This window comes from Bufo gargarizans, chromosome 3 (genome assembly GCF_014858855.1).
Source record: "Bufo gargarizans isolate SCDJY-AF-19 chromosome 3, ASM1485885v1, whole genome shotgun sequence".
NCBI lineage: Eukaryota > Metazoa > Chordata > Amphibia > Anura > Bufonidae > Bufo > Bufo gargarizans.
Window position 1 is genome coordinate 549,281,702 of NC_058082.1, and position 72,089 is coordinate 549,353,790.

General features: G+C 46.9%; 1 protein-coding gene across 1 annotated transcript; it reads right to left on the bottom strand.

The window, feature by feature from the left end:
• Positions 1-333: 333 nt before the first annotated feature.
• GPA33 (glycoprotein A33) lies at positions 334-31,626 on the bottom strand. Its single transcript, XM_044287349.1, has 7 exons — positions 31,460-31,626; positions 19,404-19,555; positions 6,702-6,912; positions 5,886-6,050; positions 5,498-5,614; positions 4,199-4,325; positions 334-2,035 (listed from the first exon to the last, which is right to left on the bottom strand). Exons 1-7 carry the CDS (start codon positions 31,497-31,499, stop codon positions 1,846-1,848), a joined length of 1,002 nt encoding a protein of 333 aa, XP_044143284.1. The 5' UTR covers positions 31,500-31,626; the 3' UTR covers positions 334-1,845.
• Between the last annotated feature and the right edge of the window lie 40,463 nt (positions 31,627-72,089).

Here is a 72,089-nt window from a genome sequence, read left to right on the forward strand (position 1 = left end):
TCCCTTGAGTAGATTATCTGCAGATACATTTCTTAGGCTACTTTCACACTCGCGTTTTGTGCATGGACGGATCCGTTCAGATAATACAACAGTCTGCTTCCGTTCAGAACGGATCCGTTTCTATTATCCGTAACACAGCCAAAACGGATCCATCTTGAACACCATTGAAAGTCAATGGAGGACGGATCAGTTTTCAATTGCGTTAGTGAAAACAGATCCATCCTCCATTGACTTGCATTGTGTGTCAGAGTGGATCCGTTTGGCTCAGTTTAATCAGATGGACACCAAAACGCTGCCAGCAGCCTCCAGAGCGGAATGGAGACTGAACTGATGCATTCTGAGCGGATCCTTTTCCATTCAAAATGCTTTAGGGCAAAACTGATCCGTTTTGGACCGCTGAGCCCTGAACGGATCTCACAGACGGAAAGCCAAAACGCTAGTGTGAAAGTAGACTTAGTTTTATAGCAATCAGAATTCTCTTCTGATACAAAGCTCCAAACAGATCGTGTCACATGATAGAATTCTGTCTGCCTTTGGCCACCACTAGGGGGAGCTCACTGCATACTGTGTATACATCAAACGCCACAAAACAGTATGCAGTGAGCTCCCCCTAGTGGTGACTGCAGCGAGACAAAGTTTTAAATGAATGTAGGAGGGAGATTTGGAGCTCTGCATCAGAAAATAGACATGAAGATAAAGGAGGACATTACTGTTCTAATAATATAATTTTACAGATAAACAAAAGTATCCTATATATTTTCTGTCTAACAAATTAGTTGCCTCTAGTTTCCCGACTCATTTTTGGCCCCTTTCTCAGAGCAGTTTACCGTTCATAGCAACGCAGGTTGTCAGAAGAGGCTCCCTGGAGGACCCACCTCCCCATCAGAGCTGTGTAATGCTTTGTTTCCCCTGTGGTGGCGCTGCAGGGAAATCTAACACTTGTTCAGTTACGCCAACCCCATTAATCAGTGGATCGCTGATGCAGGGCATCCTGTGCTCAGTTAATCTGCTAGCCTGTAACCAAATTAAAGGGCTACTGAGCTTAATGATCTTCTGAGGCCGTATAATTCCACCTGCTGGTAGAGAGTCTCCCGAAACCAGCCGGCCACAAGGAGCCCCGTTATCATTGGGACTCTGCATTGTAAAGTCGGGGTCCTGCAGACGTACCATAGGGAGCCATTGCTTTCACTTGCAGCACCTCTCCTCTCTATTAGCTGAGCATGCTCTTAAAGGGATCGTCCACTCAAGCCAACCATTGTCCCCATGACTGTATGGGGATTTTAAAGAGGTTGCCCATTGATATAGGAAAAATGGCTTGGGTATGTTTGGTCTCAGGAGGAGATGGGTGTACGCCCCACTGAAAACACATGCATGCTTGACCTCATTTTAGCATCCATATTATGACTCCTACTTAACCTTATTACCATTGGAGATCTGAAAAGGGAGCGTGTCTTGCGGATTTTTCATTGCAGTGTAATAGATTGGTATCTCAGGAACGCCCTCCTGCAATTTAAAGGGTTGCGATCATGTATTACATGTCCAACCAAAGACTGTAATACCCCATAACATGTAGTACCTGATCCGTCCTGCAGGGGCCATCAATGTTATGATTCATATATCACAAAGTACAATGGGACATAAAAAAACAACTGGAAATAATAGTCCTAATTATTCCCAGTAGCACAGTGATGGTGTCCTGGGAATGCCTGTAACATCGCTGATTGTTTCCTTCCAGTATAAAAATTTTGCTGAGAATTAAACTGGGAACGGCCCCTCGCTGTGTCCAGGCGCCCCTAAAGATTACATATTCCTACTGGCAGTCCTGAAAAGTCTTAAATTGTCCATTTAAGCATCTACTGTGTTGAGGACCAGGCGCGGTTTATTGGTTGGCGGCATGGGTGGTTTCCGTGGTGGATTGTCCTCAATATCCTCATCATCCTCATCCTCCTGGTAGTACTGCTGTTGCTGTTGCTGCTGCTTGTTTTTCTGCGGCTGGTGGTCAGTCTCCTCCTCTTCCTCCTCCTCCTCTCTGTCCCTAAGTGATCAACCAAATGTAAATCAGCAAAAGCAGAGGTGAGATTTTAAAAGGCAGAGCCATATTCATTATAATTGTGTCATATACTCCAATCACATCCGGAGCTGCATAAAAAGAATGCAGCGGGCTGACACTTGGCAAATCACAATACTGCCCAGTGCCATCTCCCACCTACACAGGTACTGAACCAGCGGGGAGTGCCAATGAAATTGTGAAGGCAGCTCTAGATGTGAATAGAGTACAAGACACTACAGCATTGTTTAGATTTTCTTTTTTTCCCTTGCCAGAATTATGTATAGATTTATCTAAAACAGGGGTGCCCAACCTGCGGCCCTCCAGCTGTTGTAAAACTACAACTCCCACCATGCCCTGCTGTACGCGGTCTGGCCACACTGGGTGTTGTAGTTTTGCAACAGCTGGAGGGCCGCAGGTTGGACACCCCTGCTCAAAAAAGGCTCTTCTTATGTAATGATACTCCAGTCGGGGGCCATGTTGGACGGTACTGGGGTGCGAACAGTAGTTGCTCATATAGGTGTGCCTATACTAGGCCTCATCCTGGCCGCTAGGGTTTACTGCAGAGGAGACATACGGTCCCGTACGCACGATGTATGCCGTTTCGGGACATATGGCCCGTATGTCTCGGAGGGCATACGGTCGTGTGCGTGAGCCCTTAAAGCAGGGATGCTCAACCTGCGGCCCTCCAGCTGTTGTAAAACTACAACTCCCACCATGCCCTGCTGTAGGCCGATAGCTGTAGGTTGTCCGGGAATGACGGGAGTTGTAGTTTTGCAACAGCTGGAGGTTGAGCATGCCTGCCTTAAAGTCTCGGAAAACCCCTTTAATTCATTCCTTTCATCCCAAGGCAGACTGCATGGACAGGAATGCGGACAATCCCTGCAGGAGCAGTCACAGACCATGTGCCAAGCATATAACCGGGTGCTGCTGGAGGGATAGATGTGGGAGCGGCTGTGTGGCCAACTAGTGCCAGCGGCGCATCCACAGGGTCGTTGCAGCGGCACTCTTTATTACTGGGTGCCATGATAGCGGCGGGTGGACTAGCTGAAATGCATAGGTGCTCCATGACGCGGGATGGAGGGACACTTAGGCCGGAGATAGTAGTTACTAAAACTGGCATGTAAGGATCTAACATTCCACATGTAATAACAGTTCTGGAGCATCTTTTCTTCTGACTCTTATGTTGTGCCGTTCCTCTATTATTCCTAATAAAAGTTTGAAAAAGAATTACCAGCAGACTGCAAAGAGAGTCCAGCTGGGTGTTACCAGTTTGGGGGGGGGGGGGGGGTGTTGCTGAACAACTCAACTGCTGGTAATTCTTCTAGTAGGAATAATAGAGGAACAGAGTCTTAAGAATAGATGCTCTAGTTATTACATGTCAGGAGGGGAACGTAAGATGCAGGGTCTCCCAGGGGGTAAGTGTTTGCCACATTAGCTGCAGCGGAGCTAACACTTAGAGGTCCCTTTGCGAGGCTCCGTCCTCTCACCGTTTGGCACGCCCTTGTAAAGGTGATGGACATCCTCCATCCCCCGCCGTCCATTTTAGTATTAGGCGCAGTGAGTGAAGGACGCTTGCCTGCTGCCGTCCTTTACTCACTGCGCCTAATACTAAAATGGACGGCGCGGGATTTGCGGAACACGGAGGATGTCAATCACCTTTACAAGGGCGTGCCAAATGGCGATTTTTCTAAGTAGCTTCCTGCCAGCAGAGGGCGCAGGAGTGTACAGAAGTGAGTACACGTGGGGGAAATGGAAGGTCTTGCTGTGACTACTAGGAGAAGGGGCGGGCTGGATGGAGTCTTGTGGCCGTGACCATGTCCTGCTATGACCCTAGGGTCCATTCACACATCCGTGGTGCATTGCGGATCCGCAATACACCCGGCCGGCACCCCCATAGAACTGCCTATTCTTAGCCGCAATTGCGGACGAGAATAGGACATGTATTCTTTTGCAGAGCTGCGGCCTGTAAGTCGCGCCTCGGAAATGCAGTGTGCTCTCCGCATCTCTTCCGGCCCCGTAGAGAATGAATGGGTCTGCGGAACAGATGCGCACCCATTCGCGGACGTGTGAATGGGTGTGTGTATGTCAGGGGGCGGGCGCCGGACACCGCTTTGATTTCTTGGTGACCTGCATTCGGACTTCACTTACGCCATCTCATAGTCCTCTTTGTCCTCGCGGTCCCGGCAGCAGCAGCAGTAGGCAATGATGCCGATGACTATGATTCCAGCCAAGCTCCCCCCGATCACTCCGGCATACAGCGCAATGTTCATGGAGGCTGATCAAGAACAAGGACGACAAAAAGACTAAGAATAAGACAAGAAAATGTAAAAGCTGGGCGACAACCATCACATGGGCCGTCATCCAGCCTCCCATATCGGGATGTGGACGTGCCATCTGGTATTCCCATGTAGAAATACCATTCCAGAGTCTGGGAAAGCTGGGTGTCCACCCCGCTGTGAGCTGTAATTGCCTCTATACTGGTTGTCACCCAGCTGCAAACCGTGCCACCCCGCTAGCTGGCGCCGTCTCATACGTCCCTGTTAGGGCGCCTTCACACGCCGCAAATTCTGTTGCGGAATTTTCTGCGACTGAAAATCAGTTCCGTTCATTCGAATGTGGAGCCAAGTGCGAGGTCTTCTGCAAGCCCCAGTCAGGTGGAAAGAACAGATTTTCAAATCACTGAAAATTGTGCAACAAAATCCGCAAGGTGTGAAGGCGCCCTGCACACGTTGCGGGATACGTGCGTTTTGTTTTACGCGCAGATTCCCGTGTAGAAAAACTGCAGCACCAGCAAAGTGTATGAGATCACACAAATCTCATTCACACTTTGCAGATTGACCTGCTGCACGGATTTCAAAATCTGCAGAATATTAGAAATGGTAGATTTTGGTGCGGATATGCTGCAGAAACGCACATAAATCGTCACGGAAACATGTGCGGATCTTATGTGCATTCACGCGTGTGCCTTATAGTGACCTGACGCAGCCGGATGTTAGGGCCCAGGAGCCTGAAACCACTACATCGATATACAGTTGCAAAAAAAAAAAAAAGTATGTGAACCCTTTGGAATGATATGGATTTCTGCACAAATTGGTCATAAAATGTGAGCTGATCTTCATCTAAGTCACAACAATAGACAATCACAAGCAAGTCAACAATTCTTAATCGTAGGTCTTCTGAGAGCTCTTTGGTGCGAGGCATCATTCACATCAGGCAATGCTTCTTGTGAAAAGCAAACCCAGAACTGGTGTGTGTTTTTTATAGGGCAGCTGTAACCAACACCTCCGATCTCATCTCATTGACTGGACTCCAGTTGGCTGACACCTCACTCCAATCAGCTCTTGGAGATGTCATTAGTCTAGGGGTTCACATACTTTTTCCACCTGCACTGTGAAGGTTTACATGGTGTGTTCAATAAAAACATGGTAACATTTCATTTCTTCTTACGTGGCATCACGGCCAGGGTGATATTGCAGAACTCGCTCCCTATTTTATTGGTGGAGGTGCAGATGAAGAATCCGGATGTTTCCATGGAAATGTTTTTCAAGGCCAGTTCTCCTTTGTCTAAAACAGGAAAGAAACAATCAGGATTTAGCGGGACACACACTTATCAGGAAGCACTGGGGTCCTGGTTTTTCTCCAGAAACAGCGCCACTCTTGTCCATTGGCTGCATCTGGTATTGCAGGCCAGCCTTCGTCACTTAAATGCTGCAATTCCAGACACAAACCATGGACAGGAGCGACGCCATTTCTGGAAGAAAAATGAGTGTCCTGAGTAATCGCCCTCCATTGTGTGCAGCGCTGCAGAATATGTTGGCGCTATCGGAGTATATACCTATGACTGCTGTCGGTGGTAGCTGCCGATCCAGATTTTGTGGGGTGTAGCTTTTCCAGGAGTATGTAGGAATCGGAGACCCCTCTTCGGAGTTACAAGTCAGTTTTATGACCTGGCCATATTCTGCCGTTCCAACAATCCCACAAACTGGTTTCGTTGGAGCCACTGGAAGGGGGAAAAAAACACATGACATTTGTGAGGATTCAGACCCCAGGACGTGTGATCCCCCCCAAAGAGAATTCAGACCCCAGGACGTGACCCAAAAGAACTTAGCCCCAATATCTGAGTAATTATTTTCATATGGCGCCCTAGGGGCAGTCTCTTGTTTTCTGCAGTTCTCATAAAATTGCATGTCTGTGTAAGGGCTCATGGACACGAACATATTTTTGGCGGGCCGTATGCAGAACCATTTATTTCAATAGGCCCAGAAAAAAAAAAAAAAAACTGGAATGGGGGGAGGAGGGGGGCACACTACAAAAAAGACGGAGTGCACTGGCGGTTCAAAATAGCAACAGTACCCAAAATTGGCCGCATGTTTTGTGGACAAGGACAGGCATTGTTACAATGGATCCGCAAAAAATATGGGTGTAGCATGGATGGCATCAGTTTTTTTTTTGTTTTGTTTTTTGCGGATCCGTGTTTTGCAGACTGCAAAATACATACGGTCATGTGCATGAGCCCTAAGGCAGAGACATGCTGGGTCCTCCCAAGTGAGAAACGTTCTTGTTCTGATGGTTCTCAATGGAGGACTCCCTCTCCATAAAAGCCCGTCTGCAGCAGGATCCCGACAGTCGCCACCACCGTCATTATACCTACCCAAAACGAGAAGGTCCATTGTGGCCGCACGAGTTCCCTGGAGGTCTGGGGGGTTGATTACTTCGCACTGGTATGTACCGTTATCTTCTATCCTGAGCTTTTCTATAACAATGGACGCATCTCTGGTTTTGAAGTTGCCGCTAAATCTCACCCTATTCACATAAGCGTCATCACTAAAGTTGGTGGTTCCTAAGTATGCAAGTGTTACGATCTGAAAGAAACGGGGATAAGTCAAATAATATATAGGTTAGTCATTAATACAACGGGCGGCAGACTTTATCAGACAAGATTTATGTGATTGACGATTGCAATACCATTTGTCACCAGAGTTGGCGACCAAATCTCCCTTAGGAGGCAATGCAACAGCGCCCCCATCTGATATACAAAATTGTATCCACTTTATATTCAGTGTCTGAAAACCTGTCCCGACCTACTGCACCTCACAGCGAAGGGTTTGTTACAATTGAATCTAATCTACACAATAGCCTGCAGTCCGGACTGATACATGCCACTGATACATTGTAACAAACTCAAGACGGGGAGAGATTTGTGTCTTGCTGGGCTGGAGAATGATCTGCACCAAATCACAAAGGCTATATTCACACAACAGTAAAAAAAAAAAAAAAAAAAAAAAAGGTAGTTCTCTCTGCATATATACTGCCCCCCCCCCATAGTAGCCCCGGTATATATACACTGCCCCCCATAGTAGCCCCAGTATATATACACTGCCCCCCATAGTAGCCCCGGTATATATACACTGCCCCCCATAGTAGCCCCGGTATATATACACTGCCCCCCATAGTAGCCCCGGTATATATACACTGCCCCCCATAGTAGCCCCGGTATATATACACTGCCCCCCATAGTAGCCCCGGTATATATACACTGCCCCCCATAGTAGCCCCGGTATATATACACTACCCCCCATAGTAGCCCCGGGGTGTGCGTGTGTGTGTAATATATATATATATCCATACACAGACCAAAAGTTTGGACACACCTTCTCATTCAAAGAGTTTTCTTTATATTCATGACTACGAAAATTGTAGATTCACACTGAAGGCATCAAAACTATGAATTAACACATGTGAAATTATATACATAACAAAAAAGTGTGAAACAACTGAAAATATGTCATATTCTAGGTTCTTCAAAGTAGCCACCTTTTGCTTTGATTACTGCTTTGCACACTCTTGGCATTCTCTTGATGAGCTTCAAGATGTAGTCACCTGAAATGGTCTTCCAACAGTCTTGAAGGAGTTCCCAGAGATGCTTAGCACTTGTTGGCCCTTTTGCCTTCACTCTGCGGTCCAGCTCACCCCAAACCATCTCGATTGGGTTCAGGTCCGGTGCATGTGGAGGCCAGGTCATCTGGCGCAGCACCCCATCACTCTCCTTCATGGTCAAATAGCTCATACACAGCCTGGAGGTGTGTTTGGGGTCATTGTCCTGTTGAAAAATAAATGATGGTCCAACTAAACGCAAACCGGAAGGAATAGCATGCCGCTGCAAGATGCTGTGGTAGCCATGCTGGTTCAGTATGCCTTCAATTTTGAATAAATCCCCAACAGTGTCACCAGAAAAGCACCATCACACCTCCTCCTCCATGCTTCACGGTGGGAACCAGGCATGTAGAGTCCATCCGTTCACCTTTTCTGCATCGCACAAAGACACGGTGGTTGGAACTAAAGATCTCAAATTTGGACTCATCCGACCAAAGCACAGATTTCCACTGGTCTAATGTCCTTGTGTTCTTTAGCCCAAACAAGTCTCTTCTGCTTGTTGCCTGTCCTTAGCAGTGGTTTCCTAGCAGATATTCTACCATGAAGGCCTGATTCACACAGTCTCCTCTTAACAGTTGTTCTAGAGATGTGTCTGCTGCTAGAACTCTGTGTGGCATTGACCTGGTCTTTAATCTGAGCTGCTGTTAACCTGCGATTTCTGAGGCTGGTGACTCGGATGAACTTATCCTCCGCAGCAGAGGTGACTCTTGGTCTTCCTTTCCTGGGGCGGTCTGCATGTGAGCCAGTTTCTTTGTAGCGCTTGATGGTTTTTGTGACTGCACTTGGGGACACTTTCAAAGTTTTCCCAATTTTTCGGACTGACTGACCTTCATTTCTTAAAGTAATGATGGCCACTCGTTTTTCTTTACTTAGCTGCTTTTTTCTTGCCATAATACAAAATTCTAACAGTCTATTCAGTAGGACTATCAGCTGTGTATCCACCTGACTTCTCCACAACGCAACTGATGGTCCCAACCCCATTTATAAGGCAAGAAATCCCACTTATTAAACCTGACAGGACACACCTGTGAAGTGAAAACCATTTCAGGTGACTACCTCTTGAAGCTCATCAAGAGAATGCCAAGAGTGTGCAAAGCAGTAATCAAAGCAAAAGGTGGCTACTTTGAAGAACCTAGAATAGGACATATTTTCAGTTGTTTCACACTTTTTTGTTATGTATATAATTCCACATGTGTTAATTCATAGTTTTGATGCCTTCAGTGTGAATCTACAATTTTCATAGTCATGAAAATAAAGAAAACTCTTTGAATGAGAAGGTGTGTCCAAACTTTTGGTCTGTACTGAATAAAATATATATATATATATATATATATATATATATATATATATATATATATATATATATATATATAATTTTTTTATTTTTTTTTACCCCCCATAGTAGCCCCGGTATATATAGACTACCCCCCATAGTAGCCCAGGTATATATGAGTATTACACTCACCGGTAATCCGGAAGTCTCCATGACAGCACAAACTGAGATTACCTTCCTCTGATAGGACAGGAAAAAGCACACAGAGGTTAAAAACCCCACCCCCACCCCTCATCGCCAGTGTATTATAACAGGACTAGGACAAGGGGTAGAACGTAAAACTAGCCAAATAGTCCATTGACAAAGAAAACAAGGGCGGGACAAAGTTGTGCTGTCATGGAGACTTCCAGGAAACCGGATTACCGGAGAGTGTAATACTCATTTCCCCAGTCGTCTCCATGACAGCACAAACTGAGAACTAACAAAGTAACTTAGGGGGGACGACGACAGCACCTAGGAATTTACGTCCAAAGGCCAAGTCCTTGTCAGCAAACACATCCATCCTATAATGCTTGGTGAAGGTGTGGGCCCTCTTTCAGGTAGCTGCCCTGTAGATCTGTTCTAGCGAAGCAGAGGCTCTTTCAGCCCAAGAAGTGGAGACCGATCTAACCGAGTGGGCTCTAAGGGATGGAGGAGCCTCCTTACCGGAGGCTTTATAGGCCTCGGAGATGGTGCATCTAATCCAACGGGATATAGAGCTCTTAGCTGCCTTCTTACCCCTATTTGGACCTGCAAACTGGATAAGTAAATTTTTGGCGATACGCCACTCCTCTGTGGCGTGTAAATAATGAAGAACTGAACGCCTAAATTATGGAATCTAGATTCCTTCTCGTCTTTAGGGTTAGGAAAGAAAGACGGGATAACAATATCTTGCGACCTATGAAAGGAGGAGACCACTTTGGGGAGAAAACAGGGGTCTAATTTGAAAACGAGCTTGTCGTCTAGCACTTTGAGGAAGGGTTCCTGTATGGACAGAGCCTGGAACTCGCAAACCCTCCTTGCGGAGGATATGGCCACTAGGAAGATGGTCTTCAGAGTGAGCCACTTAATAAATAAGGAGAGAAGAGGCTCAAACGGAACATCCGACAGCCCTAAAAAGGACGGTGTTGAGGTTCCATGGAGCGACCATATTCCTGACTCGGGGATTTAGTCGATCTGCTGCTTTCAGGAATCTTGCTACCCAGGGGACCTCATAAAGGCTGGTATTATAGAGGGCCCCCAAGGCTGATACCTGAACTCGCAATGTGTTAGGACTGGAGCAAGACCCAAATCCAGCCCATCCTGGAGGGTTAGAAGACCCTCCTCCGGCAGGAAACGGATGGGATCTTCCGGGCTGAGGCACCTGAGGAGCCCGAACCAGCTTCTCCTGGGCCAGAATGGGACCACCAGAATCAGTCTGCACCTTTCGGACTGAAACTTTTGGAGCACTCTTGGGATTACTGGTATCGGGGGAAAGGCGTAGACTAGGCCCGTCGTCAAGCTCTGGGTAAAAGCGTCCATCGCCACACATGGGTCTCTTCGATTGAGGGAGAAGAAATTCTGAACCTTGCGATTCTTTGCTGATGCAAACAGGTCTAGGATGGGATCCCCCCAACGATCCCGAATCCGTTGGAAGGCAGTCTGGGACAAAGACCACTCGCCTGGATCCAGACTTTGCCGACTGAGGTAATCCACCTGGAGATTCAGGGATCCCTTTAGATGTACTGCCGCAAGGGATTGTAGATTCTTTTCTGCCCAGAGGAAGATTCGGTCTGAGAGCCTCTGGAGATGACCGTGTCTTGTTCCCCCTTGGTGCTGGATAAATGCCACAGCTGTGGAATTGTCCGAATGGACCAGGACGTGGCGATTTTTGGCCTGTATTTGGATGGACCTAGGCCCTCCCATACCGCATGGAGGTCTCTGTAGTTGGAGGACATCCTTCTCTGGTCCTCAGACCAGATCCCCTGAAAGGCCTCTAAAGCCGTGAGGGCCCCCCAGCCCCAGGATCTGGTGTCCGTTGTGAGGGAAAACACATACTCCTGCCTCCAAGGAACTCCCGTTTCCAGGTTCTTGGTCTTTAGTCACCAGTCCAGTGAAGCTTTAACTTCCCGGGACACTGACAACCTTCGGTCCAGGGATGATTGAGACCTGTTCAATTGACTTAGGACCAGCTTCTGTAAGGGTCTCATATGGAATTGGGCCCAGGCTACCACAGGAATGCAGGAGGTGAGATGGCCCAGCGTTTCTATGCCCTGCCTTATTGAGCAACAGGACTGCTTGGTGAAGTGGAGGACCCTTGACTTCAGCTTTTGTATCTTTAGCGGGGGGAGAAAGGATCTTTGAAGAGTCGAATCCAAGAGGATACCCAGGAAAATCTTACGGTGATCTGGGAGCAGGTCGGACTTCTCCCAGTTGATCAACCAGCCCAAGTTCTGGAGGCGCGAGAGAACCACTTGGATGTGTCTGTGAAGGAGATCTGAGGTTTCTGCCACTATTAGCAGGTCGTCTAGGTAAGGGACGATTATTATCCCCTCCTTGCTTAGGGAGGCTACGACCTCCGCCATCACCTTGGTGAATATGCGGGGTGCAGATGATATGCCGAACGGGAGGCACAAACTGTCCCGCCTTGCTCCACCGCGAACCTCAGATATCTTCTGGAACGGGCCTGTATTGGGATATGGAAGTATGCGTTGGAGAGGTCTATTGTAGCCATCATAGACCCTCTTTTGATGAGCTTCACCGCTGACTTGACTGTCTCCATCCTGAACTTGTGGTAGGGGTTTTAAATTTATGATGGTCCGAAAATTGCCATTCGATTTCCGGACCAGGAATAGTGACCCCTCCCCAAATCTCTGGCAGGGACCTTTTCTACTGCCCCTAGGCGTAATAAGTTTCTTACGCCCTCGAATAAGGGAGACTCGAGGCCCCTGGTGAGCTTGGTCAGGACGAACCTCTGCGGAGGAAGGGAATCCAGTTCTATAGTGTAGCCATGTTCTACGATGCCTAATATATACGGATCCATGATGGTTTGTTCCCAAACCCCTAGAAAGGAGCTGAGCCTTCCTCCGACCGGGATGATGTCATTGTTTTGATGAAGAGGGATCTCCCCTGTTGGGATTAAGGAAAAAACCTTATCCTCTCCCGCCACTCGTAAATCCGCGACCCTCGCGGCTCCTCCTATCGGCCCTGGGATCCTGCTGGGGCCTCCGAAAAAACTGTCTCCTGGACTTGGATTTGTCCTCTGGAAAGCTCTTACTGTCTGTGGCGTTCTCAAGGATCTTGTCCAGGTCGGACCCGAACACGTACTGACCGTGAAAGGGTAGAGATAATCAGCCTGTTTTTTGATACGTGGTCGCCCGACCAGGCTTTAAGCCATAGTACCCGCCTGGTAGTATTGGACAGACCGCCGTGCGGGCAGATAGCCTAACCGATACTGCAGCAGCATCGGCAAGGAAAAAAGTTGCCTTCTTCAGAAGAGGAATACTGTCCAGGATCTCCTCCCGAGGGGCCTTATTCGCTATATGGTGCTCTAGTTGTTCAAGCCACACTGCGAGTGTACGAGCCACACATGTCGCTGCTACCCCCGGCTTTAGGAGAGCTGCTGTAGCTTCCCAGGTTCTCTTGAGCAGACTCTCGGCTTTCCTATCTAGAGGGTCCTTGAGCTACGCTGCGTCCTTAAACGGAAGAACCGTTCGTTTCCCTACTTTAGCAACGGGAGCATCCACTCTGGGAATGGCCTCCCAGTCGGCACAGTCCGCTTCGTCGAAGGGGTATCGCCTTTTGAGATAAAGGAACCCTTCTCCGGCTTCTCCCATTCTGCCCGTATCATCTTCTGGACATTGTCCAGGACCGGGAACACCGATTTGTGCCTCTCCCCTAAACCCCCAAAAATCTCCTCCTGGACTGACTTGGATCTCTTAGGGACCTCCATCTTAATAGTAGCCCTGATGGTTCGGATCAATTCTTCAATATCCTCTGGGTTAAAAAGGAATCTCCTGTACTCACTACTTTCCTCCAATTCCTGAGATCTAGCCGAAGTCCCCGCATCTGACAAAACAGAGCCGGCCGAGTCCAGATCACTCCCTGAGTAGTCAAGGCCTCTGGAAGAGGGAGGTCTGTGGCCCTGACCGGGCTGGGGTATAGGGGAGTCCCTAGCGGCCAATGCTGATTGGACCTCCGTTCTGACCAGAGTCTTGATCTCCTCCATGAAACTAGAGGACTCTGCCTTCACCACGGTGGAGGTGCAGTCTTTACATAGTAACTTGGACCCTAAGGAAGGAAGGCGCTTAGAACAGACGCCACACTTCCTGGGTCTGGGTTTAACGGAGGAGTAAGACTCCTTTTCTCCCTGCAACACCAAGGGAGGAAAGGGTCAACCACTGCAGGGAAAATAAGCAACATGAAAAGGGTGCCAGCAGGCTACTCACACCGCCCAGAGTAGTAGGGGGCTCAGGACCCGAGCCAGTGGTGGTAGGGGCGCTCATCTTCTCAGCTCCCGTCGCTGTCAGCAGGTAGGGTGACCGTGGAGGCCTCAGAGCGGCCGAATCTGCTTCCCTTTTTGAATTTGGCGCCGGCCGCGGCCTCCGTGATGTCACGACGCTGGCCACGCCTCCCGGCGTCTGACGTCATGACCTGGCGACTGGAGGGAAGCGCGTCACAGCGTCGCTCCAGCAGCCCTACCTCACTGCTTCAAGCCCGCCTGGGCCGCCGCAGAGGGAACTTCGCCGGGATCACCATGAATGAGGGTGACCCGGGCATAGACCGCGACTGGAGGAGGGAGAGCCGGACCCCGGAACCGACCTCCGGTCTAACCGATGACACCCCACCATAGCAGGGTGAGAAGAAAAAGGTAAAAAAATTTAAAGAAAAAACTAGGGAACCCAGAAGGGCTCCCAGCACCTCTCTGGCATTCCTTCCTTGACAGGACAGGAAAAAACACTGGCGATGAGGGGTGGGGGTGGGGTTTTTAACCTCTCTGTGTGCTTTTTCCTGTCCTATCAGAGGAAGGCAATCTCAGTTTGTGCTGTCATGGAGACGACTGGGGAATTAATATATATATTATATATATATATATATATATATATATATATATATATATATATATATATATATATATATATATATATATATATAAAAATTAAAGTGTGGCAGCACCAGTACAAAAGAGATAGAACGGGTGCCATGTCCAGGGTTATCACTGCTTACCCAAAGTATGTAGATGAAAACGGACAGCACATCCAGTAGAAAAATACTAAAATGTATTCAGCCACAGTGGCACAGTGAGACGACGTTTCGGTTCAAAACAGAGCCTTTCTCAAGCATCAAACATAAGTGTGCACATAGCATATAAATAGATATACATGATTAGGGGGTGGATCAATCAATTAATACAGTCATTCTGATAAAATTATGTGTAAACATGATTACAGATAGATACAGTAAAAGTGTACCCCCCATAGTAGCCCCAGTATATATAATGCCCCCCCCCCCCAGGAGCCCCAGTATATATAATGCCCCCCCCCCAGGAGCCCCAGTATATACAGTGGGATGCAAAAGTTTGGGCAACCTTGTTCATCGTCAGGATTTTCCTGTATAAATCGTTGGTTGTTACGATAAAAAATGTCAGTTAAATATATCATATAGGAGACACACACAGTGATATCTGAGAAGTGACATGAAGTTTATTGGATTTACAGAAAGTGCGCTATAATTGTTTATACACAATCAGGCCGGTGCTACATGTGGTCACTGTTGTTGTTGTTGTCGTCATTTTATTGATTCCAAAACCTTTAGAACTAAATTATTGGAACTCAAATTGGCTTGGTAAGCTCAGTGACCCCTGACCTACATACACAGGTGAATCCAATTATGAGAAAGAGTATTTGAGGGGTCTCAATTGTAAGTTTCCCTCCTCTTTTATTTTTCTCTGAAGAGTAGCAACATGGGGGTCTCAAAACAACTCTCAAATGACCTGAAGACAAAGATTGTTCACCATCATGGTTTAGGGGAAGGATACAGAAAGTTGTCTCAGAGATTTCCGCCGTCTGTTTCCACAGTTAGGAACATAATGAGGAAATGGAAGACCACAGGCTCAGGTCAAGTTAAGGCTCGAAGTGGCAGACCAAGAAAAATCTCGGATAGACAGAAGCGACGAATGGTGAGAACAGTTAGAGTCAACCCACAGACCAGCACCAAAGACCTACAACATCATCTTGCTGCAGATGGAGTCACTGTGCATCGTTCAACCATTCGGAGCACTTTACACAAGGAGATGCTGTATGCGAGAGTGATGCAGAGGAAGCCTTTTCTCCGCCCACAGCACAAAAAGTGCCGCTTGAGGTGGGCTAGAGCACATTTGGACAAGCCAGCTTCATTTTGGAATAAGGGGCTGTGGACTGATGAAACTAAAATTGAGTTATTTGGCCATAACAAGGGGCGTTATGAATGGAGGAAAAAGAACACAGCATTCCAAGAAAAACACCTGCTACCTACAGTAAAATATGGTGGTGGTTCCATCATGCTGTGGGGCTGTGTGGCCAGTGCAGGGACTGGGAATCTTGTCAAAGTTGAGGGACGCATGGATTCCACTCAGTATCAGCAGATTCTGGAGACTAATGTCCAGGAATCAGTGACAAAGCTGAAGCTGCGCCGGGGCTGGATCTTTCAACAAGACAACGACCCTAAACACTGCTCAAAATCCACTAAGGAACAAGTACAACGTTATGGAATGGCCATCTCAGTCCCCAGACCTGAATATAATGGGAAATCTGTGGTGTGACTTAAGAGAGCTGTCCATGCTCGGAAGCCATCAAACCTGAATGAACTAAAGATGTTTTGTAAAGAGGAATGGTCCAAAATACCTTCAACCAGAATCCAGACTCTCATTGGAGCCTACAGGAAGCGTTTAGCGGCTGTAATTTCTGCAAAAGGAGGATCTACTAAATATTGATTTCATTTCTTTTTTGTGGTGCCGAAATTTATGCACCTGCCTAATAGTGTTTAAACAATTATAGCCCACTTTTTGTAAATCCAATAAACTTCATTTCACTTCTCAAATATCACTGTGTGCGTCTCCTATATGATAGATTTAACTGACATTTTTTATCGTAACAACCAACGATTTATACAGGAAAATCCTGACAATTAACAAGATTGCCCAAACTTTCGCATCCCACTGTATAATGCCCCCCTCCCCCCCCCCCCCTGGAGCCCCAGTATATATATATAATGCCCCTCCCCCAGGAGCCCCAGTATATATAATGCCCCCACAGTGCCACCCTGTATGTAAAATGCCCCCAATATTCTTCCCCCAGTATAAAATACCCCCAAGTAGTGCCACCTTATGTATGAAATCCCCCCAGCAGTTCCCTCCTGTGTACAAAATGCTTTTAGTAGTGCCCCCAGTAATAAATGAGCTTTTTTTTTTTTAACCCCTGCAAGGCACTTCAAACTGATTTTAACAGCCGCACTCCTGTCTACATGGTCATTAGAAACGGGCCCATCTGGCCAAAAAAATAGGACATATCCTGTTTTTTACTGGCCGTTAAAAATAAATAAATAAAAACAGCCATAGACTTTGATTGGTTCTAAGAACGACCTTTTTTGGTGAATGTAAGCCAATGCTGCCTGTATTAGTAGCACTTGTACAGGTGACAGATTACAGTACTTTGTCTCCCTCTGCTGTCTAAAAACTGCAATGACACATTGCAATTTTAGATTTAGGTCTTAGGCTACCTTCACATTAGAGTTTTCAATTCCGCTATTGAGTGCAGTCATAGAATCTCAATAGCGGAAGAAAACGCTTCCGCTTTGTCCCCATTCATTGTCAATGGGGACAAAACTGAACTGAACGAAATGGAGAGCACCAGAATGCAATCCGTTCCGTTTGGTTGCGCTCCCATTGTGGACAGAATGCTGCTGCAAGCAGAGTTTCTGTCCGCGATGTTGCGGAGTTAGACGGATCTGTCCTGTCACAATGTAAGTCAACAGGAACGGATCCGTTTTCTCTGACACAATAGAAAACGGATTCGTCCCCCATTGACTGTCAATGGTGTTCATGACGGATCCGTCACGGCTATAGAAGACATAATACAACCGGATCCGTTCATGGCGGATGCATGCAGTTGTATTATGGTAACGGAAGCGTTTTTTAAGATCCATGACGGATCCGCAAAAACCGGTAATGTGAAAGTAGCCTCATTCACACAGTCAGTGTTCGGTCAGTGATTTCCATCAGTGATTTTGAGCCAAAACCAGGTGCGGTTTTAAACGCAGATGTTTCCATTATACCTTATCTCTGTGTAGGTTCCGCTCCTGGTTTTGGCTCAAAATCACTGACCAAACACTGACCGAACACTGACTGTGTGAATGAGGCCTTAGCCTGGATTTGAGGTGTGATGGTACATATCAGCGTATCATCCACCGCACCCCCGCGGCACATACTAGTGATAAACGAATAGCTGGTAAAGTCAGTAATTTCATTTTTATCCCACTTTTGGGTAGGTCACGTTAACCCCTGATGACCTGAAGGGGCCACACACTTAAAACCAGTTGTCAATTACTGCAATGTGTGTTGTCATGACATCACCGCACCCATATGATGTCATCACTGCTCAGCTGATTGATTGGACGATGAAGGATGCACCCATGACGGTCCTCACGTCAGGAAAGGAGGGAGGCAAGTATATCTGTATAAAGGGGGTCTTGTGTGTGGTCTGTAACAGTTTACAGGGTCTATTTTGAGGTCAGTATAAGTTTGGGGGTCTATATTAATGTTTGGGAGGGTCTCTTCATTTAGGGGGTCAGGTTTGGGGTCTCTATACATTTAGGGCAGTGATGGCCTTCCAGCTGTTTTAAAACTACAACTCCCATCAACGCTTGTTATAGGTTGATAACTATAGACTGTCCAAGCATGCTGGGAGTTGTAGTTTTGCAACAGCTGGAGGGCTGCAGGTTGGGCATCCCTGATTTAGGAGGTCAGGTTCGGGGCCTGTATTCATTTAGGGTGGGGGGGGTTTGGAGTCTTTTAGTTTAGAGGATTGGGTCTGGTCTAAGATTTAGTCGCTCAGGGAATCTGGTCTGGGGTCTGTATATTAGTTTAGGTCATTGGTGGCGAACCTATGGCACGCATGCCAAAGGGGGCACTCAGAGCCCTCTGTGTGCGCCGTGTGTAGGGTTGCCACGTGGGCACTATTACTAATGAGCGCTTCCGTTGTGGAGCCATCATCAGTACAGTCTTTGCCTCCCTCTTCCTCGCTTGCATTAAAAAAAAAAAAAAACCCACCTCATCCATTTGAGGTGAAAACTTGCTGGTCTCTGGATGCGCAGGCAAGACCCGCGCTCCAGCGCGATGACGTTTCGCAGCATTGACAGGAAGCCATCACGATGGAGCGCGGGTCTTGCCCTGCGCATCCAGAGACCAGCAAGTGTTCACCCGGAGGAGGGAGGAGTCTTTTTGCACAAGAAGAGTGGGGAAGGGGGCATTAATAATACCGTGGGCTCTAATAGGGGCCTCATTAATACTGGGAGCCACTAATGATGCATTATTAATACTGGGGGCCACTAATGATGCATTATTAATACTGAGGGCCACTAATGATGCATTATTCATACTAGGGGGCGCCAATGGGGGCATTCATTTTACTGGGGCCCGTGTTAAGCCACGCCCCCACAGCTTAACTTGGCCGGTATATTTCTGTATTAAGGTAAATTACTGTGTTGGCACTTTGCAATAAATAAGTGGGTGTTGGGTTGCAGTTTCGGTGGTCTGATCTAGGGTCTGTATGAGTGTATAGGGTCTGTATTAGTTTAGGGGCCTGGTCAGATGTCTGTATTTGTGTAGGGGGGGTCTGGTCTGGGGTCTATTTTATTTACGGGCTCTAGTTTGGTGTCTGCATTCATTAAGGGGGTCTGGTCTGGGGTCTGTGGTGACTGGTATAATATGTACTATAGCTGATTCAAACTGTATATTTGGTGTGGGGGGGGATATGTCCTATTATAAATGGGAGGGGCATAATACCAAAGATTTTGTGTCGTGCTTTATACGCCCCTTTTTAGATTCTTCACAATGTCCCTTTTCATAATCCAGCAAGTGTGGGTTCAATTTACCTCCTCAGGCTTTTTTCTCCACCAAATCTGCAATGTGCTCTGGTCCGGGCTGCTGGTTTGGTACTCACAAGGCAGGCTGGCACTGCCCCCTCTGGAAGCTTCAACTACTTTTTGTGGTGTTTGTACAGTGATGGAACCAACCGCTATCAACCCTGGGGGAACAGAGAGAAGAGAATGAACATGGTGGACAACATGGGGGGGGATTACAGGATCACATAAATACTGACTGCAACATGGTTTCTGGAAAAGCTGGGTGACAGCATATATGGCTGCCATTCCTGCCCCAAACAGGGTGTAGCAATAGTGGGGTGCAGAAAAAGCAATCACAACCACGTAAGGTGGTATAACCATAAGGACTTTACTGGAAATCTGCCTAGGTACATGGCGACACGTCACGTCGATACAACAACTAGCCAGATATGCCATTCAGGCCACCAGGAATGCTGGGTGACACATGGTAGGGGAGAACGGTAATAGCAACCGTATTAATCACCCAGTTTTTCTATAGGCACAAAAAAAAATTAAAAGGGATTTTTCAGTTTTATATAAATCTTGCAAAATAAAAAGTCATACAACTTTAGTAGAGTCTGCGTTTCACCATTTTCAAGAGCTCCGCTTGCCGTCAGTGAACGAGAACACTGGTTTCCATTCAGAGGCAGTAATCCTATGCACAGTTGTAGTGGATACAATTCTATCCAGTCTGAACAAAGGTCCAGACTGATACATTGTAGCAAAGCGGTTGCTGACGTTTAGCTTGCAGAGCCTTGTCTGTGAGATGGGGAAACCGCTCTCCTTGTCTGAACATCATTTGTGTAGATTAAATTAAATTTAATGATCTGGACTGACATTCTGCTGTTTGGCCACAAGATTCCGCCGTTTCCTAAAAACAGCTACAGACTGCTTATATTTCCATATTCATGAGAGGTAAAGTTACACAGAACCTGGAGAGGAAGAGAAAGAGAGCAGCCATCTTAGAGGGAGCCAAGACTGAGGAACTGTGTGAGCAGAGGATCCAACGGCATCCAGGTGTGAGGGCCTACCCCAGTGACCAGAGCGGCAGCTAAGTGAAGCGGATTGTGTCCAAGACCCTGATTCTGTCCAGAGAAACGAGGATTGCTTCCAGGAACGCTGAGGAGCAAAGCTATATACACTGCGGCACTGCATGCTTGTTGGAGAGGCATTTGTTCAGTTCAGAGTCACCAGCGGATGCAAAGCCGACCCGGGTCGGTAAGATCGTGCACGCACCTCATCACAGTGCTGGCGCCTAGAGACTGAGACCAGGCCTGTAGTTAGTTAGGGTCTCTGTTTATGTCAGGCCACAAGTGTTGCTATTGTTCATGGCAAGGACTCCATAACTTAGTGACATTTCACACTGGAGAGCTGATAAACTTCCCACAAACTCAAGCCAGGCTGATGTTTTGCTCAGAAGGAATACTCAGGCACGTTCTACAGGACCAGTTATGGGAGGGGAAATTCTGTAGAGCTTTGTAAGTTTGTAAGCTGCTGTGCTGCACCGCAGGCTAGCCCGCACCACGTACCCAAACAATTGTTCTCTTTTTTTAGGGTGATAACAGTTAAGGTGTGGCGGTTTAGTCATGCCCGCCAGTAGGTAAACTACCACGCTTTCCTCCTGCATCCATTGGAGGGCGCCGTGCTGTGCAACACAAGGGTCTCAGCCTTCGGGCTAGGTGTATGTAAATTTATTGTGTGTTCCCAGAATTTGTGGTTGTGTTCATTACCACGTTTAAGTAAAATTCTGTTTTGGTAAATGCTGGTGGTGGAGTTGTTTCCCTCGTTCGTGACTTTGCTGTATCCCGGGGAGCCCACCCTGGCACACAGCTTACATCTGGACCCACTGACGGCAGGACTGGCTATGGACAGGGTTATAGCCTCTGACAGCAAGCGGAGGTCTTAAAAATGGTGAGGAACTGAAACACAAGGGGGGAATTTATCATTAGAAGAACATTTGAAGTCAGTTTTGATTGAGTCTGCGTTGGAGTACTTTATTCCACATTTATCAGATGTCACAGGTTGTTTTGTTGTCCTTAAACCTAACACTTCTGTCTGGAGAAGCTCCTCCAGTTTTCCTTCACCTCCTCCTGGAGGGAGATTGCAACTTTTTTGCAATGATAAATCTAGAGTAACACACATTAACATAGCTGACCACACCCACTTCTCCACCCGTATTACAAAACTGGAGTGAGTGGTGTAAAAATGCAAAAGTTTGCAAAATTTTGCACAAGTTGCAAAAGCCCGAATTCTGGTGTGGAGATCCAGTGTGATAAGTCAGGGCCTAAGTCTGTTGGAAAGTTGCAGAACTTTCCACTTTATAAGCGAATCATAAAAATCCAGGAAAGTTTGACTTCATATTCATAGAAGTGACTTGTGTCCAATAGACTTACAGGACGGGGTTGTGAGGCGGCTAAAAGTGAAAGCACAAAAAGCACAAGACATAATAGCACAGCCATAAAGGAGGTTACAGGAAACCTCAGGCGGTATTCTCCCACGGGGAGCGGATCTACAAGGTCAATAAACGAGATGAACCTTTCACACTGAGCGTTGCAACACATTACACTCAAACTGCACAGACCAAGAACCTCAGCTCCGCTCTGTCACCTCTGCCATAAGGTGAAGGCTCCGTCATGATGTTTCCATTGAGCTCTCCGTACGTTTTTTTTTTTATAGCGTTTATTTAACACTTTTGCATTAAGTACAACAATCCCAAAGGGAAAGGGAACAATCTACATAGCACAATCACCAGCATAAGCAATCCCAGTAAGATCAATATTTCTTGACAGCAGGAGACATCAGAGTAACTTTAATGAATGGATATCACTGTCGTCATAAGATTGACATCGGAACCCACTCATGCCACACTCACACGCTTGGGTAGTACAGTCTCCACCTCCAACAATCCCTCAAATCGTGCCCTCAGCCTGCACCCATAGGCCCCAAATTTTGTCGAATCGATCCGGTACCCCCCTTGCTTCATATGTCAACTTGTACATCTGAAGGTCCTTATTTATAAGGTGCAACCACTGGTCCACGGTAGGACATTGGCAGTTTCCAGTTCAAAAGTATGTTCTTCCTCCCATAGAACATTAATAGTCGCAACAGTGCTCTACTATACTTCGACGGAGTCGCTTCAGAAACTAGCCCCAACACACATACCATAGGATCACAAATCCCTGGGAGCCCCAACTTTGTATTGATGAAGTTGCATACCCCCTTCCAATATACCTGCATTACCGGGCATAGCCAAACCATATGGAAGAAGGATCCCTAAGCCTCCCCACACCTGCCACACACCGGATCCAATATTTGCTGCATATAATAAAGACACAGCGGGGTCAAGTATACCCTATGCATCCATTTAACTTGAATGAGCTGATCACGAGCGCTTATAACAGACGTCTTCCACCCCAAACGCCACTCCTCGAGATGAGTCTTCCAACTCTGGAATATCCACCGACCATCTAACGAAGGATCGCCGAATAGGAGACTCTTGCATCTTTACAATTTCTACATAAAAGAAAGAAATTGGTTTATACGGATGCACCCTCCTGGCTACTGATTCCAGAGGGCCGCAATCCAAGTTCAAAGCCAAGGATTTAAATTGCTTTACACAAGCGTGTCTCAACTGGAGGTAGCGGTAGAAGCACGTCCGGGGCAGCAGGAAGTCAGACCGCAAGCTCTCAAAGGAGCGAAAAACCCCTTCATGATACAGTTGTGTCAGATACTTAAGACCTTTTCGAGGCCAGAACTCAAAGTCCGAAAGGTGCAAGAGTTCGGGAAGACGTGTATTACGCCACAGGGGGATGTATGGGGACCAGGTCTCCCCAAGCCTCAATAACCGTCACCATGGCTTCCGTATACTTTCTAGGGCCTAGAGCACCACCTCCCCTATACACCAGGTTCGTCAGAGCTTCGTAGGACCCTACCGGCGCCGCCTCAAGCACTACCGCCGGGTTGTTGGCATCCGCCCTGATCCACCAAGACGCATACAGCAAGTGGGTTGCTACATAATAAATGTACATGTCCGGTAGTTGCAATCCCCCTTGCGAATACGAAGCTTTCAGTGTCTTCCTTGCTAATCTTGGGGTTTGATGATGCCATAGGAAACGGGACATACCTCTGTCTAAGGCGTCGAAGTGTGACTTAGGGATCTTTACAGGTGCTGCTCTGTACACATACAATAGTTTGGGTAACAATACCATCTTAATGATATTGATTCTGCCTACAAGGGTCAAGGGGAGGTTGTCCCAGGCTTCCAACTTGCGCGTGACATATTCCATAGCGGGTCTCATGTTCAATTGGCAAAACTGCCTTGGGTCCCTATGAATGCAAATCCCTAAGTAAAGGAAACTATCCACCACTCTCAGGGGAGACACCGGGGAAATATCTATGTCCTCTTCTACATCTATCTTGCATAAACTGGACTTAGCCCAGTTTACCCGTAATCCTGAGTACCTACCGTACCCATTTACCAAATCTAACAGGGCTTCTAAGGATGGACCAGCGTCAGCCAAGTACGCCAACAGGTCATCCGCGTACAACACTTTCTCCTGTACCCCGGCTATCGACCACCCCTCTATTAGAGAGCTGTTATTGATCAGCTGGGTAAGGGGTTCCATTATAAGGGCAAATAATAATGGGGAGAGAGGACACCCCTGTCTGGTGCCCCTATACAACCTAAAGGAACGAGAAATAGATCCATTCACTCTGATACGTGCCGTAGGCGCCTGATACAACAATTGGACCCACTTGATAAAAGAATGAGGGAATTGAAGACGGTACATCGTTTCCCAAATGAAGTGCCACTCTACAGAGTCAAAGGCCTTCATTATCGAGAGACGCCAGGACCCTTTGACCAGCGTTATCATGTCTAACCTGCAAGTTTGTGAATAACCTCCTGAGGTTTATATCAGTTGTCTTTCCTGGCATAAAGCCCGATTGGTCCGGGTCAATGATGGATAAGACTACCCCACTAAGTCGCTTGGCTAGAACTTTGGCTAAGATTTTAGCGTCCGTATTCAGAAGGGACATTGGCCTGTACGACGCACACTGGTCCGGAGGCTTCCCAGCCTCTCCGTATGTTTTTAGTCTGCTGCTGTCAGGAAACCGTCAACAAGTAGCTGTTGTCAGATCCTCCTACGGCTCAGTCTTTGTTCACTTTCCATTCGCTATTCCTCTGGTGATCTGGGGACTGTGCATTCAGGGAGGCCGTATGGTCCAGCATCCAGCCTGCTTCCTGACAGTTTCCAGTTAGTGATTCTATGCTACAGAGAAGAATCTGAGCAGACACTGGTGGCAGAGGAAGGACTGAGTTAATCCCGGCCCCACCTGCTTCCCAAAGGTCTCGTGTTTTATGGTGCGGTAATTCTGGTGCTGCTCGTCATCTGTAATAAAAAAAAATTAATCACTGACTAAGTGGCGGATTATAAAAATATGAGGCATCTGGATGATGCAATTGGTCGGAACGGGAGGCATTAGTAAACCATGGCTGCTTTCTTTCAAAACCAGTGCCACACCTGTCCAGGTGGTATTGCAGATCACTTTAATGGCGCCAAGCTGCAATACCAGACAACCTATGGACAAGTGTGGCGCCCTTTGTGCCAAGGTGTAGTGAAAAAGAGCTGTATGTAAAGTGTGTATTTACCAAGAGGGATCTCATGGGATTTTCGCCCTTGGTGACATTGTCATTGGATGCCACCATTCATTACGTTGGTGCTCCAGCAGAGCTGCCTCCATCACCTGTGACTACTGTAGGTCACACAAGCTCACAGAACAGGACCTGCGCCAAAATGGATTGTGAGCCCTCGGTGGTACCACCATTAGATGCTTCATGACTGAACCGAATCACCAAGATCTATTCCCAATGTCAGGAGGAGGAGCGAAAAGCCTCGGTCATTGGTGCTGTGGAAATGACCATCTGGAGGTTTGGTAGGGGCCAGAACAAAGCTTCCTGCCCCAGAGACCTCATCACCCATCATCTGACCTGACAACCCAACATGAGACCCCACCAACGTCCTTAAGGCAAGAACCAACCCCAAATTACTGTCTACGATATGTATAGGCATGGCTACTGTGATTGCCAAGAACCTGGCACAGACTCTTTTTCAGTGGGTGCCGTGTACCAGGTTGGTAACCCCAATGACAGAGTGGACCCAATCCCCTGGACACTACCTGCACAAATTGTGATCAGTCCCTTTAAAAGGTTTAGCCTCCCATCCCCCCCCCCCCCCGCCCCCTGCATGTGATCAGAAAGTGAAGGGGAAAATATCTAATAACATTGGGGAAATTGTTATTCGTGCAATTTCCTGGAGATTGTAAAGGGGTCGGCCCATCTGGCACTTTGGTGGCATATGGCTAGGATATCCCATCAATGTCATATAGGTGCGGGTCCCACCTCTGTGGGCACACTGCTCAAGCCCGGCCACCCTCCATTCACTTCTATGGTAGGGCACTGGCCGACGCGCTCTCCGTTCACTCCTATGGGAGCTCACTCAGATCTTTTTGAATGGAGAACACGCCACGTATGAGTGGTGTGCTCTCCTTCGTTTTGGGACCCACACCTATGGGACATTGATGTCATATCCTTGCAAGGTGCGCCAATCCCTTTAAAAAGGTCTCCTCTCCTTTTTCCTAGCCGATCACAGGAAGTCCTGCTGCTGGAAATCCCCAGCGATCACCTGTAATCCCTGCAGGAACTTGGCAGCAAGTGTTCCCTACAGCTCCCCCGCAGGAAACATGAGGCATTACACAGTGAATGGGCCGTTTGTGGAATACATGGACATAGTGGGTCCTCCAGAATGGGGAATAGGTCCCCAGGGACCGTATTAATCAGCCATAAACTCTGGGGAAATCCGGCAGAAAGTGTTCAATCTCCCAGCAGCGCCTCCACAGGAGAAAGGAAGTATTACACAGTTCCACCTGACATCAATGGACTTTCGGTGTAATACATGGGAGGCGCTTGGTCCTCCAGACACCATTTTTATTTTTTAGAGGAGGGTGTTAAATGGGATGACCCCTGTTTGTGTAGAAGATGGAAACTGGTCTGGAAGGATTTATTCTCTGCGGTAATCATCTCCTGGAATGTAAGGAACGCCTATCACCGAGGAGGAGGAGGAGGAGGAGGAGGACCGCAGCGTGTGCGAACTAGTCTGCTACCTACGGACTAGAGCAAAATAAAAACACAAAGGAAATGGAGACACAAAAAGTGTCGAGAAATTATAAAAATGTCGTAGGGTCTGATAGATTGGGAGCGATTATATGGATCTCAGCCGCCCTCGCACCCCGATCACTGCTTTATGTCATCGCCTCCAGAGACTTATATACAGTGCGTACGACTATGGGGTTAGTGGCATTGTTAGGGTGCATTGTGGGAAACACGCGCGAGTAGGCACGCAATTTCTGTCCGTTTTGTCTGCGATTGCGTTCCGTTTTTTTCACGCGAGTGCAATGCGTTTTGCGTCAGAAAAAGATCCTTCTATCTTCATTCAGCAGGACCTGCGCTGACGTGGTGAGCGGGATGATGTCAGCGCAGGTCCTTTTGCAGGAAAAAGAAAAGACGATTCCGGCTGCGCGATCAAGTGGATGAGGGGAGTTTATTTTATTTTTTGTTTATTTTTTAACCCCTCAATGGACATTTTAGTTACCATTCTGTAATAAGAACGCTATTATTTTCCCTTATAACCATGTTAGAAGGGAAAATAATACAGCGAATAGACTTTTTTGAGGATGTAACTAATGGGGTCCGGGGTTGCTCATCACCATTTAGTTACATCCTAAAAAAAATTGCATCGCATCCGCACTTGCTTGCGGATGCGATTTTCACGCAGCCCCATTCATTTCTATGGGGCCTGCGTTGCGTGAAAAAACGCAGAATACAGAACCTGCTGGAGATTTTCACGCAACGCACAAGTGATGCGTGAAAAACATCGCTCATGTGCACAGCCCCATAGAAATGAATAAGTCCGGATTCAGTGCGTTCACGTCACGCATTGCACCCGCGCGGAATACTCGCTCGTGTGAAAGGGGTCTAATGGGAGAGTCAGGCCCTGCAAAAATAAATAAATATAAAGACACAATTGGCCGTCTTCCATCTGCTGTACATGGGCACTTCCACACCCGTCATGTCTGACCCCAGGAGCTGACAATCCAGTCTCCCTACTGCACACAATACATCAGTCTCTGTGTAATGTGCGGGGCCGGGCCCCAGGCAGGATCAGGTTTTTCAGGTTTGAGCAGGGCCCCCTCCTCCCACTGCCTTCCCGCCCCGAGGTCAGGAGTCTTTAGTACAGTCTCATGGAAACAGTCAGCACCAACCGACGAAAACAAAAACCCACCGGCGACACGACAACCTCCGGACACCGCTATATCATAGCACATCGGCACAGCGCCGTACATACACTTCAAGGGATTGTCCACTTATATGTAAATGAAGCACAATCAACATATACTAAAAATTCTGCAACTTTGGGTTTCAATTTCTCCCTATTTTCAAGCTCTCTGTTTGCTGTGGGTGAACGAGAACAATCTTGATTTAGAACCAGAGTCTAATATCCTCTGAAGACCTAACACTTCTCACAGCTGCGGCTTTGCTACAATTGTATCCAGCCCAGACAATACTCTGCGAGCTAAAAACGCAGCCGCGCCAACCTCCCTGTTTGTTACAATGTGTCAGTATGGAGTCTACACCGCTCTGCCAGAATATGGTCTGGACTGGAAACTAAATGGAGCAAACCTCAGCTGTAAGAAACAGTAGGTCTGGACAGGTTTTCTAAAGAAATTCACTGACGGCAAGCAGAGATGTTGCCAGAGGTGAGAAATGAAAACTCAAGGCCTATTTCTCCCAGTAGGTCCTGTATACATTTAGATTTTGCCGCCCCCACTGGCCAGGTGATGGGTGTTGGGCGGTGTTCACATGTTATACCGTTGCGGTTTGTTTTTTTCCTGCCTGCAGCACAGAGTAACATACAGTAAAGCAGGATGCGGCCGAGACCGACACGTCTCCGATATCTGGGTGCTGTCAAAAAACAGCGTGAAAATATATTATTTATTATATAAGATCCGACCGTACAGGTATCTGCTAAAACTGGGTCCCCCCATAAGGCTGAATGCACAAGACCGTGGTGAGTTTCGCGGTCCGCAAAACACGGATGGCGTCCATGCGTGTTCCGCAATTTTCAGAACGGCACGGACAGCCTTTATATATAACTGCCTATTATTGTCTGCAAAGCCCGGACAAGAATAGGACGTTTTTTTTTGTTTGTTTGTTTTTTTGTGGGGCCACGGAACGGAGCAACGGATGCGGACAGCACAACAGCACATCTTTTGCGGCTCCGTTGAAGTGAATGGGTCTGCATCCGAGCTGCCAAAACGACGTCTTGGATGCGGACCAGAACAACGGCCGTGTGCATGTGGCCTAATCCTCAAAAAACAAACATACTGCAAACGTATGCCAGAAACGTGGTGTGAACGCAGCCTAACAAAACCTCTGCCGGATCATATATACGGCATCCCCTCCATCACCTCCCGCCCGTCCAGACCCCCTCTCCGTCACCTCGCGCCCGTCCAGACCCCCTCTCCGTCACCTCGCGCCCGTCCAGACCCCCCTCTCCGTCACCTCGCGCCCGTCCAGACCCCCTCTCCGTCACCTCGCGCCCGTCCAGACACCCCTCTCCGTCACCTCGCGCCCGTCCAGACCCCCCTCTCCGTCACCTCGCGCCCGTCCAGACCCCCCTCTCCGTCACCTCGCGCCCGTCCAGACCCCCCTCTCCGTCACCTCGCGCCCGTCCAGACCCCCCTCTCCGTCACCTCGCGCCCGTCCAGACCCCCCTCTCCGTCACCTCGCGCCCGTCCAGACCCCCCTCTCCGTCACCTCGCGCCCGTCCAGACCCCCCTCTCCGTCACCTCGCGCCCGTCCAGACCCCCCTCTCCGTCACCTCGCGCCCGTCCAGACCCCCCTCTCCGTCACCTCGCGCCCGTCCAGACCCCCCTCTCCGTCACCTCGCGCCCGTCCAGACCCCCCTCTCCGTCACCTCGCGCCCGTCCAGACCCCCCTCTCCGTCACCTCGCGCCCGTTCAGCCCCCCCCCCCCCTCCGTCACCTCGCGCCCATCCAGCCCCCCTCTCCGTCATCTCGCGTCAAGTCCAGGTTGGGTCGTTACTCAGTTTCTATTATCCACATTCCACAAGTGTTTGACATCTGGGGCAGTTTCGGCAGCGGGGGAGGTGCACACAATCAGAAATATCACTAAAAAGTATCATCCAATCAAAAAGAGAAAACGACACCGAGGTCCCACAGACAATGGAAGGGACAGAACTGTTACTGGGGTGATACAAGGTAAAAGAGGAAAGAATATTTAAAAGAAGAAAAACTACCACAAGAGGACATAGTTTTAAATTAGAGGGGCAAAGGTTTAACAGTAATATCAGGAAGTATTACTTTACTGAGAGAGTAGTGGATGCATGGAATAGCCTTCCTGCAGAAGTGGTAGCTGCAAATACAGTGGAGGAGTTTAAGCATGCATGGGATAGGCACAAGGCCATCCTTCATATAAGATAGGGCCAGGGGCTATCCATAGTATTCAGTATATTGGGCAGACTAGATGGGCCAAATGGTTCTTATCTGCCGACACATTCTATGTTTCTATGACCGCCGCTGACTCCCAGTGTCACTCAGAGGGGTCCAGGAGGACAGTTGGTGACAACCCCCGCACCAGCTGTAACGGCCGACACCCTAGACGTAAGGGCTGGAGACAGGACTCATCTCGGGAACAGCTCCAGGGGCTTTCATTTGGAAAGGAAGGTCTTGTAAGAGGGTAAATCAGTGTAACAAAACCCCTGCAGCTTTCTGATACACGTTGTCTCAATTCCTTACACATTTCAGGATCTCTGCATGCTGTCAATGAATGTTACCATCAGTATTTACACAACCAAGAGGCAAAAAAAAAAAAAAAAAGACCTGATACATTGTTACAAACATCTAAGATGTGATTGATACACACGAGATATAAACGGCAGTGAACAGTCATCTGGTCCACAGAGCTGACAATCCCACGGCGGCGTACATAATTACAGAAGTTAGCATTTTTCCTACTAACCGCCGGAGAGCGGACAGGATTACGTAAACTGAAACAGAGTTTATCACGGATGACTATACTCCAGTTTACTCAGCATAAAATTATATTGGCCAGTCCTGTGGCTTTAAGAGATTTAAAGGGCCACTAACGCTTCCGCAGTCACACCTGTGTATGCAGCCCTGGAGCGGATCCCGGGGGCAGGGAGGGTTAAGACTTTCCCAATGAAGACGCCTCGCCCCAGAGCAGAACAGCCGATAACAGAGAGCGACAGATTGTATTCAACCAGGGGTGCAGCACCAGGCAGGGGCAGCTGAAGGGAAGGGGTTAGGTTTAGAAATTGGCTTTGGGGAGGGGCGCCATTTCAGTTTTTGCTTCAGGCAGCAGAAAGGCTCGGCACTGCACAGCAAATGGAGAGAAGACTGATTTTTATTCCGGTTACTGCCCCTTTAAAAGCTCTCCATTTACTTACCTGCTTGGTTTGCTTTAGATCGCTACATATCTCGCAGGAAACTGATTAGATATCATCCTGCAAACGCCATCAATCCGTAAATTCTACAGATACGTCCGAATGGCCACTGTTTTTCCAATTTTACAGATGTAGCAGAGCCGATTTTGTCGTTCTGTTCCCTGTTGCGCACTCTAGTTCTAACATAGTGTGACTGATGACAAACACCACTCTGCTACATCTAATCGCCATCTATGGGGAACTGCTTTCTGTGGTCACCTGCTGGGACTTACGGCGGTCGTTGGGATTGAAATCGGCTGAATCTTCTACAGTAAAATCGACGCAAACTAAGAACGTAGTACTATGCGACGATAAAAAAGGCACGCGCCCCCGATCCAGACACACTTGCGCCATTTTTCTGTGGTCACATGACTGATACATGACCCCCGTAGACTCCCTGCCAGTTACAAGTGTAACATGAGCGGGGATCACACACACACACCTGGGAAATGTAGCAGAGCTCACCTGTGCACAGGTAGAACAGGACTTGCTCTCGTCGCCTCATGGTTGACCAGGGGGGACGGGGGTCTCTGTACGAAAAAAATTCCTGCGTCCAAGTCACCAAAGAGTCAAGACTGGCCCAGAATCAGATCTCAAAAACCTATTGTCGGCCGCCTCCTCTTCCTCCTTCTCTTCTCGCTCGAAACCTGCAGGTAACAACCAATAGCAAAGCAGTGATGTCTCCCAAGCCTCTGCCTCCTTGTCTAGGTTCACACCTCACCTCCCATCCCCCCTCCTCCTCCTGGGTCTCATTCACACCCTTTACTACATACACTCGCAGATGTAGTAGAGCTGACATTGTCATTTGGTGCAAATCATAGAGATAGCATGAGATCGTATCTGCGGTTAAACCTACCGCATTATCGAAACTTATGGTTATGTGACAAACTCAACTCTGCTACATGTACAGGTAATAAGAACAAGCTGCAGCCCCATTCAGTTCAATGGCTGCAAGCTACACAGCGATCTTTGGTCAGGCAACGTTTTTATTTTTTTGTCTGTGTGCCAGTCACATGGACAGTGCTCGTGCATTGGCAATTTGCGGTTCCGAATGCACAAAACGGACGGCGCGCATTAATATGCATGAGCCCTTAGTCTCGAAAAAACATTAAAATTTCTACTCCGATCCAGGGCTGGCGTACCTTTCTTCGTCAGTGGTGAGTTGCGCCACATTTTGCCTAAGAAGTCGCACTTTCGTGGAGACGCGCGCCTACGTTCAGCTCGCTTGTGCCACACTTTAATGTCCATACCAATCAGACCAGTCTTAGTGGGCGTGGGTTGCTAAGCACGTGAGAGGACGCGGGTCTGGAGCGCCCCTGCGGTTCCCCGCTCATTTATCCTGACTGTAGTTGCTCAGTGCCGCGGTCCGACATGCACGGGCACCGGCTGTGTGCACTCCTGGCGCAGATGCGGACCCATTAAATTGAATGGGTCCGCGATCCGCAAAATAAGGCCAAAGGCAGAACATGTGCTATCTTTTGCGGTGCAGAGGCACAGCCTGAAATCCCACGGAAGCGCTTTGTAGTGCTTCCATCCGTGCCTCCGCACCGCAAAAAGATAGGTGAAGTTGTATCTGGAGGATGTGAAGCCATTCAAGTCAATGGTCTGCAATACGGGAGAGCAAGTACGCTCCTGGGCATGGGCCCTAACACTGTGTAAGCTCGCTGAAAAGGACTCGCCTTGCTCCTAAGGCGGCTCCTTGACGAGGAAGCACTGCTGCCAAAGGTATCCAAGATGGCGCCGGCCACGCCAGGACACTCAGGCCGCTCGGCTGAAGTACAGAGAGATGTGGAAGGCGACTGGATGCTGTTGTTGGCAAGCAAGATGATTTGGAAACTTGGCTACGCCATAATAATGTGAGAATGGTGGGGGCACCAGGAAAGGCGGAGGGCTCCAACCCCACTGAAAACTGGCTGCGTGACACTTTTGGGACAGACTTTCTGACTCCCTTGTTTGCAGTTGGGCAGGCACATAGGGTACCTACCTGTCCGTTCCCCTGGGGAGACCACCTCGCCTGCTGCTCATGAAGATCCTGCATTACACTTTTTACGTCTAAAGGTTTTGCAAGTCCATTAGTACATGAGCCCCAGGGATCCAGAGGGACGCGGGTGGCGGGAAGCAGGTAAGTATGTTCTAGAGGAGGGGCCCGGGTCATTATAAAGATTGGATAACACATGGTCCATATTGGGGAAAGTATTATGGCAGACCCTCAGGTATGCCAGGCCGGGGAGCGGAGGCCTCGGCCCAGTTCCAAAATGCATAGGGACTAAAGCCTGTATTAGGTCAGTGCTACACGGCGACATATAGGGTGCAACGTGTCGCGTGACGCTATTTATAATGCCGGTCTATGGTGTCGCACTGCAACACGACAGTCGCACAAAAATCCATCTTCGATGGGTTTTTTGCCCGTCTTGTATATTATTTCATTATTTGATGCAGTTGGGATTTTCTATGTTCAGATTATTTTTGAGCTATTTCGTAAGAGAAAAACTATTGAAGTGCATAGATATGAGGGACAAATGGATCTTTCACGCAATGAACCATAAGGCCCCTTTCACACGGGCGAGATTTCCTACAGAACACCGATCCCAAGCCCGAACTTCTGTGAAGAAGTTCGGGTTCGGGTACCAAACAAGCGCTATTTTTCTCACGCGAGTGCAAAACGCATTACAATGTTTTGCACTCGGGCGGAAAAATCGCGCGTGTTCCCGCAACGCTCCCGCACATTTTTCCTGCAACGCCCGTGTGAAAGGGGCCTTAGTGTCCCACTTTGACCGTTCACAAAGTGGACCCCATCTGATGGATGGCGGTGTTCCAAAACCGTCACAGCCTGTGGCTGGAGGATGCCACTTATGGACTGGACCGCACACAAACGGCATGGCGGGGGGGAGTTGTAGTTAGTATTTTTGTATTGTTTTGTATGACTCAAAAATGTATAAAAACGAATAAAAAAAAAAGACCAGTCTTAGTGAATATGAACCCGTCGTACTGATAAAGAACCACCAGAGGTCAGACTAAGCGCTCAAGTACACGGCCACAGCCGTTTTTGCAGTCCACGAATTGCAGATCCACAAAAGACTGATACCAGCCGTGTGCGTTCCGCGTTTTGTGGAACTGAACATCCTGCCATCCATAGAGCAGTCCTATCCGTGTCCGTAAAACGGACAAGAATAGGACATGTTCTATATATTATTTTTTTTTAGGGCTGCAGACCAGGCATATGGATGCAGACAGCACACGGAGTGTTGTCCCCATCTTTTGCGGCCCCATTGAAGTGAACGGGTCCGCGACCTACAAAAAAATGCGGATCTGATGCGGACAAAACCACGTTTGTGTGCATAAGCCCTAATAGCAACACGCCCGGCGTAATTCAGGAAGCGCTGTGCCTTTTTTCATAAATGCAAGGCAAAAGACCGACAGACGAAGCAAATACGCCTTTCTAATTTTACGCCTTTCTAATTTTACGCCTAAAAAGAGGAGAGCTTGATAAATGAGCCCCATGGTCTCACTGAATTCATATTTTTTTAATAAATTTCCGTGATAGAATAAATTAAATAAAAAAATAAAAATTCTCCCTAAAAAAATAAAAAGTCATCTCCTTACTTGGAAACGGTGGGTGACCACTTTGGCTGCCATTAGATGATTCTCTAAACTGATTCATTGTAGCAAACCTACAGTTGTAGGAGCAGGACTAGGTCCGGATGTGAAGAGGAATATTTCCATTCACTGACAGCAGGCAAAGATGTTGCTCTGATCTCCTAAAATATAAAGCAGGTTTGAAAGTTGCAGAACTTTTTATTATGCAATTGTCTAGGACTTAAAAAGCATGGTTGCTTCCTTCCAGGAAGGGCACCGCCCCTGACCACCGGCTGTGTCTGGTATTGCAGCTTAGCTCTAGTGAAATGAATGTTGATGGGCTGCAATACTGCACACCACCAGCGGACAGGTGTGGCGCTATAGAGCATAAAGAATTTCTTGTATCAACCTATCAGATCCCAGATGTAATACGGTATCAGGCAGCATAAATGGCGCAGTGTCCGTAATGCACTTGGCACCAATTTTATAAACTTTTTGCCCCAGTTTTTTTTTTTTTCAAAGGGACATGACCAACTAATCATGTAATTGAAAGATATGTATCGGGGGGGCTCACTATTATGACCTGGATCTGTTCTAATCTCTGCACTGATACATCACCAGGGACACATCGGGGGTCATGTATCATGTCTCTTCTGTGACTGATGATGTCACCGGGGGTGAAGAAGGGTCAGACATAAATGATGTGAGAGGAGCAGATGTGAGGCCGAGGTCACAAAACCACAGTAGGCCCTTACACGTCGTCATTCTCCACGTACAGGAGACCGTGAGGTGGGGGCATCTATAGTGTTCACGGAGGGTTAATGTAGAGGGGGCTAGAAAATTGGGGTACTGTATTTTTCGGGGGAGGCTCTGTTTGTCAGCTGACCTTTTCAGCTGGATCTCGCCACCCAATTCAAATTTTATTTGGAGACTCATGTGCCATATAGATGTCTCTGTATCGGGCCTCTTGCACACGGCCGTTCCTTGCATTTTGCAGTCCCCAATGTACGGGCCCCATCCCAGATCCAGACCCATTCAACTTGATCTGTCCGCAGCGTAAAAAAATAGAACAAGTTCAAGTGAAATGGACCCGCTGTTTGCAGGCCGCAATACGGGCCACGGCCGTGTGCAAGAGGCCTCAGAAACAGTAAAAAAAAAATAAAAAAGTTCTTCCAGCAGGGGGCAGCGCTGAGTGGTGCATTCATAGTGCTGCCTACAGTCACCATTGTATACCGCATTATACTATTACTTCAATGGGAGATTGTACGTCAGCTCCCCCTACTGGCAGGTGCAGAACATCAAAAATATCGGGCAGGGGGTGGGAGCTTCTGTATAAGAAAAACGTTGCAGAGACCCTTAAGCCGGCCATACAGATAGAACAAAAGGATCAAGCATGATGAAATCCATCTGCCCGATCCTTATCTCTCCCAGACACGTGAGTCTCAGTCTGTGACCGCACTCCTCTGCTGAAATACTTTGTGCCACTGGGGGGTTTCTGCTCCTTCTAATATGTAACTCTCCATTTGTGACCTTCCACAAGATCTGCAAACGTGTCTCCTGAAATACTCTGTGCTGCTGGGAGGACCCCCGCTCCTTCAACGATGTAACTCTTCGTCTATGACCACCTCCCACAAGATCAGCATATTCCTCTCCTGAAATACTTTGTGCTGCTGGGAACACTCCCATGAGCTGTGCATTCTCTGCCCCCCCCCAGACCAGCTAAAGAGGATTCTGGAAGAACCGGCTCCGCAGCGCTCCCTGCCTGTCCCGTAAAACATGGCGATGCCTCAATAAATGCTTCATTAGCGACCAATAAAACCCAGTGTTTAGCAGTTTTTTACGAGATTCTGCAGGATCAGAGAAGAATCCGGAGCTCAAGGGGAAGCGGGGGCCGCACATATGATAGCAGGATGGCAGAGATGCAGCAGCGCTCTCCAACTGTTGCAAAACTACAACCCCCAGCATGCCCTGACAACCTGCAGCAAGCGGTACCTCTTCATCTCCTTGTAAAAATCAGAGCTACCTACTGTTACCACTAGAGGGCGATCTGCAGGAAGCTAAAATTGAGGTCAATAGGCCCCCTAGTGGTGACAAGGAGTAGGAGAGGGCCTGTGCACAAAAGGAATGATGCTTCTATTAACCCCTTCAAGTCTAGCACCAACATTTCTGATTCCTCCCCCCCCCGCCTCCTTTTTTATTATTCCATCACCACAGCCGTACAAGGACTTGTTTTTTGTATTTTAAATGCCACTATTTAATGTTCTATCTAATTTATTGCAAAACTATATAAAATATATATATATATATATATATATATATATATATATATATACCAGTACGTATATACTTGTGGGAAAAAATGCAATTCTGAGTGACTGTACAAGAATTCTCTGGGAATAAATATGTAACTGAATCAACATCTGGCAATTATACCCAGCATGGGGTCAGAGGTGTTGGTCCCATTATCCTAATTGGAGTCAGTAGGTGATAAAGACTTCCCAGAAAAAGGTGTCAAGACAGCATTGTATGTGGCAGACAATAGATGTCTAACCTCCCCGCCTCTATTCAAGCTTGGCTTCTCCATTTTTACGTAGATGGCCTCCTTCACGCCTCGTTTGTACCAATCGGCCTCCTTATCCAAAACACGTACTTGACTGTCTTCAAAGGTGTGACCTGTTCCTTTTAGATGTAAATATCTGTAAAGAATAAATCAAGGCAACTGGACGTACTGTAGATTTCTTGAAAACGTTTCACTCGTTCTTCCAACGAGCTTTCTCAATTCTGAGTGACTGTACTAGAATTCTCTGGGAATAAATATGTAACTGAATCAACATCTGGTAATTATACCCAGCATTGGGTCAAAGGTGTTGGTCCCATTATCCTAATTGGAGTCAGTAGGTGATAAAGACTTCCCAGAAAAAGGTGTCAAGACAGCATTGTATGTGGCAGACAATAGATGTCTAACCCCCCGCCTCTATTCAAGCTTGGCTTCTCCATTTTTACGTAGATGGCCTCCTTCCCACCTTGTTTGTACCAATCGGCCTCCTTATCCAAAACACGTACTTGACTGTCTTCAAAGGTGCGACCCGTTCCTTTTAGATGTAAGGACACGGCTGAATCTTGACCAGAGGTTTTGGCTCTTCTATGCTGGGCCATACGCTGATGTAGTTTTGTTTCGCCAATATACAGTTCTGAGCATTCCTCATTGCACTGGACTGCGTACACAATGTTGTCCATCTTGTGTTTAGGCGTTGGGTCTTTGGGGTGAACCAGTTGTTGCCTCAGTGTGTTGCTGGGTTTAACCCCTTAACGACTCGGCCCTATTTCACCTTACGGACTTGGCCAATTTTTGAAAATCTGACCAGTGTCACTTTAAGTGGTGATAACTTTAAAACGCTTTGACTTATCCAGGCCGTTCCGAGATTGTTTTTTCGTCACATATTGTACTTCATGACACTGGTAAAATGAAGTAAAAAAAAATGCCAAATTTACCAATTTTTTTTTCAAAATTGCAAATTTCCAAATTTTTATTTCTTTACTTCTATAATACATAGTAATACCTCCAAAAATGTTGTTACTTTACATTCCCCATATGTCTACTTCATATTTGGATAATTTTAGGAATGATATTTTATTTTTTGGGGATGTTACAAGGCTTAGAAGTTTAGAAGCAAATCTTGAATTTTTTCTGAAATTTTCAACAGCCCAATTTTTAGGGACCAGTTCAGGTCTGAAGTCACTTTGCGAGGCTTACATAATAGAAACCACCCAAAAATTACCACATTCTAGAAACTACACCCCTCAAGGTATTCAAAACTTATTTTACAAACGTTGTTAACCCTTTAGGTGTTCCACAAGAATTAATGGAAAATAGAGATACAATTTCAAAATTTCACTTTTTGGCAGATTTTCCATTTTAATAATTTTTTTTCCAGTTACAAAGCAAGGGTTAACAGCCAAACCAAACTCAATATTTATGGCCCTGATTCTGTAGTTTACAGAAACACCCCATATGTGGTCATAAACTGCTGTACGGGCACACGGCAGGGAGCAGAAGGAAAGGAACGCCATACGGTTTTTGGAAGGCAGATTTTGATGGACTGGTTTTTTGACACCATGTCCCATTTGAAGCCCCCCTGATGCACCGCTAGAGTAGAAACTGCAAAGAAATTGCCCCATTTTAGAAACTACGGGACACGGTGGCAGTTTTGTTGGTACTATTTTAGGGTACATATGATTTTTGGTTGCTCTATATTACACTTTTTGTGAGGCAAGATAACAAGAAATTGCTGTTTTGGCACCGTTTTTATTTTTTGTTATTTACAACATTCATCTGACAGGTTAGATCATGTGATATTTTTAAAGACCAGGTTGTCACGGATGCGGCGATACCTAATATGTATACATTTTTTTTTTATTTATGTAAGTTTTACACAATTATTTATTTTTTGAAGCAAAAAAAAAAATCATGTTTTAGTGTCTCCATAGTCTGAGAGCCATATTTTTTTCAGTTTTTAGGCGATTACCTTGGGTAGGGTAAGATTTTTGCGGGATGAGATGATGGTTTTATTGGCACTATTTTGGGGTGGCACTATCACTTTTTGTGATGTAAGGTGACAAAAAATGGTTTATTTAGCACAGTTTTTATTTTAAATTTTTTACGGTGTTCATCTGAGGGGTTAGGTCATGTGATATTTTTATAGAGACGGTCGATATGGACGCGGCGATACCTAATATGTATACTTTTTTTTCTAATTTATGTAAGTTTTACACAATAATCTCATTTTTGAAACAAAAAAAAAATCATGTTTTAGTGTCTCCATAGTCTGAGAGCCATAGTTTTTTCAGTTTTTGGGCGATTATCTTAGGTAGGGTCTCATTTTTTGAGGGATGAGATGACGGTTTGATTGGCACTATTTTGGGGTGCATATGACTTTTTGATCGCTTGCTATTACACTTTTTGTGATGTAAGGTGACAAAAAATGGTTTATTTAGCACAGTTTTTATTTTTTACGGTGTTCATCTGAGGGGTTCGGTCATGTGATATTTTTATAGAGCCGGTCGATACGAACGTGGCGATACCAAATATGTATATTTTTTTATTTATGTAAGTTTTACACAATAACAGCTTTTTTAAAATAAAAAAAAATGATGTTTTAGTGTCTCCATATTCTGAGCCATAGTTTATTTTTTATGCGATTGTCTCAGGTAGGGGATAATTTTTTGCGGGATGAGGTGACGGTTAGATTGGTACTATTTTGGTGGGCAAACACCTTTTTGATCGCTTGCTGTTGTACTTTTTGTGATGTAAGGTGACAAAAAAATTGTTTATTTAGCACAGTTTTAATTTTTTACAGTGTTCATCTGAGGGGTTAGGTCATGTGATATGTTTATAGAGCCGGTCGATACGGACGCGGCGATACCTAATGTGTATACTTTTTTCCCCCCCTATTTTTTACCAATTTTTTTTAACTTTATTTGGGGAAAATTATGCTTTTGTTTATTTTTACTTGAAACTTTAAATTTTTTTGGGGGAAAAACTTTATTTTTTCAACTTTTTTTTCACTTTATTTTTTGTCCCACTTTGGGGCTTGAACTTTTGGGGGTCTAATCCTTTACAATGCATTCCAATACTTCTGTATTGGAATGCATTGGCTGTATGAGTAATACTGTGTGTATTACTCATACAGCTTCCGGCCTATGAGATCCAGGGGGCTGGATCTCACAGGCTCATCACCGAAAGGCAGCGCATGCCATCGGGTCCCCCCCACAGCCCCATGGGGACACGATGGCACCGCCGACCACCGCAACATTGAATTGCCGCAAACTGCAGGTCTGAATTGACGGGACCCCCCCGCGCATTTAGCCTAGGTGCCTGCTCAATGATTTGAGCAGGCACCAGGTTCCGATCACCGCCGATCAGGACCCATGACGTACCGGTACGTCATGGGTCCTTAAGGGGTTAAAGCAGACAGGGATGTGATGTTTATTAAAAATCCTTTTGAGTTTCTCAGACACCCCAGCTACATATGGGATAACCATGTTCTTGCATCTGTCATGCTTCTCGCCCTCACTGGTAATCTTGGTGGTCTTTCTTCTCCTTCCTTCTGTTTTGACAAAGGCCCAAACCCACCAGTTTTAAGTGCCTCTCTGAGGTGTTTGAGTTCCTTCGCCTTGGCCTCTGTGCTGGTGGGAATTTTCCCTGCCCGGTGGTATAGAGTCTGGATGACTCCCAGTTTGTGGTCTAGAGGATGGTGGGAATCAAACAGCAGGTACTGGTCTGTGTGTGTTGGTTTTCGATAGACCTCTTCCCAGCTTCCTTCCCTCTTCCACTGTTATAAGACAGTCCAGAAACGCCAGTTTGTTGTTCTGCATATCTTCCCGCGTGAAATTGATGTTATGATCCACCGAGTTGATGTGGTCGGAGAAAGCCTGTAACTCTTGTTTATGAATTTTAACCCAAGTGTCATCCACATATCTGAACCAATGACTCGGTGTAATTCCCTTGAAAGTGGCCAGGGCTTTCCTTTCTACTTCCTTCATATACAGGTTCGCTACAATAGGTGAGACTGGCGATCCCATAGCACAGCCATGTTTTTGCTTGTAGAACTTGTCCTTATACTTGAAGTAGGTGGTACTCAGACAAAGGTCCAGTAAGGCACACACTTGGTCTGGGCTAAGTTCTGTTCTGCATCCTAAGGTGTTGTCTAGTAGCAACTGTTTCCTGACTCTTTCTTTCAATTGCCTCTGTAGTGGGTATGCAGGTGAAGAGGGATGTAACATCATAGGAGACCATTGTTTCTTCTGTGCCCAATACCAAGTTCCGGATTTTGGTGGTGAAATTCTGAGAGTTCTGTATGTGATGTTGTGTGTTTCCAACCAAGGGCGCTAGGATTCTGGCTAAGTATTTGGCCACATTGTAGGTCAGAGTTGATGCTGCTGACAATTGGCCTGAGAGGGGTCCCGTCCTTATGTATCTTAGGAAGTCCATAAATACATGGAGGGGCTTCCCCAGGGTAGAGGCGATGATACATGGCCCGATCAATGATTTTGTCCTTTTCTAGTTGTTGTAGTAATTCTATAACCTTCTTCTTGTAGCCACTGGTTGGGTCTCGTCTTAGGGCCTCATATGTGTTGTTATCATCCAGGAGTGTGGTCACCTTGGCATCGTAGTCAGATGTATTAAGTACAACCGTGCATCTTCTTCCTTTATCCGCAGGCAGGATGGTGATGTTTGTGTCTTTCTTCAGGGATGTAACCGCCTTCCTTTCTTCTCAAGTCAAGTTTGAAGGAGGTGGTTTGGCACTGGCCAGAGCTGCAGACACTTTAAGGCGAATTTGTTCAGCCTCACCCTGTAGTACTTTGTTCCTGTGGATTGAGGCTTCAGTGGCTGAAATAATATCAACTATTGGTATGGTTCTTGGTGTGATTGCGAAATTCAACCCTTTCGCAAGGACATCCATCTCAGGCTGGGTGAGAACCTGGTCTGAAAGATTCTGCACCCATTTCTCTTTGTTTTGCACTGTCCTTGTTTCCTCCTGTCGCCTCCATGTCAGTTCCTCACTGGTATGGCTGTTTGCAGTTCGGGATAACAAAATGCAGAACTTGTTCTTCTGCCTCACCTTGCTCTTAGTGTGCTGAGCTAGCTGTGCATGTACTGTGAAATCTGTTACTTTCCTCCACGTTTCAGCGGGTAGCTGCAAAGTCAGGTCCTCTTCCAGCTGACTGATAGTCTGTTTCAAGTCTTCAACTGTGAAATGGGTCTGTCGTACCCGTTCATTTAGTAGTTGCTTCTGGGCTTTTTGTAGAATCATCTCAGCTCTGTGACCCTTCACCATTGAGTCCAAACTGATGCTGCATGGTACCAGCCCCTGTACCAAGCTTGGAGAAGCCAAGCTTGAATAGAGGCGGGGGGAGGTTAGACATCTATTGTCTGCCACATACAATGCTGTCTTGACACCTTTTTCTGGGAAGTCTTTATCCCCTACTGACTCCAATTAGGATAACTTTGGAACACTTTTACTAATCCAAGCCATTCTGAGACTGTTTTCTCGTGACACATTGTACTTCATGATAGTGGTAAATTTCTGTTTTATAAAAAAAAAATCCCAAATTTACCCAAAAATTTGAAAAATTCACAACTTTCCAAATTTAAATTTCTCTGCTTTTAAAACAGATAGTGATACCTCCTATAATAGTAATTATTTTACATTTCCCATATGTCTACTTTATGTTTGGATGATTTTGTGAATGCCATTTTATATTTTGGGAACATTAGAAGGCTTCGAAGTTTAGAAGCAAATCTTGAAATTTTTTAGAAAATTTCCAAAACCCACTTTTTAAGGACCAGTTCAGGTCTGAAGTCACTTTGTGGGGCTTGCATAATAGAAACCACCCAAAAATCACGCAATTTTAGAAACTACACCCCTCAAGGTATTTAAAACTGATTTTTACAAACTTTGTTAACCCTTTAGGTGTTCCACAAGAATTAAAGGAAAATGTAGATGACATTTTTGAATTTCACTTTTTTTGGCAGATTTTCTATTTTAATCAATTTTTTTCCAGTAACAAAGCAAGGGTTAACAGCCAAAGAAAACAGTATTTATTAGCCTGATTCTGTAGTTTACAGAAACACCCCATTTGTAAACTGCTGTACGGGCACACGGCAGGGCGCAGAAGAAAAGGAGCGCCATTTGGTTTTTGGAGGACAGATTTCACTGGGATAATTTTAAGGTTGCCATGTCACATTTGAAGACCCCCTGATGCACCCCGAGAGTAGAAACTCCAAAGAATTGAGCCCATTTCGGAAACTACGGGATAAGGTGGCAGTTTTGTTGGTACTATTTTAGGATCCATATGATTTTTGGTTGCTCTCTATTACACTTTTTGTGAAGCAAGGTAACAAAAAATAGCTGTTTTGGCACTTTTTATTTTTTTACAATGTTCATCTGACAGGTTAGATTATGTTCTATTTTTATAGGGCAGGTTCTAACGGACGCGACAATACCAAATATCAATACTTTTTTTGGTTGTTTGATTCAGTTTAACATAATGAAGCATATTTGAAAAAAAAGATTTTTTTGTATCTCCATATTCTGAGAGCCATAATTTATTTATTTTTATTTTTTGGGGAGATTGTCTTTGGCAGGGGCTAATTTTTTGCGGGATGAGATGACAGTTTGATGGGTACCATTTTGGGGTGCGTATGACTTTTTGATCCCTTGGTATTACACTTTTTGTGATGTAAGGTGACAAAAATATGGCTTTTTTGACACTTTTATTTTGTTTTACGGTGTTCACCTGAGGGGTTAGGTCATGTGATATTTTAATAGACCTGGTTGTTATGGACACTGTGATACCTAATATGTCTAATTTTTTCGCTTTTAACACAATAAAAGCATTTTTGAAACCAAAAAAATCATGTTTTAGTGTCTCCATTGTCTGAGATTTTTTTATTTTCTTTTTTTGTTCTGTCAGCTAGTATGCCCTAAGGGGCTGGATCTCACAGGCTTCCGTAGAAGGCAAGCCCCAATGCCTATGGAAGGCATCAGGCTGTCTTCTCTGCCACCGGGTCCCCATCACTGCAGCACGTGGACCCGATGGAGTTGTGGAGGGCACCTGTACCCACCGCAAACCCTCTCCATGCCGCGGTCATCTTTGACCATGGCATACAAGGGGTTAACACGCCAGCATCACCGATGCCGGTGTATGCATCAGGGGCCCGGTTATCAGTGAATGCCGGGTCCATGCCGTTATTCGGGCGGGCGCAACTCCTGCACCCGCCCAATCAGCCTGCCGTACATGTACGGCGCTGGTCCTTAGGTCACGTCCACCAGCGCCGTATATGTACGGCGGAGGTCCTCCTACCGGTTAAAGGGGTTTTCAGAGATTTTGATACTGATGACCTATCATCCGGATAGGGCATCGGTATTTGATCAGTGGATGTCCGACCTCCGATCCCTCTGCCGATCAGCTGTTTGAGAAGGCACCAGCACTCCTGTAAACACTGCAGCCTTCTTGTAGCGTACTAAGCACAGTGCCGTACACTGTATAGCGGCTGTGCTTGGTAGCATGCTCAGCCCCATTCCCTTCAATGGGACTGTGCTTGGTAAGCCCGCTCACAGGAGTGCCGTTGCCTTCTCAAACAGCTGATCAGCGGGGGTCCCGGGGGTAGGACACCCACCAATCAGATACTAGTGACCTATCCTGAGGATAGGTAATCAGTCTTAAAATCTCAGACGACCCCTTGAAAGTACAAAAAGAGACTATGCAGAGTTAAAATTTGGAGGGGGAAAAACTGAACTTTTGACCATGTAGTTTAGCTCTGGCAGATGGTTGTTTACATTTGTAAACTGCTTAGTCATTCCTATTGACTTGTATTGAGGCACAATACAAGTCTATGGCAGCCGTAGAGTGCAAAATTGTTTCTGTTAGGCTGTGCTTCTCCAGCTATACCCCTCAGATGCTGGATCAGTTGGAAACTATATAAAAGTACAGCAGTTAGAGCCCCTAGAGGTCTGCAGATAGAGACTAGTGTTTAGTAGGAGAAACTCCACCAGACTGCACGCAAGACCAGAAGACAACGCTGAGACGGGAATACTCTGCCTGATGAGGACCCCAGGGCCAAGGTACCAACCAGCTTTTCCTGCAAGAGAACATTCAGAACATACCCCTTAACGAGAACCGCTCCTGACATGTCTGTTTTAGTAACTACTTCCATTCCCAATGTTCTAACAATTCTGGAGCATCTAGTCTTAAGAAGCTATGTTGTGCCATTCCTTTATTATTCCTACTAGAAGTTTATGAATGAATGGTGAGCAGTCTGCAATAAAGGTCCAGGTGGTGTTACCAGTAGGGGCTGTGCACAATCAGTACTGCCAGTGTGAAGGGACACAACCCCAATTGGAAACATCTGCCTCGACTCCAATTGAAAAACTCTTAAGAAGATGAACTCCATAAAATGAATACAGTCTCACATGTGAGGTCTCAGGACTCCTTACATCTTTAAAAGTCAGGGACTTAGGTGCCACTCATGACTTAGACAAGAGATGAATGTCTAGCCAACCTGATGTCTCCTCTGGAGCTTGAAGTTCTGTCTCCATATTGGATCCGTAGGCTTGTTGTGTATAACATGGTGGAAAGGTGCCATCATTTGAGCAAATTGTCTTCTTCTCTTCTGTACATTGGAGGTAAGCTCCGGATAGAAGGAGAGTTTTGCATTCTCATACCTAATTAGTATTTTAGTATATTAGTCATTTAGTATATTCATGATGAAAAGATGCGGAAGGGCCCCTGGAGGTAATGGTTTGGTGGGCATCCTGTGCGCCCTCTCAATTATGGAACATTGTAAGAGAGTAATTGGAGAGAGGACATCCTGAGGAAAGGCCTTTAGATCGGAGAGCCCACCTTTTTTCTGGGATACTCAACAGCTTGGGATTCTTATGTTATGTCCGGTTCTCCGCATCCTCCGCTTCTTCCTGCAGGGTCTTGCAAAGCCCAATGAATAGGCAGAGTCCTCTGCATCCCCAACCTGCACTCGAGAGGGTGTGATTTGTATCAATGTCATGTCTACTTGTAAATGCACAATTATAGCCTGGCTTCTGGATCTTATTCATGTTTGGGTCACCTACACTTCGTGGGACATCAGCAGCTTACCCATCTAACTCACCCCGTCCACTAGAGGCTCTACAGGCATCTGTGATGGGGCCATGCTGGTTTTTTGACTTATACACCAAAGATCTTTCTAGAAATGCCCTCCTGAAATGCAAATAATTTAGGAATATCTTGGAAAACTCACCTCCAATGGCCTCCGCTCCAAAACCAGCATTGCTACACCATGGTGCACAATATCCTCCAGAAGAGCACTCAGGGCAGCAAACACAGGGGACAGAAAAATTTGAGCAGTTATCAGATCGGGAGCATAGACTGTGACGCAGCCCTTTCAGTACATGTGTGCAAGATGGCCACCAGTCGTCTCCTGCGGTTCCCTACTCCCCAAATTCCCGCCTACTACCAGGATTCTGGTATTGCTGCTCCCCCTCCCGAGGCGCCAATAAGGAGGTAAAGTGACCAGGGCTGTATGCTGGAAAACTGAGGAGGACCTGTCTGGTGGGAAAAAAATTACTCTTACAGTGCTACAAGGAAGAGCTCTAGACCTCCAAAACACCCCAAACTTAGTCCAGGGGATTGTGCAGGATCACCCCAGTAATGTCCAAGCTCGAGTAGTCAGTAATAGAGGTGGACAGTCTGGATACTTCAAGGATGTAAAAAGAGCTCAGCAGTAAAGCGTCCTTGAGCCATACAAGTTAGTTCACTCCCCCCCTAGTCATTATCCAGATTACCAACCCCTGAACCAACCATGACACCTGCCCGCAATCACTTGCAGAGTTTATTGGGCTTCTCAAGATACAACAAGCTTCAGAGTTGAGTTCAGGGGTGGGAAAGAGTTTACTATGAATGCCATAATGTTTCCTCTTCCTATCTTAAAAGGCTTATAAACAGCACCTCTGTGAGACAATAACCACTCTACAAAGTGAACGTGTTTCCCTGTTAAAGATTAACTATACATCCTTCTAATGAGTCCTGCTTTGTAGGACTCTTGTTCCATTTTAATAACTTCTATAATACTGCTCCTATGTACAAGAATATAACTACTATAATACTGCTCCTATGTACAAGAATATAACTACTATAATACTGCTCCTATGTATAAGAATATAACTACTATAATACTGCCTTCTATGTACAAGAATATAACTACTATAATACTGCTCCTATGTACAGGAATATAACTACTATAATACTGCTCCTATGTACAAGAATATAACTATTATAATACTGCTCCTATGTACAAGAATATAACTACTATAATACTGCTCCTATGTACAAGAATATAACTACTATAATACTGCTCCTATGTACAAGAATATAACTATTATAATACTGCTCCTATGTACAAGAATATAACTACTATAATACTGCTCCTATGTACAAGAATATAACTACTATAATACTGCTCCTATGTACAAGAATATAACTACTATAATACTGCTCCTATGTACAAGAATATAACTACTATAATACTGCCTCCTATGTACAAGAATAGAACTACTATAATACTGCTCCTATGTACAAGAATATAACTACTATAATACTGCTCCTATGTACAAGAATATAACTACTATAATACTGCTCCTATGTACAAGAATATAACTACTATAATACTGCTCCTATGTACAAGAATATAACTACTATAATACTGCTCCTATGTACAAGAATATAACTACTATAATACTGCTCCTATGTACAAGAATATAACTACTATAATACTGCCTCCTATGTACAAGAATAGAACTACTATAATACTGCTCCTATGTACAAGAATATAACTACTATAATACTGCTCCTATGTACAAGAATATAACTACTATAATACTGCTCCTATGTACAAGAATATAACTACTATAATACTGCCTCCTATGTACAAGAATATAACTACTATAATACTGCTCCTATGTACAAGTATATAACTACTATAATACTGCCTCCTATGTACAAGTATATAACTACTATAATACTGCCTCCTATGTACAAGAATATAACTACTATAATACTGCTCCTCTTGGATGTAGCGGTATTTGTTATATTTGCTCACTAGGGTTAGGCAGATGATGAGTGAGAAATAATACATGTGACTCATCCCTGTGAATACAAGTATCGTACGTAATCCATTGTAAATACACAGATATGACTAATGTGCATCTTCAGAGTTTCTGGTGACGTTACTCATCAGATGATGTATCAGGTGGAACTGGATGAGAAGAAGACTATGGTGAGTTTTGTTATTCTATGACATCTTCAGTTATCCTGCAGCGCCACCGCAGGTGGAATGAAGCATTACAGTGTTCCCTTTGAGATCACAGTTCAGCTGGCTTCTAGGTTTGAGATCCTGAGGGGACTTGGGAGTGGTGGTGGGGCATCAGAAATGGAAGTTTGTGTGTGTGGGGGGGGGGGGCGCTGCCTCAGCTGTCTATACTTCTCAAAGATTTTAGCGCAGAGAGGGAGACATATTTTTCAGGTCTCCCTCTCTTTCTCCTTTGCTTCCTTCTCTTATATTGTTTCTGTCTCTTATAAAGCCTCCTGTTACAGAGGCAACATCTCTCCAAGATCCCTTCTAAGACCCCTACCCTAATAAGTCCCCCCTACAGCCCCATCACACCTTCTCTTCATAGAGCCCACCACTCTTATACAGCCTCCTCTGTACTTGAGCCCACCACTCTTATACAGCCTCCTCTGTACTACAGCCTACCACTCTTATACAGCCTCCTCTGTACTTGAGCCCACCACTCTTATACAGCCTCCTCTGTACTACAGCCCACCACTATTATACAGCCTCCTCTGTACTACAGCCCACCACTCTTATACAGCCTCCTCTGTACTAGAGCCCACCACTCTTATACAGCCTCCTCTGTACTACAGCCCACCACTCTTATACAGCCTCCTCTGTACTACAGCCCACCACTCTTATACAGCCTCCTCTGTACTACAGCCCACCACTCTTATACAGCCTCCTCTGTACTAGAGCCCACCACTCTTATACATCCTCCTCTACACTAGAGCCCACCACTCTTATACAGCCTCCTCTGTACTAGAGCCCACCACTCTTATACAGCCTCCTCTGTACTAGAGCCCACCACTGTTATACAACCTCCTCTACACTAGAGCCCACCGCTCTTATACAGCCTACTCTGTACTAGAGCCCACCACTCTTATACAGCCTCCTCTGTACTAGAGCCCACCACTGTGATACAGCCTCCTCTGTACTAGAGCCCACCACTCTTATACATCCTCCTCTGTACTAGAGCCCACCACTCTTATACAGCCTCCTCTGTACTAGAGCCCACCATTCTTATACAGCCTCCTCTGTACTAGAGCCCACCACTAATATACAGCCTCCTCTACACTAGAGCCCACCGCTTATATACATCCTCCTCTGTACTAGAGCCCACCGCTCTTATACAGCCTCCTCTGTACTAGAGCCCACCGCTCTTATACAGCCTCCTCTGTACTAGAGCCCACCACTCTTATACAGCCTCCTCTGTACTACAGCCCACCACTGTGATACAGCCTCCTCTGTACTAGAGCCCACCGCTATTATACAGCCTCCTCTGTACTAGAGCCCACCACTGTGATACAGCCTCCTCTGTACTAGAGCCCACCACTCTTATACAGCCTCCTCTGTACTGGAGCCCACCACTCTTATACATCCTCCTCTGTACTAGATCCCACCACTCTTATACAGCCTCCTCTACACTAGAGCCCACCACTCTTATACAGCCTCCTCTGTACTAGAGCCCACCATTCTTATACAGCCTCCTCTGTACTAGAGCCCACCACTATTATACAGCCTCCTCTACACTAGAGCCCACCGCTCTTATACATCCTCCTCTGTACTAGAGCCCACCACTCTTATACAGCCTCCTCTGTACTAGAGCCCACCGCTATTATACAGCCTCCTCTGTACTAGAGCCCACCACTGTGATACAGCCTCCTCTGTACTAGAGCCCACCACTCTTATACAGCCTCCTCTGTGCTACAGCCCACCACTCTTACACAACCTCCTCTACACTAGAGCCCACCACTCTTATACAGCCTCCTCTACACTAGAGCCCACCACTCTTATACAGCCTCCTCTGTACTACAGCCCACCACTCTTATACAGCCTCCTCTGTACTACAGCCCACCACTCCTATACAGCCTCCTCTACAGTAGAGCCCACCACTCTTATACATCCTCCTCTGTACTAGAGCGCACCACTCTTATACAGCCTCCTCTGTACTAGAGCCCACCACTGTGATACAGCCTCCTCTGTACTAGAGCCCACCACTCTTATACAGCCTCCTCTACACTAGAGCCCACCACTCTTATACAGCCTCCTCTGTACTAGAGCCCACCATTCTTATACAGCCTCCTCTGTACTAGAGCCCACCACTATTATACAGCCTCCTCTACACTAGAGCCCACCGCTCTTATACATCCTCCTCTGTACTAGAGCCCACCACTCTTATACAGCCTCCTCTGTACTAGAGCCCACCGCTATTATACAGCCTCCTCTGTACTAGAGCCCACCACTGTGATACAGCCTCCTCTGTACTAGAGCCCACCACTCTTATACAGCCTCCTCTGTGCTACAGCCCACCACTCTTACACAACCTCCTCTACACTAGAGCCCACCACTCTTATACAGCCTCCTCTACACTAGAGCCCACCACTCTTATACAGCCTCCTCTGTACTACAGCCCACCACTCTTATACAGCCTCCTCTGTACTACAGCCCACCACTCCTATACAGCCTCCTCTACAGTAGAGCCCACCACTCTTATACATCCTCCTCTGTACTAGAGCCCACCGCTATTATACAGCCTCCTCTGTACTAGAGCCCACCACTGTGATACAGCCTCCTCTGTACTAGAGCCCACCACTCTTATACAGCCTCCTCTGTACTGGAGCCCACCACTCTTATACAGCCTCCTCTGTGCTACAGCCCACCACTCTTACACAACCTCCTCTACACTAGAGCCCACCACTCTTATACAGCCTCCTCTACACTAGAGCCCACCACTCTTATACAGCCTCCTCTGTACTAGAGCCCACCACTCTTATACAGCCTCCTCTACACTAGAGCCCACCACTCTTATACAGCCTCCTCTGTACTACAGCCCACCACTCTTATACAGCCTCCTCTGTACTAGAGCCCACCACTCTTATACAGCCTCCTCTACACTAGAGCCCACCACTCTTATACAGCCTCCTCTGTACTACAGCCCACCACTCTTATACAGCCTCCTCTGTACTACAGCCCACCACTCCTATACAGCCTCCTCTACAGTAGAGCCCACCACTCTTATACATCCTCCTCTGTACTAGAGCGCACCACTCTTATACAGCCTCCTCTGTACTAGAGCCCACCACTCTTATACAGCCTCCTCTGTACTAGAGCCCACCGTTCTTATACAGCCTCCTCTGTACTAGAGCCTACCACTCTTATACAGCCTCCTCTGTACTAGAGCCCACCACTGTGATACAGCCTCCTCTGTACTACAGCCCACCACTCTTATACAGCCTCCTCTGTACTAGAGCCCACCACTCTTATACAGCCTCTGTACTAGAGCCCACCACTCTTATACAGCCTCCTCTGTACTAGAGCCCACCGCTCTTATACAGCCTCCTCTGTACTAGAGCCCACCACTCTTATACAGCCTCCTCTGTACTAGAGCCCACCACTCTTATACAGCCTCTGTACTAGAGCCTACCACTCTTATACAGCCTCCTCTACACTAGAGCCCACCACTCTTATAAGCCCCCTGTATACTATAGCCCACACTTCTATACAATCTCCTCTATACAAGAGCCCACCTGTCACAATGTAGCGGGAGGGGAGGTTTATAGACTGACAACAGAAGGAAAAAGAACTGAAACTAGGCCTCACTGCTAGGGAAATGGAAACGGTCACCACCTAGGAAACCCTAAACCTAGCCCTGACTCCTGTCAGTATGAATATTCATACACCGGACACCTGGGCCTAGGATTAGTGACAGGGTCTGAGACCACTGGTTCCTTCCCAGATGAACGGACCAGCATCTCCCTGAGGCCTAGTAAACAACGAGCAAATGGGAACAACAAAATACAAAGGGCAGTACACAAGTTCCGACAATCCTGCTTCAGCAGTGTATGGTGACCGGACGCCACTGTACGGCATCAGTCTGAGGATTGTATGGTGAACGGACGCCATTGTACGGCATCAGTCTGAGGCATCTGGTAACGCATACATTTGTGGTATGCATTAAATGGATGGCAAAAATAGGATGTGAACCCAGCCCTAGTGTCAGAATAAGCCCCAGTACACAGCGGAGCAGCGTGGCGGAGAGGGGAGGCCGCCATGTCCTGACAGAGCGCTACCTGGTCCTGGTGGTCAGGGATGAGGACTGTGTTTCCCAAGGATCATTTTCTACTGGGAAATACAGAGCACAGTATAATACACTAGAACATATATCATATAAAGATATTAACCCTACTTCCGAATAATAATACAATTAGGGGGTCATTTATTATATAGAAATACGTCTATGTTAGGCGTATTTCAGACACAGATTGTGGCGCAAAGGTCCTTAGCACCGCAATCTGCATATTTTTCCTGCTCATGCCAGGTCTAAAAAAGGATGGTGTGGACAGGGAAAGGGATACAGTTATGGCCATCCAGATATTGGATACCACCGCCATACAGTGACCGGATAACACCGCCATATAGTGACCGGATAACACCGCCATACCGTGACCGGATAAAAGGGTATAAGAGGGCACAGTACAGGGAATGACTAGGGGCACTGCCCATGGTGTGGTAAGAGGGCACAATGCAGAGTATAAGGGGGCACAGTACGAGCTGGGGGGCACAGTCACATGACCCTGTGACATTAAAATTTAACTGTCGGCCAATACAGGCCCCAAAAATTAGGCATTCACCTGACATAAAAGGCCTTTTATGCCGCTGTATATACATAAGGCAAGGACCATTCTTTGTTCTGGGTGGTGGCGGATATGTGTGGGCTGGCATGAGGAAATTCAATTACACGTGATCATCACAGGTGTTGAATTCCATGCCTCATTCATTTTTAAAAATGTGAGTTAGTCCACACTGTCGTTAGCTAGTCGAGTGCGCCTATCGGTCACGATCCCCCCTGCTGCGCTGAACGTCCTTTCGGACAGGACACTTGACGAGGGGCAAGCCAAGAGTTCCATGGCAAATTGTGCCAGCTCTGGCCAGAGGTAAAGCCTGCACACCCAGTAGTCCAGAGGTTTCTCACTTTTAAGAGCGTCCACATCGGCCGTTAACCCGATGTAGTCAGACACCTGTTGGTCTAGGCGTTCCCTGAGGCTGGATCCGGAGGGCGGCTGTCGATGGGTTGGCTGCAAGAATGATCTCATATCCAAAGTGACCAACACATCTTCAAACCGCCCTCTTTTTGCAGGCGCAGTAGGATTGGTACCCGCACCTGTATTGCTGTGGGTGGAAATTCCTCTGCCAGTGCCCACAACAGCAGAATGCAGCATCTCTCGCATCTAGGCCTGGAAATGCTGCATTCTGACAGCCCTCTGTGATGCTGGTAACATGTCCTCCATTTTGTGTTTGTACCGGGGGTCTAAGTACGTTGCCACCCAGTACAGGTCCTTGACCTTTATGCATTTTATACGGGGGTCCCTCTTTAAACACTGGAGCATGAAGGCCCCAATTTGCACTAAAATGAAAGCGGTGGAGCGGCCTGGCTCCTGCTCATGGCCCAGGAGAATGTCGTCCTCGTTCTCCTCCCCCCAGCCACGAACAACACCAGGGATCCCCGAAAAGTTTAAAGCATGCTTTTCTTGCTTTCCCCCCCCCCCCCCCATCTTCAAACTCCTGCTGACTTGTCTCAGATGGAGTAGCCCCCCTGGGAATTCATCCAGCATTGCGACTTCCTCATCTTCCGTCTTCTGCTCCTCGACGGCTTGATCAATGACACGACACAATGCACGCTCCAGAAAGAAGGCGTAAGGTACGATGTCACTGATGGCGCCCTGGCTGCGACTGACCAGTTTGGTGATCTCATCAAATGGCCGCAGAAGTCTGCATGCGTCGCGCATGAGTAGCCACTGGCGCGGTGAAAAAAAAACAAGCTCCCCAGAACCTGTCCTGCTGCAGAGTTCGTACAGGTAGTCGTTAACGACACATTGCTGCAGGAGCAGCCTAGCAAGCATATACAAGGTGGAGTTCCAGCGCCTCGGGCAGTCACAAATCAGATGTCTGATGGGCAGGTGGTGTCGCCGCTGAACGTCAGCAAGGCGAGCCATGGCCGTGTAAGATCTTCTAAAATGGACAGAGATTTTCCTGGCCTGCCGCAAGACGTCCTGGACCCCGGAGTACTTGGCAACGAATCGCTGCACGACTAAGTTCAGGACGTGTGCCATTTTGCCCTGTTTCAGCGCGCTCAGCAGATTGGCACCGTTGTTCGCACACCACTTTACCAACTGTCAAATTGAGCGGGGTTAGACACTGATCGGCCAGTGACTGCAGAGCTGAAAGCAGTGCAGGACCAGTGTGGCTCTTGGCTTCCAGACACAACAGCCGCAGCACAGCATGGCAACGTCTCACCTGGGACGTCGAATAGGTTCTGGGGAGCTTGGGGGGTGCAGCGGAAAAGGCGGTAGCAGCGGAAAAGGGGAAGTCAGCCGAGGAGGAGGATGGAGTAGAAGAAGAGGCAGGCCTGCATGCAATCCGTGGCAGTAACACCAAATCCACACAGGTGCCACGGGTTACATGCTTGACGGCCGTCCGAAGGTTTACCCAGTGGGCAGTAAAAGTTATGTACCTTCCCTGCCCGTGTTTGCTAGACCACGTGTCTGTGGTCAGATGTATCTTGGCACAAACACTCTGTGCTAGAGATGCATTCACTTGCCGCTGAACATGGCCATATAGCTCTGGGATGCCCTTATGGGAGAAATATTTCCTTCCAGGGACCTTCCATTGCGGTGTGCCAATGGCCACAAATTTTCTAAAGGCCTCCGAGTCCACCAATTTATATGGCAGTAGTTGACAGGCTAGCAGTTCCGACAAGCCGGCGTTCAGCCGTTGGGCAAGAGGATTATCGGCGTCATAATTTTTTTACGCTCAAACATTTGGGCCACGGAAGCCTGCCTTCTGCCAGATGAACGCGACGACGGCATGGTGGAAGGTGGAGGACAAATGGGAGGAGAAGAGGCAGGATGTGGAGCGCAGGGAGTGTGGCTTTGTGGGTTCTGATGGTATTGCTCCCACTGGGCTCGGTGATGGGAGGACAGGTGCCTTATTAAGGCCGTCGTCCCTAGGTGAGTGTTGGGCTTACCGCAACGTATGAGTTGACAGCACAGGCTGCACATGGCAACACTATTATCAGCAGCGGACACGTTAAAAAAAGCCCACACTGCGGAGCCATGTGCCGGAGTCCAGGGAGCGCAAGATGTGACCATGCATGGTGGATGGCTCGCTCCTGATACATTTGCAGTCTGCTTTTTGCCTCCTGTGCACTGCGAGTTCTGCCTGCTTCTACTCCCTATCTGCTGCTCCGTCTCTCCCTCTGAACTCCCCTCCTCTTCCTCTCTTGTGGGCACCCACATGACGTCCATCGACACGTCATCATCGTCACCTTCACCACCACTGACATTAGAGATCTCTGAGTAGGCAACGGGGACCACCCTCCTTGGGCTGATCTGGGTACTGTCGTCAGACCGCTGGGTGGTGGCCGTTGCTACCTCTTCTTCCTCATCCGATGCCAAGAACGGCTGAGCATCGGTAAGGTCTGGGAATGGATGGGAAAATAATTCCTCTGACTTGAGTGGAGGGGCTATGGTGGTGGTGTCTTTGGGAGTGCACACAGCAGAGAGTGATGGGGGTGCAGATACAGAGGATGAGGAGGGTGCAGAAGCGGAAGGCTGAGTGAGCCACTCAACCAACTCGGGTGCGCCATTTAAAGTTATCGCACGCACCTTCTCCAAGTTCCCACTTAGGCTCCGGCCTGGTGCACCTACCCGAACCCTACCTTCCCTGCGGAACGATCTGCATCTTCCTCTGCCTGTCATTTTCTAACTGACCCTGTGCCTAAGTCCGTAGAGAAGAGCAGTGTTTGTGGAAGAAGGTATATAGCACCCCTCAATCAGTATTTGGCAGAAACAGGTATATAGCACCCCTCAATCAGTATTTGGCAGAAACAGGTATGTAGCACCCCTCAATCAGTATTTTCCGGAAACAGGTATATAGTACCCCTCAATCAGTATTTGGCGGAAAGGTATATGGCACCCCTCAATCAGTATTTTGTGGAAGCAGGTGTATTGCAGCCCTCAATCAGTATTTGGTGGAAGAAGGGATATAGCACCCCTCAATCAGTATTTAGTGGAAGAAGGTATATGGCACCCCTCAATCAGTATTTGGTGGAAACAGGTATATAGCACCCCTCAATCAGTATTTTGTGGAAGAAGGTGTATTGCAGCCCTCAATCAATATTTGGTGGAAGAAGGCATATAGCACCCCTCAATCAGTATTTGGTGGAAACAGGTATATAGCACCCCTCAATCAGTATTTTGTGGAAGCAGGTGTATTGCAGCCCTCAATCAGTATTTGGTGGAAGAAGGTATATGGCACCCCTCAATCAGTATTTGGTGGAAACAGGTATATGGCACCCCTCAATCACTATTTTGTGGAAGAAGGTATATGGCACCCCTCAATCAGTATTTGGTGGAAGAAGGTATATGGCACCCCTTAATCAGTATTTGGCGGAAGAAGGTATATCACAGCCCTCAAACAGTTTTTTGGGGGGCAACAGGTATATCACACGCATTGCAATTAGTTACTCCAATAGCGTTTGTCCCTCTATCTAGCTGCGGTATCGCAGCAGAACCGCACACAACTGCTGCACAATACAAATACACTATAATAGAATTTCTATGTTAGAAAGTATATTATAAGTATATCACACCCCTCTATATCACATCTATCGATAGCACACCTATATTAGTCCTTAAAAGGACTTTTGTGGCCCTATCAGCTAGCATTTGGTTTCCTTGAGTTCCTAACAGCCTGTCCCTGCTCCAAAATGCAACCTCTCCCTACACTGGCAAAACACATAATGTAAAATGGCTGCCAGATCGGGTTCTGTTATAGAGTAGGGGGTACGTCCATGTGCTGAAACGTCTCAATTGGCTTTCCTGTGCCACCTGATGGATGTGTCATGGGTCAAAGTTCGGCGCTATACAAAAAAATATGGCGCGTGCAAATATCACCATATGTTCGCATAATCGTGAACGAGCAACGTTTGCCGCAAAACGACCGCCGGGCGAACTGTAAGGCCATCTCTATCAGATAACCTCATGTAATGCAAGTCTCTCAGATCTTCTAATGGGAGGGACTGTGACACCACCGCTCTCATACAGCCTCCTCTGTACTAGAGCCCACCACTCTTATACAGCCTCCTCTGTACTAGAGCCCACCACTCTTATACAGCCTCCTCTGTACTAGAGCCCACCACTCTTATACAGCCTCCTCTGTACTAGAGCCCACCACTCTTATACAGCCTCCTCTGTACTACAGCCCACCACTCTTATACAGCCTCTTCTGTACTAGAGCCCACCACTCTTATACAGCCTCCTCTGTACTAGAGCCCACCACTCTTATACAGCCTCCTCTGTACTAGAGCCCACCACTCTTATACAGCCTCCTCTGTACTAGAGCCCACCACTCTTATACAGCCTCCTCTGTACTAGAGCCCACCACTCTTATACAGCCTCCTCTGTACTAGAGCCCACCACTCTTATACAGCCTCCTCTGTACTAGAGCCCACCACTCTTATACAGCCTCCTCTGTACTAGAGCCCACCACTCTTATACAGCCTCCTCTGTACTAGAGCCCACCACTCTTATACAGCCTCCTCTGTACTAGAGCCCACCACTCTTATACAGCCTCCTCTGTACTAGAGCCCACCACTCTTATACATCCTCCTCTGTACTAGAGCCCACCACTCTTATACAGCCTCCTCTGTACTAGAGCCCACCACTCTTATACAGCCTCCTCTCTACTAGAGCCCACCACTCTTATACAGCCTCCTCTACACTAGAGCCCACCACTCTTATACAGCCTCTGTACTAGAGCCCACCACTCTTATACAGCCTCCTCTGTACTAGAGCCCACCACTCTTATACAGCCTCCTCTGTACTAGAGCCCACCACTCTTATACAGCCTCCTCTACACTAGAGCCCACCACTCTTATACAGCCTCCTCTGTACTAGAGCCCACCACTCTTATACAGCCTCCTCTGTACTAGAGCCCACCACTCTTATACAGCCTCCTCTGTACTAGAGCCCACCACTCTTATACAGCCTCCTCTGTACTAGAGCCCACCACTCTTATACAGCCTCCTCTGTACTAGAGCCCACCACTCTTATACATCCTCCTCTACACTAGAGCCCACCACTCTTATACAGCCTCCTCTGTACTAGAGCCCACCACTCTTATACAGCCTCCTCTCTACTAGAGCCCACCACTCTTATACAGCCTCTGTACTAGAGCCCACCACTCTTATACAGACTCTGTACTAGAGCCCACCACTCTTATACAGCCTCCTCTGTACTACAGCCCACCACTCTTATACAGCCTCCTCTGTACTACAGCCCACCACTCTTATACAGCCTCCTCTGTACTACAGCCCACCTCTCTTATACAGCCTCTGTACTAGAGCCCACCACTTTTATACATCCCCTGTCTTATATAATCCCTCTCTATTATACAGACCCCCATTTTATTTAAGCCCCCTCTCTTTATACCCTTTCCCAATGTTAGTTGATAACCACTGAGGAGCAGAATTCTGGTCCTGACAGTGTTAATAGTGTGGGCAGGGGGAGGGGGGGGGGGGTTATTACGAGCAGCGCACAAGATATATTCTGTCAGCAGCACAAATTGCTCGGCCGTCAGAAAATCAATAAACATCCCAGTGATAAGACTGAAATGAGAGTTATTTGCTGTGATCACTATCTTCATGGCCAATATGTACTTGGGGCACAAAAATATATCTGGACATGTGGCAGCTGATATCAGGCAAAAAAGTCTGCTCCATCTGCAGCTAATGAAGTCCTGCCTTCTGTAATCTGTATTTCTGATTGCAAAATGCTGGTGAACGTCTGATACAAAACCCCATTTCATTGCAGACGGCCATAGAGCGAAATGATACAATTCTGCTGCCTGCAGCCACCACTAGAGGGAGCTGGTGCCATCTGTATAAAACTGTGTTTGCTCAGCTCCCCCTAGTGGTGGCTGCAGGCAGAATTATGTCATTTAACCACGTCAGTGCAGGGAGTTTGGAGCTTTGTAGGCAGGATAATTGATTTCTGTACAGATTTGTTCCAATATTTTCATACTTATTGACTTTATTGAACGTCTTCTTAATGATGTCTCCACTGATCTTAATTTCCCAGCATTCAAGGGCATACATAGTTTAAAAGCTGACCATGCAGTTGCAATGGGGCCCTCAGTGTGTACATTTTTGGATGGAGCATTGCCATTACAAAAGGGACCCCTTTTCCTTAAACCACTCCAGTAATAACATTACTTTTGCGATTACCACATACACCCTAAAGAGATTCCAAGAATCTGGTCAAGGACGTCCGAGAGGCTTCTTTCAGTTTTCTCTGGTAGAACTACAAATGCCAGAATTGTTGAGCAGCTAATAATGTGAAGATCTAGAGGGGATTTTACAAAGAACATTCTTCACTTGTCCACTAGATGTCAGCACAGAGCCCCGAATCCAGGAATATAGACTGCCTAGCTGACACTGAGGTTCACATACAAAAGCTAAGGCATACAAGGACAGAGAGGTTGTCAGATCAATCACAGGAACTGTGGTGTCAGTGAGATTTGTTTATTGTAACAAAATGTGTGCACAAGCTTCATTTGCAATGGACCAGGTCTTGTTGCTCGCAGCGTTTTTCCTGCGTTGTTTTTTACGGTAAAGGAGTTTTAATATTAGGAGGCCCGCAGATCAGACTAAATCACAAGAATTACCTGGTTGGCCATTGAACACTTGGCGTGTAATACTAAAGTAAATACATGTAATTACTACTGAAGTGTCGTCATCATTACCTCTGTTTTACAGAAAGTTTCCTTTTTCGGGGACATTTTTTTCCATGTAAAAGTCGCCCACTAGGGGGAGCAAACTGTAGACCTCTGCATACAGGCTCATTAGAGTTCACTTAGCTCCCTCTGGTGGCCACAGAAATGTCTTTACCTAACAAATCCATTCACGGAAAAGAAAGAATCTCTGTATCTTAAGAAACAGAGCGGAGACCCCATTATGTAACGTAGAATTAATCAGTGCCCACCAGGGCCATCAATACAAAAATCTCGGAAAACCCATTTAAAAGGAATCTGTACCCAGCGACCTTCCTATCAAATTGCTTGCATAGACATATAGCTGTTGATCCGAGACTTCGTTCCTGAGTAACGGTACCTTTTCATAATATGCAAATTAGGGCTTTGGTGCAATAAGGGAGTCACCGTTGCTCCTGCTGCATCACGCTACACTGATTTCTGTAGCCAGCCCCTCCCTCACTGCTCTTATTGAAGGGGCAGAGACAAAGCAGGATCACAGGAAGGAGTGTTGCTTGGGTGCAACGGTACCGCCCTCATTGCACCAAAGACATAATCTGCATATTAAGAAAAAGTATCAGATCTCGGCAACGGAGCCTCGGATCAACAAAAGAAAAACAGCGTTTTAATCAGGTGACCCACAGCTATGTGTCTATGCAGACAATTGGACAGGGAGGTGGTTTAGATCCATTGTTACGGATTTGGAGTACAAATACGGTTGTGTGAATGGGGCCTTAAGGTGATGCTGAATGTGAAAAATTCGGAATTAGTCTTACCGGTAATTCTGTTTCCATGAAATCACCATGACGGCATCACAAGGAGAACTAAAGAATTACACAACTTAGGACGGGGGGCTACCGCCTGAAGGACTTTGCGTCCATAAGACAGGTTCGAAGACCTAGACAAATCTAGTCTATAATGTTTAATAAACATGTGCAAATTGGACCAGGTCGCGGCCCTGCATATCTCGTCCAATGAAGCACCAGCTTTCTCGGCAAACGAAGATGACTCAGCCCTGGTGAAGTGAGCTCTGAGGTTTTAAGGAGGATCTAGACCCTGAAGCCTGTAACAAAAAGGAAATGGTATCCTTGATCCATCTATCAACGGAGGATTTAGAAACCTTCATGTCCCTATTTTTCCCTGCGAACTGGACAAGGAGGTTATCGGTTTTCCTGAACTCTTTGGTGACCTCCAAATATTTTAGTACAATGCGTCGGGACATCTAGGGTATGGAAATCCCTTTCTTTCTGATTTCTAGGTTGGTTACAAAATGAAGGTAGAATGATCTCCTGACTTATGTGAAAGTCAGAAACAACCTAGGGGAGGAACCCCGGGTCCAGCCTTAGAACAATCCTATCATCAGAAATTCTAAGATAGGGTGCTCTGATAGAAAAAGCTTGGATCTCACCTAACCTCCTGGCTGAAGTAATTGCAATTAGGAAAGCTCTCTTGAAAGATAGTAGCTTAAGAGGACAGTCTTCTAAGGGTTAAAAGGGGCTCCGCACAAGTCCATTAAGGTCAGTGTAGGGGTGCAAGATTTTAAGGAAATTCTTAATCTGGAAGCTGCCCTGATAAACCGTTTAAACCTTCTATGGCTTCCTAAATTAGTATTGAAGAAGGTACTTAGAGCAGAAACCTGGACCTTTAAGGTGGAAGGCCCAATTCCAGACCTTTTTGCAGGAAATCTAAAATTTTCTGGATACTAGGTTTTCCAAAATTTGGGTTTGTCTCCCCCAACCAGGAACACATATTTTTTTCCTTTTCTTCAAATATATTGCGGAGGTCACTTTTTTCCTGCAACATCTCAGTGTAAATATAACCACTGTCTGAAAGTCCCTGGCGTTTTTAATACGTATCTCTGGATGTGGATGCAGAATAGGACCCTGATGTAAGATGTTGTTCCTGTGGGGCAGCACCCAAGGATCCGCAATAGTTAGCTTCTGGAGGAGGGAGAATCAACTCCTTTTCGTCCAGTAGGGGGTGATTAGAATGACACTGTTCCCTGGAGGATCTTCTGAATAACCTTCGGAATCAGGGGAAGAGGAGGGAATGCATAAGCTAACTCCCAGTCCTAAGTTAGGGAACGAGCGTCTATTTTACAAGGATTGTCCCTTGGGTTCAGAGAACAATATATTTTTAGTTTTGTATTTTTCCTTGAGGCAAACAGGTCTATTGTTGGAGAGCCCCACCTGTCTGTTATCATGTTGAATACTTCACGATAAAATGACCACTCTGTCTGATCTATTCTCTGCCGGCTGAGACAATCTGCTTCTTGATTTAAGGAGCCCTTGAGATGAATCGCCGAGATTGACTTCACCTCTCACTCGGCCCAGGCAAATATCTTCTTTGAAAGACCTAGAAGCTTCTTTGATCTCGTTCCTCCCTGGTGTAGGAGGTATGCAACCGTAGTCATGTTGTCCGATAGTATCTTTTACGTGATTATTTTTAAGAGACCTCAAGGCGGATTTTAGTGTCTCCCAGACGGCTCTCAACTCGTGCAAATTTGAAGACCGGTTGGTTACTACTTTGTCCCAAGTACCTTGGTAATAGCTATCTCCGACTTTTGCTCCCCAACCTGTTCTGCTCGCATCTGTCAGAATCATTATAGAGGGAGATTTGTTCCAAACTACTCCTTTGGATAGATTTTGTGCAACTGTCCACCAGGAGAGAGATGTTTTTACGAAACCCGGTATCAGTAACTTCCGGTCTAGCGATCTTATCTGTTTGTCCCATTGTTGTAAGATCCAGACCTGCATGGTGCGATAGTGTGATTGACACCATGCTACCGAAGGAATACAGGAGGTTAGAAAACCCAGTATGCTCATTGCTTCTCTTATAGAGCAACTCCTTCTCTTTTGGAACCGTTTGATCTTCTGTCTCAGGGCATATATTTTGTCCTGAGGAAGGTAGGTGTTCAAGACCACTCCCAGAAATTTTACACTTGTAGAAGGTTGGAGACAGGATTTTCCTGGGTTCATCACCCAACCTGTCAGACGGGATAAAAATATTTTTAAATCGAAAGTTAAATGATCCACTGAGTCGCCGATGACCAGAAAGTCGTCTAGGTATGGTACTAGAATCAGGCCCTCCTGCCTCAGATGAGCAACCATCTCGACCACTAGTTTGGTGAATACTCTTGGGGCCGAGGAAATCCCGAAAGGCAGTGCTGTGAATTGGTAAGGAAGAATCTGACCCTTTGTATCCCTGATCGCAAACCTTAGGCACTTCTGGTAACTGTTGCGGATTTTAATAGAGGAATAGAAGCTCGTATTTCCTCCTGTGGAGTTTCATTTCTAATGTGATTTTCTAGCTCGTTCAACCACAGATACATGGATCTAGCTACTGACGTGGCAGCTATATTTGCTTTAAGACTGAACATAGATGCCTCCCATGATTTCCACAAAAGGTTGCTTTTCGTTCCATCGGGTCTCTGAGTTGAGACGCATCTACAAATGGCAAAGAGGTCTTTTTGTTTACTTTAGCCTAGCCACTTGAACATCAATTTTCAGAACATCATCAAATAATTTGGATTCAGAAGGATCGAACAGCAGACGGTGCTTAAATTCTTTGGAAATGCCCAGCCTTTTCTCAGACCAATCTTCCATAATCATTTCCTTAATGTCCTCGTTTATTGGGAACACTCTGGCACGTTTAACTCTAAGTCCACCAAACATTTCTTCCTGTATGGAATGTGCTTTCTGGACTTCCTCAACCCCTATGGTAGCACGAACTGCCTTTAAGAGGTCATTCATTTCATCAGATGAAAAGTAGAACTTCCTATTTCCCTCTGACACCTCTCCCTCAGATAGGGGTTCGTCATCAGCCCATTGCTTGGAAGAAGACGCGTCATTTCCCATGCATTCGGAATCCGAGGAGGACACTAGACTCATTTTGGTCGCTTAGGGGGTTGAGGTCTCTGGGTCGTCTCTGTCATAGTCGACATGGAGGACCGTATTTCTTCCTGAATCATGGTTCTGATACCGTCCATAAGTGATGGTTGCTCCTCACGAATAACATTAGATATGCAGTCCTTGCAGAGTTTTTTTTACATATGACTCTACCTGAGATACATTTTAGAGGTTTTTTTTAGCTTTCTTCTGCGCCTCCTTTGCCTGAGGATATGAAAAAACGACCCGGTCAGGAGGAATTTTACATGGAGTATGTTGGAGACTCCCATGTGCAAAAAAAATAATAAAAAAGAACGCCAAGACTATGTGCTCCCATATTTCTATGTGCATAAAAAGCACAGATATAGATACATAAAACGGATATCCCACAAGGGGAACTTACAGGAGGCAGTGCTGGGGCATCAAGCAACCTAGGACTTTGCAGCTCAGGGCCCGACATATTGAGACAGTGGAAGTATCACTCTACTCACTCAGACCTCAGATCAGCGTTTGTCCGTGGCTCCCCGCTATTCTTTTATCCTGCTGCCTCCTGCTCCTATGAACTTCCAGGTCGTACCACATGACCGCCGTGACCGGGAAGTGACGTCATGCGTCTTCAGCGTGCCTGCACGCCGGCCGCGCTACCAGCTCAACCCACAGGGGGAGAGGAGGACCCAGCAGCCCGGGAGCAGGCTCCGGATGTACCAGAGCGAGCCCTCCTGATTTCCCCAGCCCAGCATTAGCACGTGGCCGCCGGTGGACTGGGGAGCTCAAAGAAATGAAATGAGCTTAAGGTAAATAGGAGACCGTTCCTACAGGTCTCCCAAGAAAAAAATAACAAATTTCCACTTCATCTCCCTGACGTGCAGGGAGACTCTTCTCTGCCCCTGGCCTCAGTAGGGACAGGAAACACTGGGGAATGGTGGTGGGAGGGGGCTATTTAACCTCTTCTCTGTTCCTGCCCCTACAGAAGTCAGGGGTCAATCTCCTTGTGATGCCGTCATGGTGATGATATGGAACATGTAATTTCACTCTTCCACCACCAGATGGCGAATGAACTGAATTATTTTCTGCATTCTTTTCTGAATACTGGCGGGGATGTCCTTGGTCGGTAAGTTTGCTGCATTTAATGATATATTATGTTTTGCAGTTTTATATAAAACCAGCCAGTCTTGAGTGGGACTCGCAGACTCCTCCCTCCTCCCATTGCTAGCATGGCTACATGCTGGAGGTAACTGGTGAGTTGTCTGTGAGTTGGACCTCACGCTCCTGTAATTCGCCCACTGGCCCCTGGTATTGCCCATACGACACAGGTAGGTGAGTGTTAGGACCCGAGCTACTTGAGAAACCTTGGCGTGGTGCTCGGGCTCAGACATGTCCTCCTAGTAGGACATGTTGGCTAATCTCTCAATTTTATCATCAGTTTGAGGGTTTAGTAAGACCGCAGAGTGAACCTGTCCTTGCTATTATTATATGGTTATATAAAAATGTGTTTTTATACATTTTGATTTTGTTTAATTTTTTTGTGCAAACTGAGAAAGGGGAAGAATGATGGGCTGAGGATAGTACAGGGGAGCAGATAGGGGAGAGCTATACTGTAAATGGGTTGTATCGTTGATTGCTATTATATCGGGCACAGGGCCGGCTAATAACTGACTAAGGCCACATTCACACGCCTGGATCCGTTCTGCGGTTAACAAATCTCCAAAATACAGATGCAGTATGTGTGCCTCCCGCACTTTTCACAGGCCCCACTGTGAAAATTACTATTCTTGTCCACAAAATACTTCAATTACTCTTACCGGTAATATGTTTTCCATGAGCCCATGACAGCACCTGTGAGCAGTGGCGTAACTACCGGGGAAGCAGGGGAAGCAGCTGCTTCGGGGCCCGGGCTGCCAAGGGGGCCCGGCGCCCCGGCAGCGTGTGTGACAGTTTATTTTTAAGTTAGTTAAATATCGTGTTCAGGGCCCCTTCACAGCAGCCGCTAGTGTGATCTAATTTTACTGTCTGCTAAAGTCTCCTGGTCTGGGATTCGAACCCACAACCTCCAAACTATTAGTGAATCAGTGGCAAAGCATTTACCCTCACAGCCATAAAGGCTGCATTACAACTGACTGTTAAAAAAAAAAAAAAATACATCTATACACATGACAGCTGCCCAAACACACCTAGCACTGCTATATCTGTATATGACAGCTGTCCCTGCACACTCAGCTCTGCTATATCTCTATATATGACAGCTGCCCCAGCAAACCCAGCTCTACTACGTCTATACACATGACAGCTGCCAAAACACAGCCAGCTCTGCTACATCTATACACATGACAGCTGCCCCCAACACACCAGGCACTGCTATATCTCTATATGACAGCTGTCCCAGCACACTCAGCTCTGCTATATCTCTATATATGACAGCTGCCCCAGCAAACCCAGCTCTACTACATCTATACACATGACAGCTGCCGAAACACAGCCAGCTCTGCTACATCTATACACATGACAGCTGCCCCCAACACACCAGCACTGCTATATATCTATATGACAGCTGTCCCAGCACACTCAGCTCTGCTATATCTCTATATATGACAGCTGCCCCAGCAAACCCAGCTCTACTACATCTATACACATGACAGATGCCTAAACACACCCAGCTCTGCTACATCTATACACATGACAGCTGCACCAGCACACTCAGCTCTGCTATATCTCTATATATGACAGCTGCCCCAGCAAACCCAGCTCTACTACATCTATACATGACAGATGCCCAAACACACCCAGCTCTACTACATCTATACACATGTATACACATGACAGCTGCCGAAACACAGCCAGCTCTGCTACATCTATACACATGACAGCTGCCCCAACACACCAGCACTGCTATATATCTATATGACAGCTGTCCCAGCACGCTCAGCTCTGCTATATCTCTATATATGACAGTTGCCCCATCAAACCCAGCTCTACTACATCTATACACATGACAGATGCCTAAACACACCCAGCTCTGCTACATCTATACACATGACAGCTATCATATATAGAGATATAGCAGAGCTGAGTGTGCTGGAACAGCTGTCATATAGAGATATATCTGAGATACTGCTATATCTGTATATGACAGCTGTCTCAGCACATTCAGCTCTGCTACATCTCTATATATGAGCAGCTGCCATGTGTATAGATGTACACTTAGCCAGCTATAACAGTAGAAGTCTCATATTTTTTCAGCCAGCATCAAGGCAGCTCCTATGGTCTAGTGGTTAGCTGCTCTGCCTCTGAAGCAGAAGGTCGTGGGTTCGAATCCCAGCAGACTCTTTTCTGAAATACAAGCACTGACTCCATATAAGGACATACAAGGCGGGACACAGGAAGAGGCTGCATCGCATCGCTGACATGGAGGTAAGTAGAAGTGTTTATTATTTTTTTTTTAATACCCACTGTTACTGCCATGGGGGGAGCGGAAGGCACCTGATACTGGCACATGGGGGGGAGTGGGGTTGGCACCTGATACTGGCATGGGGGGGGGGGGGAGAGGCACCTGATACTGGCATGGGGGGGGGGGGAGGGAGAGAAGCACTTGATACTGGCACTTTTTTTGTGGTGGTGGTGGGGGGGAAGATGGCACTATGATACTGGGACATGGGGGGGGGGGGCACCTGATACTGGCACCTGGAGGGGAGAGGGGGGGTTGGCACTTGATACTGGCACATGGGGGGGGAGGCTCCTGATACTGGCACATGGGGAGGGGGGAGGGAGAGAGGCACTTGATATTGGCACTTTTTAGTGGGGGGGGGGGAGATGGCACTATGATACTGGGACATGGGGGGGAGGAGAGAGGCACTTGATACTGGCAATGGGGGGGGGGGTTGGCACTATGATACTGGCACATGGGGGGAGAGGCACTTAATACTGGCACTTTTTTGCGGGGGAGATGGCACTATGATACTGGCACATGGGGGGAAGAGAGAGGCACTTGATACTGGCACATGGGGGGTGGGAAGGAGAGAGGCACTTGATACTGGCACATGGGGGGAGATGGCACTATGATACTGGGACATGTGGGGGGGGGGGAGAGGCACTTGATACTGGCACATTATTGGGGGGCATTATGGGGGACACTAGGCTGGCAGCCTATCAGAGGCCGGGCACTGAGGGGCATCTACTGGGGCACTATATATGGGGCATTTTATACTGGTACATTTTGGGGGGCACTAGCAGGAAGGGGGGAGAGGAGCACTATGGGGGAATTTACTGGGGGCACTATATAGGGGTATTTTATACTGGCACATTATGGGGGCACTATGGGGACATTAGCTCAACTGGGGGCATTACAAGGGTGTATTTTTTGCACTGTCACATTATAAGGAGAATTATTACTACTGGGGGGGGGGGGGGCATTATGGTGGGTTTTATTACTGCCCCATGGTATGACCCCCTAGTAGCAGCACCGGCCTCTCCCTGCTTTGCTATCCCTCTGCCCCTTCTCCAAATCCTTATTATAAAATCTTTCTCATTAGGATAAAACACATCATCAGCTCCGCCGAGCCCCCGGCCAAGTGTGGAAGTGGCGTCCGAGATCCCCAAGGGCCGAGCCAAGTAACTGTAAGTGTTCATGTGGAGTATGTTTATGTTATGCACATATAGCCTACACTGTGCCCCACAATATACAGTATACCGCTACACTGTGCCACACAATATACAGTATACCTCTACACTGTGCCCCACAATATACAGTATACCGCTACACTGTGCCCCACAATATACAGTATACCTCTACACTGTGCCTCACAATATACCGCTACACTGTGCCACACAATATACAGTATACCGCTACACTGTGCCTCACAATATACCTCAACACTGTGCCACACAATATACAGTATACCGCTACACTGTGCCTCACAATATACCTCTACACTGTGCCACACAATATACAGTATACTGCTACACTGTGCCTCACAATATACCTCTACACTGTGCCACACAATATACAGTATACCTCTACACTGTGCCACACAATATACAGTATACCTCTATACTGTGCCACACAATATACAGTATACCGCTACACTGTGCCCCACAATATACAGTATACCTCTACACTGTGCCCCACAATATACAGTATACCTCTACACTGTGCCACACAATATACAGTATACCTCTACGCTGTGCCACACAATATACAGTATACCTCTACACTGTGCCACACAATATACAGTATACCGCTACACTGTGCCACACAATATACAGTATACCTCTACACTGTGCCCCACAATATACAGTATACCGCTACACTGTGCCACACAATATACAGTATACCTCTACACTGTGCCACACAATATACAGTATACTGCTACACTGTGCCCCACAATGTACAGTATACCGCTACACTGTGCCCCACAATATACAGTATACCTCTACACTGTGCCACACAATATACAGTATACCTCTACACTGTGCCACACAATATACAGTATACCTCTACACTGTGCCACACAATATACAGTATACCTCTACACTGTGCCCCACAATATACAGTATACCGCTACACTGTGCCACACAATATACAGTATACCGCTACACTGTGCCACACAATATACAGTATACCTCTACACTGTGCCACACAATATACAGTATACCTCTACGCTGTGCCACACAATATACAGTATACCTCTACACTGTGCCACACAATATACAGTATACCGCTACACTGTGCCAAAGGAGTGGGGTTTACACAGGAGGAGGGAGGTGCGAAGCGCGCTGAGGGGGGCCCTTACAAATATTTGCTGTGGGGCCCAGTCACTTCTAGTTACGCCCCTGCCTGTGAGAGATCCTCCTCCCTCCGGACAGGAAACAGGAACTTCCCAGATCTTTAAATTGGTCCCTTGCCTTCCACCACTCAGTATTTGACAAGATTCCTGGGACCAGCAATGCACCTATATATAGTGAAACTAAGAACATAAGCAAAAATAACACAAGGAAAACTGTGCCAAATATATGCCCGGGCATATCTCTTCTTTGACTGTTGTGTATTTTTGCTTATGTTCTTAGTTTCACTATATATAGGTGTATTGCTGGTCCCAGATTTTTATATATTTTTTTTAGGGAGGGAATTATGTAGGTGCTGTCATGGGCTCATGGAAAACCTATTACCGGTAAGAGTAATTGAAGTATTTCCATTACGCCCCATGACAGCACCTGTGAGAGATTAGACTAGATGACTATTAGGGAGGGACTACAGAGCCATATCTTGCACAGATGAAAGGTCCAATCTGTAGTGCTTGTAAAACGTAGAGGGAGAACTCCACGTTGCAGCCCTACAGATTTGTTCGATGGTAGCGCACCCCCTTTTCTGCCCAGGAAGAGGCTACTGCCCTAGTAGAATAAACTGAAAAATCCAAAGGCACCTGACAACCTGACTGTGAATATGCCAGACCTATCGCTCTCTTAATCCATCTGGCTAAGGTACGGCTTGTGACTTTCGAGCCTCTGTTCTGACCCCGAAACTGAACAAAGAGTTGTGGGGTTTTCCTAAAGTCCTTCGTAGACTCTAAATATGCGCAGACACACCTCCTCACGTCTAAAGTAAGAAAGGACTCTTCACCCTCATTCTTCGGGTTTTGACAAAAGGAGGGGAGAACTATTTACTGAGATCTATGGAATACAGACACTACTTTGGGTAGGAATGCAGGATCCGGTTTGAACACTATTTTGTCCTCCAGAATTTGGGTATATGGCGGGGAGGATGACAAAGCGGATAGTTCTCCTACTCGTCTGGCAGATGTAATGGCCACTAAAAATACAGTTTTATAGGATAGCCTCTTTAAGGGGATGTCTCCAAGGGGCTCAAACGGGGCCTTGGTTAGAGCAGATAGCACCAAGTTAAGGTCCCACGGGGCTGTCTTACATTTAACTGTAGGGCATAGCCTAGAGGAACCCTTAATAAACCTTTTGACCCAGGGATGAGTAGCTAATCTAAAGTAAAAAAAAAGCACTCAGTGCAGAAACCTGGACTATTTAATAAATAGCCCCAATCAGTCTAATTCTGACCACAACAATAAAACTCCCCAAAGGGAGATGGAGGGGGTTAACCCCTCTTACCCCCAGGAGTAACATGCTGGATTCCCGAATGCAGCTCCTGCCTCTCTGTGCGCAGTTGAACTTCCCCTTCTTCCTGAATGATGCTGCTTCAAGGGGGCAATGGAGGGAAGATCTGGCCGTCCGGTCAAGAATCTGGCTGCCGCTGCTCCCTCCATGCTGGCTGGCCGGCGTTCTTTTTTTCAAATGGGCCGCGCACCGCCCGCCATGTTTAGGTTCCTCCCCTTCTGGACGGTAATACGCACGCGTCACTTCCGGCGCGACGCGCGCGTCCAGAGTCGGCCTGCCGCAAAATGAGAGAAGATACTCCTCCCCCCTCATGCCGAACTTCGCCGGCCTGGCAAGGGATGACGAGACTTACGCCGTCAGGTACCTCCATTAGGTTTCGGCCTTTTAACCCTAAAGGTCCTGCAGCCACAAAAACAGACCTGAGAAGAACTCCTCCTGTCTCTGGACAGGAAACAGGAAAGAACTGAGTGGTGGAAGGCAGTGGACCAATTGAAAGATCTGGGAAGTTCCTGTTTCCTGTCCGGAAGGGGGAGGATCTCTCACAGGTGCTGTCATGGGGCGTAATGGAAATGAAAAATAATAGGACGGTTCTATAATTTGCAGGACGGACGGATGCAGACAGCACACAGATGACGTCCATGTGCAGTCCGCATTTTTGCAGCCCCATAGAAATGAATGGGTCCATGTGCAATCCGCAAAAAAATGCAGATCCGACGCATACTAAAAATACGGTTGTGTGAATGTATCCTAACGCCGATCAGCGGCAACTTCTGGCAGTCAGTGAGGAGGAGGGGCCGGGAAATGGGGAAGGGGGCATACA

Bases quoted from the DNA above. Each gene is read 5' to 3' on its own strand.
- GPA33 (XM_044287349.1), bottom strand. From the start codon at position 31,499: ATGAGGCGACGAGAGCAAGTCCTGTTCTACCTGTGCACAG. The intron at 6,913-19,403 runs GTAAATTGAACC...CGTTTCTTTCAG, and splicing joins GGAGAAAAAAGCCTGAGGAG to ATCGTAACACTTGCATACTT. The intron at 6,051-6,701 runs GTAGGTATAATG...TCCCCCTTCCAG, and splicing joins AATGGACCTTCTCGTTTTGG to TGGCTCCAACGAAACCAGTT.